This window comes from Sander vitreus, chromosome 17, assembly GCF_031162955.1.
Source record: "Sander vitreus isolate 19-12246 chromosome 17, sanVit1, whole genome shotgun sequence".
Lineage (NCBI taxonomy): Eukaryota > Metazoa > Chordata > Actinopteri > Perciformes > Percidae > Sander > Sander vitreus.
In genome coordinates, this window is record NC_135871.1 from 26028916 (window position 1) to 26101004 (window position 72089).

A 72089-nucleotide genomic window follows, 5' to 3' on the forward strand; every position below is an offset into this window, starting at 1 on the left:
CGAGCAGAAAGATGTATTGGCAACATGTTAATGCCATCATTAATTTGAAAACTCTGTAATTTATATCAAAGCCAATCAGTGCTGAAACAGAGTGGGCTTTTTAAATGACAGGAATACTCATGCGTTGTGGTTGTATTGTGCTGCTGTTTTCACAATACTTGGTCATTATGTTCCTGCTTTTCTAATTTGGTTATGAGTTATGTGCAATGTCCCTTTTCTCAGCTTAAAGTAAATAAATGAAATGGGTCATTTTGAAATACTATGAGAGAAGAAGTTATTTTCTGTCCAGCTTTGCAAGGTACGGTAGGCCTACATTGTGTCAGTGTGCTGGTTAAGGTGACTGCAGAGAACGTTTTATTTTAAAGAGGAAACAGAAGATGGAAGTTCAAGTATAGAATCACCACTCTGATTGCAGTAATGCTCCCAGATGCCGTCGTCTAAATGATTGTATATGTAACTATTGTGAATGGATTTCTTATTGTAACTGTATCGTCTACAGTGAAATAGGATCACAATGAGAAACGCCTCGTATACCACACAAGTTGTTATTTATAATTTAATATCACTGAAGGGCGCTTTCCCTTTTTGTATTATCCCATATGTCCAAATTAGATCATTTACTTTATTTAATGATTTTATAAAAAAAAATTAAAAAAATTAAAAAAATCTTTAGACATCTTGAAGATATTTTGGTCTATTTCATGAAAAGTTCAAGCTTTTAACACAACAGCATCAGAGAGTTAGCCGTGGTATGTTTATTGTTAATCTGCAAGTACAGCCGGAAAAATAGGTTACATGTCATGTAGTATTAATACTAAATGCATCTAATGAAAAGCTTCAGTACACAGGATGGGTTAGTGTCACTCATATGTCTGATATTGGAAGCTGAAACGTCAGGTTCTACTGAACCATTACACCATAGGGCCGCTGTGGTAGCCACCGCAGCTCATACAGAACAAGACCTCCACCCAGCGGACAGAGACAGACACTACACATACAGTGTTTCTCTGATTATGTGAGTCTTTAAAAAACACGTCACGTTTTGAAATGGCTTAATCAGTGGTGTAGTCTAATGTATTGTAGTGGGTATACTGTACTGTAGCCTATATTGGCCAGGATCTGCATTTGGGGGATCGGGGGCCATATCATAGTAGGGGGTCAGTGTGTCCTCCCCCAGGGAAGTTGTGAGCATCAACGACTATTCGGATACACTTTTATGCACCAATTTACCTTTATTTAGCCTATGTGAAGAAGAAAAACACAGATTCAAAATATATCAAAAATATAATGGAAAGTATTTTGTTGCGTGTCATTTGGGCATTTTTAGGTGGGTATATGGAAATCCTGGAGCTTTCTTAGTATACTGTGTATACCTGCGTATCACGTAGACTACACCACTGGTCTTAATCCTAAATCATTTTAAAACAACAATTAAGCAAGTTTCAGTTCATTAGGGAAAGAAATGATTTCTTGTCACTTATTGTTGTCTCCCTTCGAAACGACGTTTGTATCGTTACAGATAGACAAAGTACAATAAGCTATTATTTATAGGCTGCATAGTAGGTTACATCTCCCTCCTAAGACTACAGATGCTGGTAGCCTATGCAGATACTAAACCATAGCTACTGCAGGAATCCATTTTCTAAATGATCATTTTTCATGCAGCCTAACTCACTTCAGTTATTATTCTAACACTAGGTTACTGTGCCATTGTGAATTCATTTCATGTTATTGCAGACATTGTTTTTTTTTTTCACAAGAAGAGTGCCTTGGACCTTCTGTTGTTTTTAATCTCTATTGCAGACATTGTATTGGGAATGGGGAGCAATAATTTCAACATTACTTGCCGTCCTATTTCATTTCTGCAGCACCATAAGTATTCCCTGTAGTTGACTTAATGCGGGTGTTTCCTTCCTTTTATTTCACGGCACCGTTTAGTTAAGTCCTACATCAATCGGAATTTCTAAACTCTTTTGAGAATCTAATTTCTTATTTACCTTCTTTCTTTTTGTTGCCTTTATTGTATAATCCTTTTCTGCATATTCCAGTGTGTTTGGCATGATATTGTGTAGTTTTATAGATTTTCTTTTATTTATTATGGAATGTTAACAGAAATTTGAAGGGGTTCATTTGCAAAAACAGGTAAAGGCCATTCTTAAAATGGAAAACCTGGAGCGCAAAAACATGATGTAGGAAAATAAATCAATATGGAGATATCTGTTTGTTTTTTGTTTGTTTTACAAATTAGCCCATATTTGTATTTTCAAGCTTTCTTGTTTGCAGCTTTCATCTAGTTTAATCCTTAATAGTTTCGGATATCAGCGCGCAATCGACATATAACTCACACACTGTGTGCGTAAAAAGCACTGCCATTTTAAGTTAGAAAATGAGACGAGAAGGTCATTTTCTACCACTTCTTATTCACTGCAAGAAAATGTAAATGTCATTCAAATCCTGTCATGCATTAAGTCTAGATAGCAAAAAGTGGTGTTTACGATTTGTGGCGTTAAAGCTGTTGGCCTTCGACAGCTACATTGAAGTGTTAGATTATCCTAAAATCCTACCAGTAATCCGGGTTTTTCTTTAACTAAAAGGGCTACAGTTAGAGTTAGAGATCTTCGATACAACTAGTCTGAAGTCGTACCAAGAAATACCCACCGCCTTTGTTTTCCGTTTTAATTCCCTGTATAATAAAATGCCCTGGGTGTTGTGCTCCTGCGGTCTGTAGAAATGTGATTGAGGCTGTCTGGTCTCATCTTTAGACAATGACTTTAACATTTAGAAGGACAGTTGAGGCTCCAAGGCAGGAAAGGGTATCCCAATAAAACCATATATAGTCACGATGACTGTCTGGCCTAAATTACTTTATGGTGCCTCTCTCTCTCTCTGTCTCTGTGTCTTGAGTTGGGGGGGAAAGTCACGTTTATTCTCCAAATGCATGCTGTTGGTTTATGACCCTGCAGTAGGATGAGCTGAGGACTTTATATGGCCGCAATAAATGAGGGAAGGTACGAGGCGCTGCACTGACTTTGACAAAACAAGGAGGCAGAAATGTCTCTCTGTGGACTGAAACTCCCACTGCAGCTACCTGGGAGCAGTGAAACACCTTGACGTTGGAATAATATAACTTAAAATATATAATAAATCGTATTATTGCTCTATAATCCGGTGTAACGTCAAACAGAGATCCCAGTGTTTTTCCCGTGTGGGATCATACCATAATAATGTAGGATAATACGGAGAGAACAGGACTCATTTTAGCAATAGTAGTATTTTTAGTGCATTTAGTGTTTGTGCGTGTTTCTTTATTTCATACAAACATATTGACATTATCAAAAACCATCCAACTGTGACTTTATTATAGCTATAATAATCCAGGCTGTTCTCATGAACCATTCGTGCATGATGTCTAGCTATGAAAAGTAATTTGCATGTATTTATTACTGTATGTCCCCAGGCTGGTCTCACGGAACTAATCTCACCAAACGTCGTAGTAATAGCAGTTTTTTTTTTGTGTGTGTGTGTGTGTGTGTGTGTGTCTCGCTACTTCATACAAACATATAAACATTTAATACAATAATTATAAATTACAATATAACTGTAATTTTAATAATCCAACCAAACGATCGGCTACTGAAAAAGAAAATAATAGCCTAGTCGTGGTATTTTCTCTGTCTTTCTCTATTTCATACACAAATATTTAGGCTAGATTATACAAAACAATACAACTGTAGACTAACTTTACCTAAGAACCCAAAGAAGTAGCCTAATAGTATTCTGCGTGTGTTTCTCTATAGGCTACTTCATACAAAATAATTAACGTTTGATTAAAATGATAAATAGAGCTATATATATATACGTTATTATGACCAGGTAATGTTATACAACTGTATTTTCAGCCTACAGCTACAACTAGTAGCCTATTATTGTAAATATTTAATAAAAACCGAGATGCAAATGAGCAATCCGTTGCATAAAATAGCAAAGCTGAACTGAAAAGAAGAATAAAACAATAGGGGAAGCGCATAATTAACAATGATGATGCCATCCATCTTTTATTTCATTTTCAAAAAATCCCCACGAGCAGCATATTGAGGCTAAATGAGAGCAGATGAAGGCCTCGTGTCATCACAACACACCATGCCTCCAGTTAAATCTCAGCGCAGTAGGCTAACATAGCCCGTTGGGTTTCTCTTTTCTCCCAGGGAGAATGGGTTGGTTTTGAGTCCATCTCATCCTCGTGAAAAAACACTAAAATACTGATATCCCTATAGTATTCCTCTAATATTTTAACTTAATGTTATCGTATACCTTCTAAAATGAAAAATAGGTTGTGCGTTGTTTGTACATAGAACGTCTCACTTGAACTGTATGTAGTCTAGGAGGTAACAGGAAGCTTAGATAGCTGTGTGTGTGTGTGTGTGTGTGTGTGTGTGTGTGTGTGTGTGTGTGTGTGTGTGTGTGAACATATCATGATCTCCATATATCCCACATTAACAACAAATAGACTTATACAACACAGCAACAATAACAACAAATACTTCCATTCGGCTATACATGCACAGTTTATAAAAAAAACTAACAATAACAAGTAAGCTTATTCTTTTTCTTTTTTTTAAAAAAAAACAAATGATAAACGTCCCTTTTGGATATTATTTTCAGGGAGACTGGGGTTGGTTGTAACACAGAGAGTTGATCCAATGAGCAGCCAGATTAAAAACCTGTGTATGGCTCTCTGACAGCATCACCCACCTGGACACACCTGAAATACATTGCAAAGTATTTTGGTATTACTGTTGATTTATTGTATTCATTTCATAATTTGCTTCTTCGTTTATTTTATAGTTAAAACTGTTGCAAACTTGGGCGCCTGGATAGCTCACCTGCTAGAACGTGCCCCCCATGTACAAAGGATCAGTCCTTGTCGCAGCGGCCGCAGGTTCAACTCCAACCTGCGGCCCTTTGCTGCATATCATTCCCTCTCTCTTTCACATCTTCAGCTGTGCTATATAATAAAGGCCTAAAAACTGTTGCAAACTTGACATACTTTTCTGTTCCAGTGTTACAATTACAAGCTGTGTAATCATCTAAGGTTGTGGATGGATATAACACTGATCTCAGCCAGTTGATCTCTACACATTCGTCTACATCTTTAGCCCTGGAGAGATAAAGTGCTCCAAAAACACTGAAAATCGTAACTTTTTGTAGGGTTTTGTCTTCTATGGTAAACAATAGGTAATGTAAAAGCAGTACTGGAGCTGCACATCCGGAGTCAGTCCTATAACATCTCACCTTGTTGTTTTTGTGTGCATAAATCCGTCTTTAATAACTTGTATGTATGTTTAAGATGTTAATTTACACACTAAATGATGTTAGATGTTTCAGTTTAAAAGTCTGGTTTGAACTAACTTTCCTTTGCAAAGAAGCACAATTTATCACATGTGAAATACATTTCACGTGTTCAAACTTCACATTTAGCAACATGTTTTCATATATTTCACATGTGAATTCAGCAATTTCACCTTTCATATCGTGTTTGAAATGTTGCCGTTTTGATAGATTCACGTTTTTGTGAGGGTAAGTGCAGCCACAGTAAAGCTTTGTGTCTTTAATAACACTGGATCATGCAAATCACTTCATATGATATTCATATTATTTAAATCAAGAATATTAACAGATTCCACCTTCTAAATTAAAGCTAACATTACCACCTAATCTGTCTGATATTGTCTCACTGTCTTATCTCTTTTATTTTCTATTATTATGACTATGATTAAGTGTCAGGCGTCTTTGTTTGTTTAGGTTTTTTTTTCCACAAGTATGTTTATTTCAAGCACAGTCACGTCTAGCACACTGAAAGCAGTTTTTATGACTGTAGTTTTAGCATTACAGTAAATCATAAAATGCTATTCAGATTTTGGCAGAAAGCACAGGCAATGTATGTGAAGTCAAGTAGTTTCAGTTTTGGACATGTGAGATTGTAGCCTTGTCAAAAACAGATGTGTTTTTAAAATGAGCAAAGTCTTTGATATCATCAAGTATGTGTTTTTTTTTAATTCAATTTATGGATTTTTCTGTAAATTTGAACTTTTTATTCTGAGCATTATTTACAAGTACCCCAGGTTACAGGATGACTAACGTGCAGATGGAAGAACCAGATTTCAGAAGATCTAACGTGAAAAAGGCCAAAAGACATTGAAAGGAATAGTTTTTGTAAAAGTGTTACAACACATCCTGGTCTCCCCTGCAGAGTATCACCACTGCAGTTTTTCCAGGGCAGCTATGTTATAGCTTCACAATCCGTTGCTTAGTAACAGCTGCTCACATGTTGGGAATCTCGGAGCACTGCGTTTCTTTTATCAGTTATAACATCACCACCTCCTCACCTATCCTGGAAGAAAGAAGAAAAAACATCCCCGGCCTCTTCTCCAAATCCATCATTCATTCACACTCCTCCTCTCTCGGATCATCAGCTTCTTCATCTTCATCCGTCTGTTCTGGAACCAGATTTTGACCTGTCTCTCTGTCAGATTTAAGAGTCCTGCTACCTCCAGGCGCCGGTCCCTGGTCAGGTACATGTTGTAGAGAAACTCCTTCTCTAGCTCCAGGGTCTGGTGTTTGGTGTATGGACACCTTTTCTTCCGGGTGGACTTGGCATAGATCCAACTAGCTGCTGGATTTTCTGTAGAAGAAGACACAATTTTTACTTTACAACCTCACACCATATATTTAATTGCTGTGTGTGTGTGTGTGTGTGTGTGTGTGTGTGTGTGTGTGTGTGTGTGTGTGTGTGTGTGTGTGTGTGTGTGTGTGTGTGTGTGTGTGTGTGTGTGTGTGTGTGTGTGTGTGTGTGTGTGTGTGTGTGTGTGTGTGTGTGTGTGTGTGTGTGTGTGTGTGTGTGTGTGTGTTTGTGTGTGAGTGAGTGTGTGTTTGTGTGAGTGTGTGTGTGTGTGTGTGTGTGTGTGTGTGTGTGTGTGTGTGTGTGTGTGTGTGTGTGTGTGGAGAAGTTCAAAGACTGACATAAATATCGGAAAAAATATTCTCAGGAACAAATTTTATGAGCCTGCAACTTTTGGCTCATTAGAAAAAGAAACAATCCCACATGCCCGTAAATAAAGACAGCGTTCAATTCCTTTTCTTCTTTTTTTAGCCATATTGCTCCTTTTAGCCAGGCTAATCCAGGGTTAAGAGCATGTGGTTTGTGTATGCCCTTGTTTTACCCTTCCTTCATTTTAATAATTTAACATAATGTGACATTATGTAAAATGATGTTAGTGGTTTCTAATATAGCTATGTACCTTTTTTTTTTAGGATGAAAACGTTTTTGGAAGGACAGCAAGCAGCAATAAATACAGCAGAGTGCCCAATAAAGTCTAAATCTCTGTGTAAGTGCAGGCAGCGTTGGTAAAAAGCCAAACTGAGCCTCATTTTTAGAACTGTTAAACTGCAGTTAGGGATATTTGAACCTTTGAATGATCTGAAATGTTATATTGGCCACTTAAAAAAGAAAGAAAAGTAAAGCAGTCAGAGAGTGCTGTGAAATTACAGTTATACAGACAGCCAGCAAGAGAGCAACAACTATTTTGGCTTTGGATTGGTAGTCCTACACTCACACCTGGACTGAGCTTGGCAGATCTCCTAAAAAACTTTTTTTGCCAATAAATAGAACTCTTCGATGAACCCTGGCTATTAAAAATGTTTTAACCCTAATTTCTGACACAAAAAGCTAATAGTAGGTCATAGCGTTGTACTCAGTTGAACATGCATTTTGATATTAAACCAATAGCCTACATTTACAGAGTTACAATGTACAAAATGATATAGCAAATAAAAATTGCAAATAAATGTAGGCCTATTATTGTTGTTATTATTATTATTATTATTATTATTATTATTATTATTATTATTATTATTATTGTTATTAGAAGCCCAGTCATATTGTTTTGCTTCACGTCATGTTCCTCTGTGCTTTTTGTTTAGGCTAATTCAAACTTTCTTTTAAAGCCTTTACTTTTGTGGATCTGAAGTTAAAAAATAATAATTATTATTATTATTGTTGTTGTTATTAAAGGATATTTGTTGCCGTTTGAGACATGCCACATTATGAAGTTGTTCCTGTGCAAGCTAAAAACAATTAAGGGCTTATAAATTATTAAGGTCGTTTTGGATAGACATGCTTATACAATATATATATATATATATATGAGTATTTTTATATATTTAAGCTTCGAGCATTAGCTGCAAGAAAAATAGAATAACTTATACTTTCTGCACAGATCCGATCAGAGAAAACGCAGCGCAATGCTCTCTCTTTAGTGACAAATTGTTAAATAACAGCAATAGCATCTTAATTATTTTAATGGACAATAAAGTTTCACATTTTACCGTTTACAAGACATTTATAGGGCTATAAAAGTCACACACACTTACTAAGGCTACTTAGGCCACATTCTCTCTGTTTCACACACTCACAACTACACGCACACACACACCTGTGTAGCCTTTGTCACTTCTTAAATGCTAATAAACATTCCTGAGTTTGGTAGTTTATATCTGTCTTTACCCGGGTCAAGCTGTTGCTTAGTTTTTCTCTCCTCGTCCACTTTTTTGGGCTCCGGTTTTCTTCCCAGCTCCTTCGCCGTGCCAAGCCGCTCGAGGACCACCTCAGTCGGACTGGCGAAGCTGGAATCTTCGGGGCTGTCGTGTGACGGCGGTGAACTCTCAGGTTTAACCGCCTCATACCTCGGGCTCAGATTGGAAAGGTCACCCTGAGCGGGGACACACCCGGGAAAACCGACCGACGCATGTGACAGAGAAGTCTCCGAGGTGGGAGTCGCCCCCTCCCAACAGCGGACGAACCTGCTCTCGGAAGCGGCCGCGGATGCGAGGTGTTCGGTGTGGGTCTGCGTCTGCGGGTCGTAGTATGGGTGGTGGTGGCTCAGGAGGTGATGTGGGTGAAAAATACCGGGGGTGGACTGCAGCTGCGGAGAAGAGGGCGAAGATGAAGTAGAGTTGTTTGCCCAGGGAGAAAAGCCGTTTAAGCTCGTTTGTTTGTTGGAAAAATGTGAAAAATCTGGAATGTGTGAGCCGGGGGTCCCCTCCTCAGCCTCCGCTCTCCGGCCAGGCTTTGCGCAGCCGGCCGTCGAACCCTGCAAGCCTCCCGGGATGAAATGTGCACCGTACGGCTCCTCAGTCTGGATCCCCATCATGGAATAATAATTCGTTAGCGACATGTTTATTTTATTATTTCAATAAAAAGACACTTAAGTGCGACTGTAAAACGTTACATGGGATGGTATAGTGGCTTACATCCTCCCCTAAAATGGTAGTATTATTTTTCCATGCCCTTACCTTCTTCTCGGCTGCCCATTGGTTATTCGTGGATCACATGGTTAGACTGTATTTACCCAGTATAAGAAATAAATCAAATAATTCTTTTGTGCTCAGAAATTTGATGGAAGGCCTTCTAGTCTGCTGTCAGATGGGCCTCAATGTAGCATCGTTTTTTTTTAAAACTGTACCCTACTTATAACACCGTTTTACAAGCACAATAAAAAGTAACAGTTTACAAGCGCGCGAGCGCGTGCGTGCGTGTGTGCGTGTGTGTGTGTGTGTGTTTGTGTGTGTGTGTGTGTGTGTGTGTGTGTGTGTGTGTATATGTTTCTGCCAAACCACTTTTTAATAGGCCTATAAGAGCTTATTCTGTATTCATAATTGGTGACAAAAACGCGTCTTTGTCGCCTCAAAGTTTAAGAGGAGAGGTGGGTTTTGGCTTTTCTTTGTCCCAACAAACTCTTGTAGGCTACTTTCCTTGATCTTGATTTTACAATGAACATAGCCTATTGTGTATTTCTTAGGACGAAAACTCTCCCTCGAAGTTAATGGATGCCGCTACGGTGACTTTCTTTTGTAGGCCATACTGCAATATCTTTATTGGATTTGTGTCGGTGGACTGCTTCACTCGTTAAATCGTCCCATTTCAGCTAGACCTACCGACCTCTAATTTCTTTTTGTTTTAATTAAGGCTATTACTTACTTACTTACTTATCCTACTCAATAATTCCTGAATAATTGATTGACCAACCTAATAAATAACAATTATATTGCCTGTTAAAAAAACAAACACGCATGGGGTTGCACATGGAAGTTGTCGTTTGTGGTTGTTAATGCCCGTCGCTGGCCACTCAAATTTGGGTGAGTGTGAATTTTCATCATAAAAACTGAAGGATTGAGCGTGCCTTGAAATAAATAGGCCATTAACACCCCCATAGGATTATCTGAAAAATGCATCGGCACGAAGGTAAAAGTAGGGCTGTTTTTTTTTTTATAATTGACATTTTGGGGGAACGTGGATCTATCTATTGGTCAAATGAGTCAGTGGTTATGGACTGCTTGAGATGTAGGCATACATTATTTAGCTAGATTATTAAGTTTTAAGAGGCTGAAAACGTTGCAATTAAAAAATCATATCAAAATTCGAATCAGAATCCGTTTTATTGGCCAAGTATACTTTCATACACAAGGAATTTGACTTCGGTAGGTGTTAACTCTCTATACATTCAACAAATAGACATGTAGTAGTAGTAGACAAATAGTAATATAGACACATACTGTACAATAGAGACAACAATATACATATAGGTCACATATCAACATAATATACAAAAATACAAACATACAAATAAGCCATAAAATAAAGACAAGTACACATGGAATTGGATGTAAAGTGAAAAAGTAATGTAGTGTGTAAGATGCATATTGGAAATTATTATATTTGGCCCCATGAAGATTTTCTTCATTGTTTGAGTGTGAAAGTGAAATTCCATTGGCTAGAGAAGAGGTTGACAAGCAGGATAGGGGCGTGGCTTTAAGACACTATTTTTCTTTTCTTCTAAGAACCTTCTAACCATAATAAATCCATTTCCAACGTAGACCTCGATCGCTGTCTCTTGTGCACCCATAGCGCCATCTGCTGGCTGGATGAGGTAAAACTGTGCAGGACAAGCTCTCTATAGGAGGGAGTCTCAAACTGCATCATGCAAGATAAGATATTTCACCAAGCGGGGCACTTTAATACATTATTTTTTTTATTATTATTTAGCACTTGATCAAGTTAGTAGAAGCTCTGTCATCTGGTCTCAGTAATAAAATAAAGAAACACATGAATCAGCGCTTGTAATTTCAGTTTTGGCTGGACCCTTGAGGATTCAGGCTGAAAGATGTTATCGAGTTCCTCTAGATGGCAGTAACATCATGTCTGCGCTAGTGATCGAGCGGGAAGTCGTGCTGTTGCAGGCTGACATATACATTTATATGACAGACTGGAAGAAGTAGGGAAAGATACAATGCATTGCCATAAGCAAATGCCAATGATTCAGAGATTACAATCTGTTAGTGAAGTATTATTAGTACTATTGCATTTACTCTTTCTATTGCTATTATTTTTAGCACCATCACTTACTATAACATTACTATTTCTACTATATGACTACTTTATTGTTGCTATTACTAGCACTATTCAATTACCATTACATACTTACTTACTACTCACTGGAAATCTCTAGCATTTATAACCAGTATAACACACTGAACACATGTAGTTGTAAGCAGATATGTAAACATTTTGAGTGCTTATTAATGTATTAATATTTGTCAACAATTATAACTTCTCCCATGAAGACATATTTTATATTATTACAACTGTGTTTAATTGTCATGTATTATCTGTTTCTACAGTTATGAGTTCCCATAAGAGTTCATTGTGTTAATAGTTAATAATTACATAAATCTGCTTCAACTACATTATAGTGACTTATAAATCATTTATTACATGTTTATATACTGCTTATAAATGCTAAACAGTGAGGTTAAAATAAAGTGTTGCCCTTTCACTCTTATGTCTATTATCAATTCTGTTATTATTGCTACAAAAAAACTGCTACTGCTGCTGCTGCCACCAAAATTACTACTGCTACAAACCTTAATTCAACTACTACTGCAATACTGCTATTGACACTTTTTCTCCTTTCAGCAATAATGCTGCTGCTACAAATACCACTACTATCACTGCTGCTGATTTTACCCCTAATACACCTCTTCAACTTCTTTATTTGCTTAACTACACACATGCCTCTGTTACTGCTTCTACTACAAGTTCTGTTACTAGGCCTACAGTCTATTTGTCTACGATTACTGTCAATGCATTATCCATTTCTTTAAGACAGTAAAAACAAAGAATAAGATTAAAACAAGGCTTAGCAATACAAAATGTGTGTATATATATATATATATATTTAAATCTGTTTAAAACGTGCCTGTGTTGGTAAAAGAAAAAAGGCTCTAGTGGTTGAGTTTATTGTAGGTCATTAGGTTGAATGCCTTTACTTCCAAACAGAAACACAATCTCACCTTTCATCTCCTTTCTTTTTACATCACACACAAATACACACTCATGCACAGCCGTACTAACACACACACTCACTCACATACACACACACACACATACACACACAGACTGAGTGCAATGTGTGAGACAAAAGGAAAGAAAGAAAGAAAGAGACAGCAGACCGTCTGTATTGCCCCAATAAAAGTCATTAAGTTGAGGAAATGGTGGTTGTGACGATGTGTTGTAGTTGTTTTGCGGTTCAAGTTTCATTTGCAGCCTTGGACTCACTGCGTGTTGTTCAAAGTCTGGGTTGGGACCTCACATTGGAAAGAAGATAGAAAATATGATAAAGAAGCTATTTACTACTTTTACATCTTATCTTTTATAATTTGACACTTACATTTTATATTAGTTTAACCTGGGGCAGCAATTACCTGCTTACGGTAATAACCTGCTTTTTAGTTATGGTTGTGTTTACTAAAATGTGAGCCTATTTAATTGTGCTTCTGGGTATACTTTTTTGTTGCCGATGTGATCCCAGATTATGTTAATTTACTTTTTCAGACAACATCCTGTGAATGGCTTCAAACAACGCTGTTACAAACCAGCATTTAAAATAAGCAATACCTATTTGTGTACGTTGTGTAGCTATTTTCTTCTTATTTTACAAGACATTTTATATTATATAACAAATTTTAAAAGTGTCTGAACTGGTTTATGCCACCACTAACATTTATAATTCCACAATCAGACTAATCCAACCTCTAAATGTCACATGAATTTGCTATGATTTTTGTTTTCGAATGTTTGAATCCTTTGTAAATTAGAAATGCATTTAAAACTATGAAATCATATCATAAAGTTTACCTCAAGTTTTTTTTTTTTTTTTACATCAAATTAAGGATTACACCCTCCGAGAAAGCCCCGCAAAGCCCTTTCAAAACAAACATCAAACAGTTCCGCTTAGAGATATTGTATCAAATATTTTAATACCTTGTCTTCAAGTGTACATGTTCTGACATAAAATACATGCATACATTGAAATCCAAACTGCGTAATGTTACAATAAATGCAAGGACACACACTTGGAACAAAAGTAGAAGATAGGCATGAACGATTCACACTCATTGATTGTCATTCATTATTTAATCACATTTAATCACAAAGTAAACCAAGTAATAGGATTGCACTCATATTGCTTTCTTATGCAGTCAGTCTTTACAGTATTTTGCCTGAAAACACAGAAGCAAAATGGTAACAATACCAAATGTCACAGATATCACACAAAAAAATTAGATTGTCTTCGCTTGCCTAAAATGATTATATTTATATGATATTTGGTATTTACCTTTAATTGTAAACAATTTCACATGGACAGCAAGAGGATTTATAATCCCAAAACTGTGACTGTATCAATACAGATTGGTGGATCCATAGAAACTAACTAATTTACACACATAGGGCCTGTATCAATAAATTGTCAGCAGTCCAAGTCAACATCAAAACACACAATAAAAAATCTATCAAATACTCTCAGAAATGTGAAGTCCTAAACAAGAGGCTCCACCGCTGAGCATATAAAGAGCTACATCTGTATTTAATGTTTCCCTACATATATAAAGAATGCATGTGCTCATTCCTTGGTATTTATAGGACATGAGGCAGAGAGAGGTTTCATTTCTTCACAGTGAGCCACATGTCTTCAGATGGAAGTTGGGTTCAAATAAGGCAAGAATGCCTTTGATGAGAAGTCAAGAAAATCAGGAGCCAGACAGAAGAATATTCATTAGTTGCTGGTGTTTTTGACTTGGGGGCTAACCCTGAGCCTTGGGGTTCTCCTTCGATGGCAGGAAGGAACTAGATGTATCTATTTATTTGAAGACAATGGAGTAGAGGCGCTGCTGGGTCTTTGTGGTGATCACATACAGATGATCTTTAATTGCTAATTAAGATACTGTAAGTACTGTGCTTATTCCATCTTGTAAAGGGCTCATTGCATGGATGGTAAGAATATATAAAATGCAAGTCCCCTTCAAAAACTATCCAAGGCACACTATAGGGTTTGTGCCTTGGAAATTAAAATTGACATGGCAGTATGTAGCTTATATTCAAAATGACCAGCCTATATTTAGTTTGTCTCTATTGACCTGCCTACAGGGTTGGAATGATACAGTGCTGTGACATTGTTTGCAGAGTTGTCACACAGTTTGCGCCTGACACTTTAAGAAAGACTGTCTCTTACTTCTTTCTTCCTCATCCGTCCATCAGAACAGGTGATATCCTGTGTGGTACAGCAGTCTCTCTCTTTTCAATTTCTTCTCTTTCATTCTTCTGTTCTGGAACCAGATTTTCACCTGTCTGAATCAGCAAAGGATAAAATAGATAAATAGAATTTGATTTGTTTGCGCTGCTGTTCTAGCAGAGATAGATGTTATATTGAAATAAAAAGCAACATATCAGACAGAATATTAATATGGGATGTAATTACATGACGGGCATCACCAACAATTTTTTTATTTGGTTACGCCACAACAAACAATTATATTCATTATCAAATCATCGACCAATTATTTTCCTGATTAAAGTCAGAAAATTGTTAAACACGCCCATCAAAATTTCCCAGGGTCCAATGTGACATCTTTAAACCTCTGATCAGCAGTCCAAAACCCAAAGAAATTCAGTCATAATGATATAAACACAATGGAGAATTAGAATTAGCAGTTATCAAAATTGCTGATTCATTTTCTGTGATTAATTCCATTCCAATGTATTCATGGTTACTATACCTCTATAGATTCCATCACACTTTGCTAACAACAAGAACAAGACACCAGTCACCAGCCAAGCAGGGTATGGAGTATTTAATCATAGTGTTTTTCTGCAGCCTGAAGCTTAGGGGAGTGGAGTAACAATCACCCTAGCTCTAATTTATCCTCAGCTAACCCCAACTGGAGCAACGTTTGGAGTGTTCCTTTGCCCAGGTGTAACTGTGCTTCTATGACCCAGAAAGCAGCTTGTATTTTTACAAATGTCTTCATATATGAGTCCGTGAATCAGAACTGGGGTCTAGTCCTGCCCTAAAAAATTGAATAAAAGAAATATTTCAACATGCACGCACCGATCTGTCAGGCGCAGAAGGCGGGACAGCTGCACGCGTCTTTCCTTGTTGATGTACATGTTGAATAGAAACTCTTTCTCCAGCTCTCTGATCTGCTGCTTGGAGTAAGGACAACGTGTCCTCCTCCTCACACAGGGCTCTGCTGCAGAGAGAGGGAGAACGATACACCTTGAGAAAAGACTTATTATAAAGAATAGTAAAAAAGCAAATTTTGTGACACAAGTGTGTCTAATGGAATAGAAGAACATTACTGTTCAGAGAACACCTGTCTCTTTAAACACCCAAAAGAGATGAGTGACAACCAGTCTGTGAAGTAGTCTGAGTTTAATTGAACTGATTTTGTTTTTAAAGACTGTTAACTTATGGTAAAGACTGAACCTTATTGGGCGCACGCTCAACCAGGTGAGGTGAGCTACCAGGGCGCCCCTGAAATGATTTTTAACTTTTACATTTTCGTATTTTTTTTTTACAATCCACACAGCCACACATTGACAGGAAAACACTCACTGTACATTTCAGACATCTCAAAAAATAAATTAACAGACAATACAATAAATTAGGACATAACAATTAAAACTAAAATGTAACTAGACTATTAACCCTTGTGTTGTCTTGCACCGTCCTCCCAGGTCAAAACTGAAAATCACGTTTTTGTCTCTTCTGGCGCTTTTTTCAACGTTTTTGGCACTTTTTTGACGTTTAACACATCTTTTCACTACCATGTATAAACACCACTAACACAAAGTTATTACTAGATTTACACTTCTTTCTGGAATTCATGGTCAATAAACCTGATTTATAGGAAATTATACCTAATTCTTGAGTTAAAAAGCAGAAATAGTTTTTTCAAATGCTAAAAAATTGAACAAAACACACACAATTCAATGAAAGAATAGATTTGTGTTGTACTTGCGAAGCGAGTTGTATGGAATGATCCATGTTATTTTTGGGTAATCAAAATTAGGTAGTTAAAAAGAAACCCATATTTCTGATTTAGACAACAGGTCAGATTTGACCCGAAGACGCAACACAAGGGTTAAGAATAAGTAAAACAATAAAGAGAAAAGAATTAGAGATAGGTTTGCATTAACCACAATAGAATGGTCTTTGACAACACTAGTGTGGTGAAAATAGAGAGACCATGCAATCAATCAATCAATCATGTGAGATGGGAGATTCTCCATGTAGATGATACAAGGTTGACATATTTTATAGAAACATATCTTGTTTCTTGGTGAGTAGGTTATCTTTTCTAAATGTATGCAACTGTTCACTTCTGAGAGCCACAATCCAACTTTCAATGGGAGATCTGACTTTTGTTTTCTTGCGATACATTTTTGGCAATGGCCAGTAGGATTTTTGTAAGCTTGATGGAATGATGTGTAAGATTAGATTTTAAGAGGTTACCCAAAAGGCATATCTCAGGATCTATTGGGAAGGTAACTAAAGCATCACAGATCCCCTGTCAAGAGCCTTTTTTAGTCTATACACTGCCAAGTGGAATGAAGGAAAGTACATTTATATTTGTTACATTTAATTTAAGGTGAATGTCAAGGTCTAAGTCGGAACAGCGAGTTCAAGAACTGACTGACCAGAGCCAGAGTCTATAATTACAAAGTGTTCACATTAGGTTATTTGTTTGCATTTGTAGATTCATAAATGTGTAAGTCACAGACAAAACATGCTTGTTTGGGCTCACATGCATAGTTAGTAAGCTGTGTGACTGATACTATTTTAGCCAACCATTATCAGTTGGGAGTGCAATTGGCAACAAAGAAAATTCAAACATTAATTAACTTTATTGTGTCATTTGATAAATAATCACATATCAGTGCATAGAAGCCTACAAATTTAAAATAGCTGTAGGCTAGACACAGCATGCAGGCTTCCATTTTAGAGAGATTATATTGCTATATCAGGGCCATTAAATACATTTCTTAGGTTGTAGATGTGTAGAGAAGAAAGAAGCTAAAACAGTTCACTAGGCTATTAGCCTAGGTTTTGTGTTGTTAATTGTTACATTATATTCAGTCCTGTATCCCAATAGCTTTAATTTGAAAAGATGAACCTGTTCTAATCAATCAGAATCAGAATACTTTATTGATCCCCTCAGGGAAATGATTTGGAGTTGCTCACAGTCAAATTCAAGGTAAATTATAAATGTATATAAATACCATGAATACAAACGTGAAGTAGAAGTAAGTAATCTTTTTGGTTAAAAAGATTGTAGTGCAGCGTTAACATAAATACATACGGACATAAATAAGTAGCCTACAGTGTGAATATAAGTAGCAGCAAATAGATTAGATTGAGTAAACACAGAGTAGCAGTCTACACAACAGTAACATAGATAAATAAAACATAATAAAATGGACAAAAGGTCTATAAATGACTCATCTTGGCTGCCCCCGTTGGGCTCTATTACGGCTTTTGACAGCATTTCACAACATTCAGTGAGTTTATGTGTAAGGAGTAGAAATGATAATGTAGGCTAATGTTTTAATCAAAAACGTATAGGATATCAAATAGCAAGTTAGCCGTTGCACAAATCTCTCGTGACCCTGTCTGAAGCAAGACACCGCACGTTCATCACGACACTAAAAAGTGCTGTGGGATTTTTCAAGGGGCTCTACGTGGTCTCAATTAGGAATTCAACTAGCCTATTTATCTACTTGTTTTTAAATAAATTAAAATATTCATCTCATTGAAATTAAAGTAGTCTATTGTAGGCCTATGTCTTCCACTTACTCAGGCCTTGGCAGTAGTCTCCTGCACTGCCGCTGGATAACGGCGCATCCTCCTCGTCCTCCTTCGCAGCCTGGGGTGACTCTGACCCCTCCCTCACCTTGCTGCTTTCCCCGGTGTGACAGCTCGTCCACTCGGCCGGATTCGTCTCTTTCTGCTGTTGGCTCCCAGGTGTAATCTGGGCTCTCGGATCTACTGCCTCTTCCGCATACTCGAAAAACTGCTCGAAAACCGGCGGCGGGACTCTGTTTTGCCCTGCCGGGAAGAGAAGTCGAGAGTCCTGATTGAACGCCGTGTGTCTGCCGGGGAAACCCCGCGGGTCTCCGGAAAACGACTGTGCGTGAAAACGGGGACCTGAGGTGCCGTTAGCCGCTCCGCCGTACAGAAAGCAGTCTTTACCGGTGTTGAATATCGTCTTCGACGAGGATGGTAAGCCCTGGTACTCGTGAAAAACCGCCTCCCCCGGCATGCTGAGGCAGGATGGCGGCGCAGAGGTGATGGGACGGTTCGCCTGGTGGAGACTCCATTCCCACGGAGGAGAATATTGCTGTCGTGGCTCGTGGTGGCAGTAGCCCCGGTAATCCGGCAGTCTTCTCGCTGAAGAGGTGCTATGGTCCAGCAGAGCTGCGCCGTTCTTCGTTAAAAACGGTGAAGTGATGGAGCCAAAGTCATACTTTGACGGATAGGTGCAGCTTGGTAAATACATGGATAATTACAATACTTTAAATTCTAACAGGCTGTGATTTGACCAATGATCTAACAAAACCTGCACGCAGTCATAAATAGGGTAAAGGTAGGCCCTATTTCTATTTCCTCATGGGCACAGCTAATTAGTAGGCTAACCCTAAATGTAGAAATTGAATCTATAGGCCTATAAACATCAAACTAAACCTAGCTCTGCATCGTGACCTAAGCCCTGACAGTTAAAACAAGAAACATAAATATTATAGCCTATAAAAAGCCTATCTCCCCATCTCTGCATTAGCCCCAATGAAACCACTTCTCAATGGTAAGTGAGGAAAACAGTCTTTGACCTTGATCCCGCCCAAACTGGGTCTGCTGGGTAAAATTAAAAAGGCTGGGCTGCACGTTTTCGTGGTCAGGCCATGTCAAATCCAAGCCACACACACACACACACACACACACACACACACACACACACACACCCCCCACACACATACACACACACACACACACACACACACACACACACACACACACACACACACACACACCCATACAAACTATGCCAACAATAGTACTGTAGTTAAGCCTTTTCTGTATAAAACATAAATACAATGCCAGGAGGTGACATTTAAATCATACAGTGAAACAAGCAGTTAAGTGTTATGTATGTAGCCTATAATAAACAAATCTGTTTTAAGCACAAAGAAAACCATCCATTTTGCATGCACACTGATTGTCATAAGACCTCTTGGATATTTTCGACTTGTAAAACCACACAGCAATGTTCAAAGTAGCCTATAGTATTTCTTAGAATAAGGAGCACAAACAAGTCTAAAAGCTGGACTTCAAAGCCCATTTTGAGCATCTACAAGGGAAGCAGTTGGGGCTAAATATATTTTAGAGCCCTTTAAATGTTTTTTTTTATCCTCTGTGATCACCCATCCTGTCCTATGTGCCCAAGACTTGAGTCCAGTAAAAGAAAACATTCAGAATTCCGGTAGGATATAAGTGTAATGGTGTCTGTTCATCTTCATCTAATCTTTTACTGAATTATTGTGGCTTAGTGATTGACAAGTATAATATAGGGCAGCAACAATCCCCAATTTTGTTTACAGAATACAGGTATTCTACAAAAACTTTGTTAACAGTGACATCAAGGTAGAGTAAAAACTGTCAAATGATGTGTTTAAAGAGAAAATAATAATTTAACTCGCATGATTTTTATAGCTTTATTAATCTGACATTTTGCTTAGATTTGTGATTTTCCATCCCAACACTTCAAAAGGATTTTTAGCATTGTGAGAAATATTGCAGATTTGCTTTTAAAACTTGTATAAAACCACTAGGTTAAAAAATAAATTATATATATATATATATATTAACATATATATGTTATGAAATTCCATTATCAGATCAGTATTTTGCAAACTAATTAAGGGAAATGTTTTTGTTCTTAACCTTAATTAGTTTTTACTTTGTTGGTGATTTTGCATCATGATCATTGCCAGCTAATTGTTAATCTACTTCTTCTTCCTCCTTACGTAATGCCTCACTAATTTCTGTTTGGAGGACAAACTTCCCAACACTACTGTATATCTTCAGACTTTAGTGTCAAATAGATCAAACTAATGAATATATATTAAGCAAAATAGCATCACTTTGATATTCTTGTGCTTTTTGTGCAAAGCCAATTGATCTAGGGACAATAAAGGTTTCATTCATCAATATATCCTGTTGGCTAACTTATCAATATTATTACTGGTAATAACATCCTAGTAACAGTGGTCAGTGGTAGTAGTTAATTGTAGTAGCTGTAGCAGCACATTAGGGCTGCAACGATTATTTTCATTGCCGATTAATCTGTCAATTATTTTCTCGATGAATCGATTAGTTATTTGATTTATAAAATGTCCGAAAATGGTGAAAAATGTAGATCTATGTTTTCCAAAGTCCAACATGACGTCCTCAAATGTCTTGTTTTGTCTAAAAGATATTTAGTTTACTGTGATAGAGGAGTGAAGAAACTAGAAAATATTCACGTTTAAGAAGCTGGAATTAGAGAAAGGTTGTTTTTTTTTTTAACAAATGACAAAACGATTAATCCATTATCAAAATATTTGCAGATTAATTTAATAGTTGATAATTCATCAATTCATCGATTTATCTTTGCAGCTACAGCAGATACAGTAGTAACAGTAGTACGTGTCCCTAACTGGTGGCCAGACACGCTCCATAGATAATTACTGCTAGTAAGAGTACTCGTATTGGTTTAGAAGTACTAGTATCAGCAGTAACACAACCAATACTGGTAGCAGACGTGTTTGGTCAACAGTAACAGTAATAGTTGAGCAGTTTTCCTCAGGTTATATTTTGGTCATTCTCTTATGAAATACAATATATAACATTTCTGTAAAAGGAAAGCCTTGTGTTGTTAGGGGATTTTCCAATGTATTGCTCAGTAAATATATATCTGTCTAATCAAAAGATATTTCCTATTTTTTGCATTCACTTATCATGCGGACATCGCACTGAAACACATTGGTGTATTGTTCTGAAGAAAGTTCATTGACACTCAAAGCCCAGAGTGATTTTTTTTTATGTTCTTGTGGTATCTAGACCATATACTAGGTTAGATTCTGACATGCCCTTTGATCAGCCTGCATTAAAGTGCTGCTGAAGATGTGGCGTTGATTAAGGCTTCGCACACACTCACATAGGCTCAAGTAAAGACCATTAGATGCCACTTTTTTTTATTTGTTTGATTCAGCTGCTTCAGTTTTAACACGTATCACTTAATAAATACATTTAAAAAATGATAAAAATAAAATAAAAAATAAATTTTAAATAGCCTGAATAAAAATAAATGCATAAATGTTGTTGTTGTTGTCTTGTTATAAAGGTAAATAAATAAAGAAGCAAATTAAAACAGAAATATCAATGTATGTTACATTTTAAATTGAATGCCTTGATTTCTTTTTAATTTTTGGTATATTTAATGTCACATTAATGTATTTATTGGGTCATTTAGCATGTTTAGTTTTTTATTTTGGCAGCTTCCGTCATCCATACACACTGTCATGTTTTACTGGGACACTTAAGAACTAAGCTAAGCTAAGTTATTCATAACACCTGACACATCTGCTGGGAAAAATACCAATAGTTCTTATTTGCGTAACAATGCGTTGGATAGGGTGACTGCTGACGTTTCATTTTTATATGACACTGTATTGGGTGCCTCGGCAGGTGTCTGCAGGTGGGCTGCTACACATCTCAGTCGTTGTGATTTGACAGTCTCTCTGGTGTTTACGGATGCTTCTCTGACAAAGGGGGCTATGCAATCCGCATATTCAGAACAAGTGACTCTGGGTTGACATGCATTCTTCACACCAACAGATTCTCAGGTAGGAGGTTTTGTTTCTGGTTACATCATTTGGATGGTGTGAGTTGACTTTAACTTACAGCAATGCAGGGCTGTTAGTGTAGTAGGGCAGCCAGTGAACATTTCTGTGTAACATTTAAGTAATTTAGTACTAAACCCAATAAACAAACCAGATGTAAACAAAAAAATGTGCATTATATTTAGGTTATCACATTTCATATAGGCTGAAACACCAGAATCCCCTGAGGTCTAAAGCCATATGGTGTATGGGGATTTCCCCATTTATTACATAATCTAATTAAAAGACTGGGGCATATTTAATGGGCAAGAATGTGTTGCAACAGGAGGACGTCTGAATTTAACACACCAGGACAGTGTTTTTATGAAAAGGGTTAGCTCTTTCAACCCATGTTCAGCAACTTTTTGATCTTATTAAATTGCTCTAATGTTTAACATCCTACTGTAGCCTATAGAGCACGCGATGTGTTTACCAGGAAAACAAAAGTAGCCTAAATGCAACATAACTACGGGGAGAAAGGCTTATTATTTTCTTTTAGCTTTGTGCTTTTATGTTTTGTTACACACGTTATGCTGACAAACGGCAAATATAACAGAAAGAATGAATGCATGAAGCTCATAGTAAAACCACTATATGCAGTTGTGCCAGTGGAGCCTGTAGGCCTATACGCCAGACTCAGGAAAAGAGTCTTTGAAGACCGAGATGCACTCCCATGTCATTACAAGCTACAGCAGGCACCTATGAGCCCTGGAACAACAACACCAAAGACCCTGACAAAAGATTCTGAGGATGAGCTGGGAGGTCAGACGCACCAACATCAGCGTTCTAGGGGAAGCAACATGACCAGCACAATAACGCAGGAGGCCTACCAGCTACGACAGACCGGCATGTCAGCCGCATGACCAACACGTCTCCTCCAAACAGATCAAGTAGCTCCCAGCTGAAGGAAGGTCAGCCAGTCCAAAAAAAAAAAAAATACACTTCAAGGACAATATCAAGGCCAGCCTAAAGACATATCACATCACATGTAGCACCACAGGAGCACTTTGCACTGGACAGGCGCTCCTGGAAGAAATCCGTGCAAAATGGAACTCCGCGGAGACAAAGAGAGAGAGAGAGAGAGAGAGAGAGAGAGAGAGAGAGTAAAAGGCTCAATCGCTAACCATGGATGTGGATCATGGCCGTTACAGTCATCTGAAGACCGATCCAACAGAGAGGACAGTAGGCCTACTCGCTTCGATGATGATGAGAAGTGAGGGTTTTTTAAGAACTGAAATCTCACAGCAGCATTGACGCTAATTTAAGTGTGAAGGGCTGAAATTCACCGTTTCCCTATTCAAATATTAAAAAATAAAACAAAAACATAGGCTATTCATTAGCTTATTAAATCAATATAGACCTGCATTAACCCCTATCACTGCGCGCTATCCTGTAAATAAATAGGCCTAATGTGAAACTAATTCAAATTAGGTTATGTAAATAGGTCAAAAATACGGGGGTTCATTTCCTCCTTAAACCTTGCTCCTGTGTAGCCTATTACAGGCTTGAATGCTCATACAAATAGTTGTTTATTTTAAGTAAACGAATTTAACTTGTCTAGACTATAACACATTGTGTGCATTAAAACGCAATGTTTGTTGTAACATTCAGTGAACGTGCAGGTCAGAAAGTTGGTGCGCTGAAAGGTGAACATGCAAACTAAGGAGAGCAAAGGAAGATAGGGACAGAAACATGAAAAAAAAAAATTTCAGAAGGGATCGCATGTGAATAACTGAATCGTGAAATAGGCTAACATCGAGCAGAATAGAGGTTTACTTTAGGCGGAGGAAAGGCCGAGCAGCAGCAGCAGCAAATCCAGCCCAACTTCGCTGTGCGTCGGCATAGACATTTGTCCAAAAGCAGGTGTCTCTTTTTTTCTGACAGACACACACTGACTGCCAAGTCCAATAAATGGTTTTACCCCCCAAACTAAATTGTCTTTGCAGATTGTGCCGTCCACTTGAAATGTTCAGTCAACAAAGAGAGAAACTGACAGCAAATGGCGGCCTGCGGCCCTTTCATCCTCACTGGAAATACTTTGGTCCTATAAATGTGGATAATATAGGCAATATCAATACCACTATTATATCAAACCGTGGCTCTTAAAATCATACAATTTGAGTACCACAATCGAGATTTTTTTTTTTTTAATTAAGATTAAGAGGCTATAAATCTTTCAGTTAACCGAAGGCTCACTAACAATGTTTTTTTTTAAATAACATGAAGTGGCCTAAAAGTCTTTGCATTAACAACTTTTCTTTAAAGATTATGTGGTTGCTGCTCAGTATCTTTGCAAAATCCATTACACAGACACAGACACACTTAGTGTGTGTCTGGGTGTGTGCTTTGTGACAGTGGGGTACTAGTGCATTGTAAAAAAAATAATAAAAAAAATAATAATAATACTAAAAGCAAGTCCCCACTTTTCATTTTCATCCAGAGCGTTTAATTCATTACGGGTTAATGAAATGGAAATAACATCCGCATCAAGATTACTCATCATCAGTCTTCAGTTATAATACATCATTAGCGTATCGTGTGTGTGTGTGTGTGTGTGTGTGTGTGTGTGTGTGTGTGTGTGTGTGTGTGTGTGTGTGTGTGTGTGTGTGTGTGTGTAAATTAGGGGGGTAAAAAGAGAGAGAGAGTTTTATTAGGCCCATAACTCTTGAGACTCCAGAGGAAGCTGTAAGCATTAAAGCTGAAGGCCAAATCTCTGCACACTGCAGCTTAATCTGAAACAGCTCAGCTGGGAGTTGAGAAAATGCAGCTGAATATTAGAGAGAGAGAGAGAGAGAGAGATTCCTGTCTTCTCTTCACATTTTCTGCCATGCATGTGATAACTGTGGACACTACGTGTCGAGCTGAGCCCTATCTTTTGTATTGGCATGTGACATTCAGCAGACCAGATTTCTTTAGTAGAAAAAGTCACTTAAAGGAAAACTATATTAAAAAAAAAAAAAAAAAAAGTCTCTTATTGTCAATGTATGTCTGAGATTCTAAACCATTTGTAGGTGGTGTGTGGTCTCCAAAAGATGCCAGTGCCTCATGACTACTACTATATTTGTAGTTGAAATTATTAGGCTACATTGCAGATATTTTAGAGGTGATTGTATTCATTTTATTTAATTTAAGATGTTGTATCATCACAGTCACAACCCAGTTAAAAAAGAAAATATATTCTCTGTCACACTGATCAGCTCCTATTGGATGCTGCATTGCATAAAGAAAAGCCAACGTGAAATAATAAAATGTGTGCGACATCTAGTGGCGAAAATGTGTCTTACATTGTGATTACATGTAGTAAAAAAACATGATGCTGTAGGCTATTTAATGTGTGCAAGGAATCCTTTTTGGACTTTCCTATTTGATGAATGCCTTTGTAATATTCCACCTATTTTTTGATGGCTGACACTTTATTATTTGTAATAAAATGTGCAAATGTTATGTTTGGTTTTCAATTAGTTGCAATGTGTGGCATATTTGTTAGACTTATTGATGTTGGATATAAATATTCATTATTTGATGTTTGGCTTTTCATGATTTACTGTAAATATTTATTATTTGATGATATAGCCTACCTATTCAATAATTGTTGTTAATTAGTTGCTGGATACTGGCATGAGTGTGTGTGTGTGTGTGTGTGTGTGTGTGTGTGTGTGTGTGTGTGTGTGTGTGTGTGTGTGTGGCCCCAGTATTTTGGGAGGGTGATGTTTACTTGACTCCAGACATTCCAAAAATTAAAATTAAAATCAACTAGGCTATTGAACAACACTGGTTTGATCAATTAGTTGATTTAATTGAAAAATATATCAAGTTGTTTCTGAATGCAGTCCTTCTCTTAGTCTAAACGCTTAAACAGGTGGCAAAAAAACTCAATGACTTTACAAAAGGACCCATGGATGTATAACAAAACGAAAGGACCAGAAAAGACTACAACGCAAAGGACTGTGGGAAACAAGTCAACCTCTACTCCCGGGTGACGTCATCCATGTGTTAACGTCCGTTACGTCTTCACGTTGCGCCAACTCAAGCTTGGCAGTTGAGATGTCAGGTAAAAGCGAAATTCTTTGGTTTGCTAGTTTCTGCAACTTGACTAAACTGCCGTTTAACGGAAACACCACCTAATGTAAGTACTTATTTAAATTAAAGGCCTAATGAACTACCTCAAATACATTGTGTTGCTGGTGACGGGGCTAGTCTGTTATTGTTTTTGTTGCAATAGATAGCTAACGTTAGGTCTAGCAGTTAACATATGCTAGCATAGCTAGCTAGCTAACGTTAAGTTACACTTCAGGTATGATTTTGTTTAACTGACACAAAGGTTTTGTCAAGTTAAAGCTAACGTTAACATAAAGGTTTTGTCAAGTTCAAGCTAACGTTAAGGGTCTCTCTGTCTGTTTTAGTGATGGTTATATAACGTTTCTTTTGCTTGCTAGCAGCGGTGTGAAATATCTGACGTTATTGTTTCGATGGAGCTCCATTAAGGTTAGCTGGAAACGTGAATTGATATTAATATACGGTTTAATTGTCTTATGTGAAAGTGTAATGCACTACTTGCCTGCAGACAGCTAACGTTATAAGTTATAAATGTGAGGTCTTTAAAGAAAAAGTAACAGTTAACGTTGTAACATTACAATAATATGTTTGGTGACCACCCTGGGACTATTAACTAACCCCAAGTCTTTTTACCATCTTAGTTTAGAAAGATTACGAAAGGAGTGGTCTGCATTTTTTAGTTCGTTATTTACTGAAAATGTTGCCAAGAGTGCTTAAAGACTTTATGCAAATCAACAAAGCCAATTATCTCATTGAACATTCAAGCTTTGGAAGCAACGCTAACGCTATTTCATTGCAAGTATATGATGTCTAGTATGTAACGTTCTGCTACTGTCTCTCTCTCTCTCTCTCTCTCTCTCTCTCTGCCTCTGCTAATTTGTAAACTCATATTATGAAAAACACTGCACATGGTTTACTATTGTCTTTCATGCTGAAATGACAGCTGTGATGAAACAACAGCCACATGTAGACCTTGTCATATCAAACTATACAAACATTTGTATTGGTCATGCAGAATGAACAGATTGTCAGGTTTGACTATATTACAGAATATGTTATTCAATTTGAATTACATCTTTGTTGTAGACTATTATTTAAGTTTATAAGGAGCCATAAGAAAATAATTCAGTAAATCCACAACAACAACAATGGCAACCATTGTGTCCAGTTTTTATATCGGCAGCCTTCTAAATCTTGTGTCATAGCCAGGCTTAACCATGGTATGTTTTTCCTATTTTTGTTACACAGCCAATATTCCCTGATCTGGTGGACCCACCACATTATTAGGCTTTTAAATCAATACAGCTATAACAATTTATGTAAAAATACTTAACAGATGTTTACTTTAGCTCAATTACCAATGATATATGCATAATTTATGGTTCATATATGCCATTTACCCCTGTGAGATCACATTTATGATCATATGATCATTTTGTTTTTTGTGAGAAAACAAGGAAATTCAATTAGAATAGAAAAAAAAATAGAAACAAGATTTTTGATCATTATTGGTGCTTACCTATTATTAATCAGAACAGGTGAAAGTGCTTGACATGTAACAATTTTGTAACTTTGTGTGGGAATAGCAGGTGCAGAAAGACAACATTCCCGCACACAGACACCTACACTCAGACACGCACACATACAGACGCACAGACACACACACACACACACACACACACACACACACACACACACACACACACACACACAGCAGGCCCAGTTAGGTGGAGGACACAGTTAAGTTTCATAGCACCTACAATTATTACACTGTAATAATTACGCTTGGGTCCACTAGACCCGAACACCTCGTATGTAATAGTTATGTGCAGGGGGGTGTACTGTGTGCAGTCATTGAAAATAAGTTATTTTTTATGTTCTTCGCAGAAAATGAGCCAAGGCCAGTGAGTTTGAGTTAGAAGAAAAAATAAATAGCATCATTTTTCTTTTAGCAAACATTGAAAACGGGTCCCACAGACCCAAACACCACACAAGGGTTAAACATGGTATTTAACATCAGGAGCATACATTGTGTAACTGTAACGGCCAGGATTGTGTGCTAACAGAAATGTTCTGCTCCATAGTGAACCAAAGGAATCAAAGAGGAGACTACTGCAATTTGCAGATATGGGGGGCCTGATATCCCGATGGAGGGTAAGTGAATGAGAGAAAAGGAAGAGTTAACAGGTCTTGAGTTGACGCTACATTAGTGTCTGATGTAAAACAATTACGGCACAGCGCCATCTCATGTCAAGTCTGTTTAATGTCTGTGGTTTATTGTCAAGAGTTGACGGAAATTCATGCGGTCTCCTTTTTTTGTTGTTGATTGAAATGATTAGAGCTAAATAACTAAACATTTAAATGAGTTGTTCTTTTTTATGATTTTTTTTTTTTTTTAACCCGGCAATACAATTTCAGTTTAGTATTAGTTTTTCTTAAATATTAAATTTTTTTATTTAGTCTCCGTTTACTAAACATATTTTTCACTGCTTATTTTCGTTTTGGTTTACTATAATAACCCTGGTTAGCTGTCGACACAGTGAACCCTGCACCCAAGCTAGATGAAAATAAATTAATATACTATTTTTAGATGTACCCCCCACCACCCCAGGGGGGGGTTAGGTTTTGATTATTCCTCTTTTTGGTCATTAGCATGGGTTCATAAACTTATGAGCACCACTGTATAAACAGAGGGATACACATATGTTTATACAGTGACATTTACTCTCAGCTGAGATATATCCGTGAACCAGGAACTGACCCCTTGATAAGTCACAAATGTGTTTACAGCAACAGGGTTGATCGTTTACTGACAAAGGGCTCAGTTCTGAATCTGTTGGCTGAGATCCCAGTGTTAATTTGTCTGATGAACTGGATTTTCTGATCTTTCCAGAAAAAGCCAACCACAATTGAGCAGCTGGAGAACCATGAAAAGGTACTGACTAAATAAATTTCACTCACACAATGCTTATAGCACAAAACAGGTATGCCATGTCTTTCTCAGTTTCCCTGTGTATGTATGAGTGCAGTCAAATGAAACATGCATGCCCTGTCTGCATTTTAGTTATTCATAATGATGTACAGTACAATCAACTGGGACCTGTCTCAAAAGTAGGATTATTGAATTATGGGATGATCACACTAAACATGGGGCAGGAATTCCACGTTTTACATAACATAGTTATCCAGCTTTGCACTGTTTAACATAACCTTTAACCTCCATTTTTCCCTTAAAGGAGATTAAAGAGCTGGAGGAGTTCAGAGCCAAAAACCAACGTTTGCAAAAGGTAGAGACGGCAAAACATCCAAGATGTGCAGTGATATTCTTGAATTGTACTCGCTTTTCTCTCATTGATGTGTTTGGGTGTATCTGTCTGCAGCTGTGGGTTGGCCGGTTGCTTCTCTACTCGTCAGTCCTATACCTGTTGACCTCTCTGGTCGTGTACTGTCTCTACCTACCTGATCAATGGTTGCCGAGACTAGCCATGACTCTGCCTTTCTTCATATACCCCGTGCTGTGAGTGCTCCTGTTGTTTTACAATATCCTTGTCATTTCTAATCTGGTACAAAGCACCTTAGATGTGTCATCTTAAAATATTATTTTAATACCCTGTTGTATGCACATTTTCTTTCATGTGTTGTATTTGATAAGCTATACCGCGTGCAAAGTGTTTTCATGTTAGTTGACAAGTTTGAATCTGAAGATTATTATTAAGAAAAACGACATCTCTCTACTGGCTTCTCTTTTTCTTCCTCATCATCAGGGTGTGGCTCATCAGAAAGTTGTTGATCTTTCTCTTTTCCAAACGCACCGAGAGAAACAGTAAGTTGTCCATCAGTCCCCTGCTATCCATTTGTCCATCCAGCTAACGCACAACATATCTGTTCAGGCTTTTGTTGATTATAGGACATACCAAATTACACTTTGACTGTGCATTCTTTCAGAATTTGTATTGCCTCCATTTCCCCATTGTGGACTCAAACTCACCACACTGTAATTATTGTCATACTTAACTCTCATGCATTCTTTACAGTAGTAAACTATTCTGCTGTCTCATACATAAAATAGTAACATATGAAACAGCTTTGATTTTTATAGCCTGCCCTATAAAGGCAAACATTGCTTTTGGGTTCTAACCATCAGAAATCAATCGCTGTGATATTTTAAACTGCACACCAAAAAACAAATATAGCTTGATAATATTTTAAAAATGCAAACTCATTAGCTTAATAATATGCTAAGTACGCACCACTTCCAAATATATTTGACATAGTATATTTCATTGGATCATGATGATTTAAAGTGAAGTGACTAAAGTTATTTACGCTTGCTTCTTTTTTTTTTAGATGATAAACTGGAAGATTTAAAGGCTTCCAAAAAAAAGATTGTAAGTGTCCAATTCATCACCGTTTACATTTCATTTATGTGTCTTTTACTGACTTGTTTAAAGAGAGTTTGGATGTAATGGGGGAGGGAGAATGACTGTTGTCTTCAAAATGCAATATTTTGTCTATTTTTTTCCCAATATGCAAAGTACTATTTGACGACTCGTCAAACAAGAATTGCTGCTCATTAATTGCAGCTGCCTCCTAATGTTATATTTTCTGTTTCTTTTACTGATGGCTAATTTCAACTTAGAAAACATCTACTTCTTGGTCGATTTTTTAATATGTTGTGTCCCTTGTCAACATTTAGGGTTTTCTACTTCGAGATTAATCATTCTGGCCAAGTTGTTTGTCCTCAGGGCTCCTTTTGTGTTTTAACCAGTGTGCATGTTAAAATGAAAGTTTCCCTTGTATGTGTTTTCAGCTGGAGGAAGTGATGGAAACGGAGACGTACAAAAACGCCAAACTCATCCTGGAACGCTTTGATCCCGAAGCTAAGAAGAAAGCTGTGAGTATCGTTGTCTTTTGTTGTTGTTGCTATATCTCTGTGCTTGTTCAGTTTCTATCATTTATTGTATCTTTGTTTTTGTTTGACTTTTGTTGGTATTGTTTGCTTTTATGTTGTAGGAGCTGGAGTCGACTCCGGTGCGTCCTCCGATGACTCCCAGGCCAGGACAAGGTACAACACTCATCAATACACAATAGAAAGATAAAGCATCACGTTTAAAGTTTGTTGAGTGGTGTTGATGACAAGCTACAAAACGTGATTCCTTCCCACTAGAATATAATGATTGAAGGATAGACACAGCAAATTCTTACATCTGCAAAAGGCCAAATTCTGTGATTAATTCCTCTCCTCTATGCAGAGATTCGACAGAGAGGGGTGGCAATGAGACCCATGCCGATGATGGGCACCCCGACTGCAATGGCAATGACTCCTCTACCTGGAGCAGGGCCCCGATATGGACCAGGGGGCACACCTGTGGGTAAGGGGGCGTACTGAGATACCTAACATTAAGTATGAGTGTCACCGTTTGGAAGTGCACCATCTATGATGCTCGGCACGTCATCGTGAGTTGACAGTGAGAGCTTGTCAGTTGCGTTCTTTCACCAAGGAAGTCAAGTCTCTCTCCATGCAGATTTTCAGGCATCCAGGTCACGGGCGTAGTACTAAGTCAATGGCAACCGGAACAAAAAGCAAGCCCCGTTGCTTTGGACTTAGTTTTTTTTAGACGTGTCTGTGTCTTTATCCCATGTTGCTGTGCCAACCGAACCTGTCCCTCTCTCAGCTCCAGGAGGGCCGCCGGAGAGATCTGCTCTGTCTGCCTCTTCCCTCCAGGGGGCAGTACCCAGGACCCCCTGCTCTCCAATACCAGGAGTAGGTAGGTTGCAAAGCCTTTGAATGCATCTTGGCAAAAATCCTTCTATGTGTGCATGAAAAAAAATCTAAGTTTGGGTTTTGTAAGACCAAAGTACTTAATTCTATGAATCTATATGAAATGCAAATAATATTTCGGAATTTAGAAAGAGCAATGCATTATTTTCTCTCTGTGTGTATTCATTTCCATCTGTGTGGACTGTTTTTTTAAGGCATGCACCCACCAGGTCCCCCATTAGCAAGACCCATTCTGCCCAAAGACAGGGGAGCCGTGGACCGAGTCATTGAATACCTTGTAGGGGATGGACCACAGAACAGGTAACATCCGTTTTGTTAGATGTTAAACCAAACTCACATTCTCTTTTAGCAGTCTGCAGATTCCCCACAAGGGAGTGGTGTTCACTCATATTCAGACCACCTCTACCCATACCAACCTGCACTATCTATAGGATTGGGAAGTAATAGCAGCAGCAGTTTAACCCTGTAGATGAAGACACATTGATGCCGCCTCCTACTGGCAAAGTTAGTATTAGCTGCACCAGAAACTGTAAGAATGAAAAACGCTGAGATTGTAACCAGAGTACAAAATTAGCACCATCCACCAGCCAAATGCTGGTAAAATGTGCAAGTGGCTGGTAGCTTTGCTTCACTCTTTTCTATTGAGTGGCTGGTAAAATGTTAACATTCATTAGCCAGTTGGCCGGTGGACAGTTCATTTTGCACCCCTGGTTGTACCATTCATTGCCAGCATTGTGGCACAAGTGTTATAATTGCAGCAGCATTTATTGTCCTTATGAAAAGTCCTCTGGGAAACCAGTCCTCACTGACTGATGTAGACCAGGCCGATTAATGGAAATTAAATTGTACTACTAAATAACTACTGGAATGCACTGAACATCAAAACAGTATTATATCAAACTCTTCCCCCTCCCTCTGTCCCTCCTTCCTTCCTATAGATACGCTTTGATCTGCCAACAGTGTTTTTCTCATAATGGCATGGCTCTGAAAGAAGAGTTTGAATACCTAGGTAAGAACAGACACACACCACTGCATTTAATGAGAGAGACTACCTCATTTAAGAAAAGACACAATGTAAATCGATTTTTTTAGGATCATAAACTCCAGAAAGTTATTATAATTCAATTTGGAATTATGGAATGTTAATACATGGGTTTTGCCATATTTATAAAATTATACAATCTCTCCTTCTAATTTGCTTTCTTGTTTGCTTTTTCCCTTTCTATCTCTATTCTCCTCCCCCCCCCCCTCCCGCAGCATTCCGTTGTGCGTATTGCTACTTCCTGAATCCAGCCAGGAAGACACGCCCTCAGGCTCCCAGGCTTCCAGAGTTCAGCTACGAGAGGAGGCTACGAGCAGAATCGCGTTCCCCTGGACCAACGCCGCGTTCTGGGACAGACACAGAGGAGAGTGCACCCCCTTCTGCAGGTACTGAAAAACACAGAGAGGCAGCAAGCAAGACAATACAAGACAAGGTCTCCTCAGGTCTGAATTGAGAAAACGGAGAAAGGGGGTTGTGTTTAAGTTGAGAGCAATGCTGATGATAGCAAGTCCTAATTAGAATCTGTCCTGCTTCATACACACTGGAAGAGCAGTCAAACATTGTTTGACTGAATAAACATCTGAATCTGAGACAAGAAGGTAATTGAGAAAATTGGTTCAGACTTGAGACCAAGACATTGGGCGTTTCCCAATACCAAGAATGCAAAGAACAGACTTGTGTTCTTGGGGAGAACGTTCTTGCTAGTTGTACCTGGAAGAATGAACTCGCAAGTTCACAAGCACAGAAAACACTGTTAAGAGTTTGAGACGATGCGTTCTTCCTGTTATTGCTCAACCCCCCCAGCACAGAGGCTACCTGCAGTGGTCCAAAATAACAGCTAGCAATAAAAACCACAACAATATAACCACTTTGTATTAAAACAATCTCCGGACAACAAAACCTCATAATGCTACAACTATTGCAATAATATTGAAAAATAAAACCTATTGAGCTTTAATTTTATTGTTTATGGTTTAGCTCAAACACCCCTTACTTATTCAGAAGAGTGGAACGCGATCCCTACTATTATTAGTGTATAAGTCAGTTTAAATAAAAAAAATAAGTATGCCTATGCACTAGTGTGTCCTATGTGATCGTGATAATTTCTATATTATTGTAGTGCACTGGATATGCCCAGGGAGATGGAAATTAGCAATTCAAATTATAAAGGTTGGTGTCTCCCCTTTGGTCTACATAACATGTCATAGCATGTTACCACTTTATGTACAACTGTTCATTTATCATACCCACTGAAACTCAACTTCTAGTAGATCAGAAAACAAATACACCAAAAAAATATGAACTAAATCGAGAAGAGAAACGGGTATATCTCTCTCGTGTGTGTGTGTGTGTGTGTGTGTGTGTGTGTGTGTGTGTGTGTGCGTGCGTGCGTGCGGAGTTTAACTCCGAAAAGACAGTTAACCACAGGTTCCCGTTAATCTTATGATGGACACGTGTTGTGATATTTAAACAAAACGATCCGTCAACGGCGAAATAAAAGCCTCTTATTTACGGGACCGGTCTAAAAGACCTCCGTCTTACAGCGGGGTCTCCGAGCGTGACTGTCCGAGCGATGCACTAGCGGCCCCGGCAGGCGCAAGCTGGCGGCCGCCTCACTTCATGGAGCTTCGAAAACTTTGGAGCAAATTGTCAATTCGGCAAAGATTTGCACAAGACTGCCTATATTCAAAATCGTTTTTGGTCTGTCTATGTACCGGAAACCCGACCATCATTGAATGCCGAAATGAATATTGGGATACGGATGCTGCGAAGTTCATACAAGTTACCAACCAATGCATCCTCAGTAAAATAGGCGTCAACAACATTTCCGGGAATCTTAACTGTTCTTGGTGAAATGCAAAGTTGTGTATTGGGACAGTACTTTGGCAACACGATGACGTTTCACAGGGACACAAGAACACAAGTCAATAGAAGAACACAGATTGAGAAACGCCCATTGTCAATGTCTTGTTACAATGTGCTACTTCTGAGAGACAACACACTCTCTCACACACACACACACACACACACACACACACACACACACACACACACACATCTCATACTCAAACCGCTGTGTGCAACGTTATTGTTACTTACTCCATGTTCTAACCACCTGTGATAAATGCTTCAGAGACACCACCACCTTCAAATATCACCATCCTCTTTGCTACAGGAAGCACCTTCAGTGTTTAAGAAATTATAATTTTAGAATTGAGAAATACAACTGGCATGACATAATCTCTCAATATCTTTATCCATCATTTTTGCCAGATGAAATCCGTTGAAAAATTCTCGGTGCAGACAACCATTGGTGGTGCAAACCAGAAAGAATAATTTTAGCTTGCTCTCTTTTGAACTAGTGTAGGGGGGCATACCAGTTAAAGAGTGTATGTCTTACCCAAATGCTAGTTAGTGTAACTTTTTACAAATTGATTCTGTGCGTGCGGCAGTAATAAGGCAAGCAGAACAGTATAACAGAGAAAATAGACGTTCCTCAGCACATTTCCTTTGTCAGACCTGTGATCACACTAACAGTGTTGCGTTATAGTGGCCAGTGGGTTTGACAGTGTGATCTTGCCTCTAGCCAAGGCTCCGGCTCCGCGGAATTTGGTCCACAGTTTCCGGATCCAGCAGAGTCCAAAGAACCCTCAGAACATACCTCTGCAGAGTCCAGGTTCCCCTCCTCTCCCTGCACTGTCTGAACTGGCTTAATTTAAACTGATTACCCCAGAATGGATCAACTTTTTCTTCGCTGTAGAATCCATAACACTGTAGGACGCAGGCCCAATGCCTATGTCAATTTGCTACTTCTAATCACACTAAAGCGACAATGGGTTTAAGCGGTTACTGGATGTCTTTACCAGACCTGGGTCAAACTGTGTTTCCAAATACATTTCATCCTATTCAGAGAATTTAAATTCATCTTGCAAAGTTTAGAAAATCTGAAAAACTGAACAACTGATGTAGTATTGTCTGAATTGTAATGATTAATTCTTAACATTTGTTTAGAAAATGCCAAACAAATCCTTAAATAAAAAATACACTTGTTTGACCCAGATCTGGTCTTCACTGAGTGCACAGTATATTTAGATGGATTTTCTAACTGATTTGCTCTCCAATCAACAGAAGTCTAAATTGTCTCAAAAAGCCAAAAGTATTCTTGACAGTGAGGTCCGCAGCGATACGTTTAGTCACCAAAGAGCAGGGCTGTATTACCTGTCTTCTCCTGGAATATTAATCCTGTCCAAACATGATTTTTTATGTAATGGAATTAATTAGTGCTGTCAGTTAAACACGTTAACGCAAACCCATTTTACCGGCGTACATGTTTTTTATCGCGAGATTAACGTTCTTTTTGGCCTGGCAAACTTTGTAGTTTTTTTCACATGCTGTTGCAACAACTAGTAACGTTAGAAAAACTACAACACCACACCGGATCTAGCTAGACCGGAAACAAAACAACAGGCACGCCGCACACACTTCAATTCAATTTTATTTATAGTGTGAAATGATAACAGGAATTATCTCAGGACACTTTACAGATACAGTAGGTCTAGACCACACTCTATAATTTACAAGGACCCAACAATTCCAGTGATTCCCCCAAGAGCATGCATGAATGCTGAAGTGCGACAGTGGCAAAACACTTGTTTGGGCTCGCGAGCCGGGCCAAAGAGTATTAGGCTAACGTTACGTTTTAAGTGGATGGTGAGCAGGAGATGCAGAAATGGATGCCAGTAACATTCTGAATGGAAAGTTTACTTTTAAAAAGTTGCCAAAATGGTTCCATTGACAAGACCAAAGTGATCTGTGTGTTTTGTCGTTGTGAACTGAGCTATCATCGCAGCACGTCCAGTCTGAAATACCACACAGCCAATTCCCCGCCCCCTCGTCAAAGCCAGGCGACAAAATCACAAAGCAAGCCCATCCACTTTTCCATGTTGATAAGAGCATTAAAATGAGAGAAAAAAATAATGGGACAAAAAGAAATCTAGGGACATTTAGAATAGATAAAAATGTGCGATTAATTGCGAGTTAACTATGACATTAATGCGATTAATCACGATTAAATATTTTTATCGTTTGACAGCACTAGAATTAATCTTATTAATAATTAATTATTAATCTTAATAATGGTGCATTTAGATTGTGAATCCTGATTTTTAGATACAGTGAAACCTACATACTAAGCGTTACATTAAGATCCAATGATTTGTAATAATATAATGATATGATCTATTTAACACGTGTATCTGCAGCACCATAGCCTCTGCTGTTGATTTTGATGATGAAAGGGTTTTTCTTCGTGTTGAACAGACATTTTACCATTTGAATTATCCTCTTGTAAGCCGTGGTGTTGGATGGGAGAAGGGAGATTTTAAGGGATGTTAGTAAAGCGTCTTACAGTCTTTTCTTTTCCTAACTCTTGTGTAACTTCTGTTCACCCTAACAAAGGGAATGCTGCTAATTTTCTTTGATTCATCAATGATTATTTTAACTCCCAACAACCAATCATTTGTTGCATTGCAAAGTATTCACATTATCCCTCTTTCTCTCACCCTTCCATATTGTTCTGTATATTCATGTACTGGTTATATACACGTCTTACTTGCATATCTTCTCCTCAGATGAGAGAGAGTTGGTAGAAGATGAAGGACCCACTAAAGAAGTAGAGAGTGAGAGCCAATCAGTGGAGCAGCAGCAGCAGCAGCAGGAGCAGCAGCAGGAGGAGGAGCAGCAGGAGGAGGAGGAAGAAGACGGGGTTCAGAAGGAGGAAGAGGTGGAATCAGAGCAGAGTCACAGCGCCCCCTGTGAGACAGAGTCTCAGCCATCGTAGTTGCAGAGAGTCCAGAAGAGGGCCAGGGCTGTCGGATCATTCGGTCCAAACAAAAGGTGTTGGTATTGGCCATGATAGACAGGTGGCATTTTTAAGCAATATAACTGAACAAGGATTGTCACCAACAATAGTTTAACAATATTGTTTTTCCTTGCAACCAAAAACTACATCAATCACACTTTTACTTTTGTCTAAATGACTAAGACAAACCACGTAGAGGAGAGTATGTAGCACGATGTAGTAAATGGTGTGTATTCTTAATGAAAAACATTGCATTATGTTCATCATATGTAATAATACAGTTGTCCAACTTTATTGCCTAAAATGATGCCAACATATCATGGCCTTTTGAGTTTGATTGACTGCGAAGGTGTCCGGTTGATGATTGTAGTTGAAATCTTAAGGCTTTTTCTCGATAGAGCAGTTGGCTGCTGATAATGCTCTGTATGTGGGGACCGACATAGTCAGTATTCTATAATTTACCCTATAAGGTTCTTTTAGGCATGATTTGTTCATGAAAAGTTGTGATTTTAGATAGAACCGCTGGTTCACAAAGGGTTTGTCTTTAGGCGCAGCAGAAACTTAAACATGCTTAAATCTTAATTCCTTCACTGACCGTGACCCCACTCAGTGTCTGGGGTGTCTGTATAATTAGCTAAATATCACAGTTTATTACAGTATGTTTACATTTAAAATGTAAGTACAGTACATACATGTTATTTATAGTTTTGTTGATTGGTGAGAAAACATGAAATCAAACAAAGTGCATCCTAAGACAAACCTGTTGTGAATCAGGACATCATCGATTGTGTTAACAGTATGATATTAAGTTTCAAGGTCCTGCTATAGCTTTCTTCATCTCCTGCTTTTCATCCCCCCATTTTGTTTGGATACATTTGTTATACCCACATTTTACCACACACTGACACATGTCAGCATTTTGTCCTGCTGAACCTTTAAGTTTTATTTTAGGATGTTTGAGCAGCTTGTCCCAGACAAGAGGTATACCCAGAAAACTCACATCTGCAAGAAAATGAATGGCACTAACTAGAGAAAGCAGCTGCTGCAAGCCTATACATTGACTGTTGTTGACCATTCATGCCTTTGTTTCTTCTTTGTTGGTGAGAAAGTTAACATGCAGTCCAACTTTTTCGACTTGTGTCCGCAACAAATTATGTTAAATGTCCCACTTATTACTGCAGTTACCCAGAACAATGTGTGCAGCATCTAATAACTGAACTCAGATCAGCCATCAGTGGTGCAGGAGAAAATGTGTGTTTTGAGCAGAGGCGCATGTTTGTAGACTATTTTGAATGTGTGGTAAAAACCATATAACCCTGCTGCTTTATCTGCGCTCTCCCTAGATAGAAACATCCGGACTCATCAGGTCTTAATTTCCTAACCTAGATTGTATTGTAGTATGGGATAAGTAAACCTCTACAATTTATTTGAGTTGTTGGGTTTTATGAATATCTTTGTTTGAAGTAGGGAGTTGCAATGCAATGAGTACATGGGGATAACCACACAGAAGGGCCCTGCCCATACTGGCCGAACCCAGTACTCATCAGTGCCTACATGCTGAGAAGCAGCAGTGCTAACCACTGAGCCACCATGTTGATGAGTTGAACTAAAAATGAAACCGATTCTGAATAAAGTAGACATGTGGAAGGTGAAATAATTTAAGACTGGAGCTAAAACTGCCAATGTATCTCTATCTGGTTATTGCCAATCAAAGTTCTCAATAGGAATATAATTTGCCAAATGCACTGTTTTATCTGTATTTTGACACTTTATTTGCACTGAGTTTCTCTTTATTTATTTGGCCATATTTATGTACAAGTGTGGCTGCACTGTTTAGTTTTAATCATTTCGAGATGTCTTTAATTGCCATGGTATTGAAACAACCGCCTAAAAGTATAGGCCTAGTTTGCGTTCTGTAGCATTTGTTGAAATATTTTGGTGTTTTCTTCTTTTTGCTTACTTTCATTTTAAGTGTTTTAAAAGTGCACTCACAGTAGGCACTCCTAGTGCGTACCTTGGTTACTACAGTTATTTTCACGAGTTTACAGTGTAATCTGCCCTGTGTCTAGCTACTGTAGCAACATACAAAGTAAGAGGTTCATTTGATCAGCCCTAGCACCTCATGTTTTTGACAATAATTTCTCGTTTGTTATGAAATGGAACTAGAAGAAATAGTGAGTGTCTATGCAAATGTAAATATGTGGTATCACCTGTGTTGTACAGGTCTGGTCTTAGAAACACACACAGGCCATGTGGTCAAAGTATTCTTGAGGGGTACACAGACAACACAATACATTCTATTTAATGTGTGTTTAGTTTTTGATTGTCACACCAATTCTGTGTGTGTTTCTAGTTGTTGACCTCCTCAAAACCTCACAACAACCCAGAATCATTTGGCAGAAGTTGGCCTTAAAGGTTTGGGCTAGCCTTCTGAGTCTGTACATGGCAGCAAACGTGCTTTTGGACAAACCTTTGTTGAATGTTGAAGAGAGACCTTGTAATGAATTTAAAGCCGCCTGACTCCACAGCTTGACATGATTTTTGATTGACTTGTGGTTAGCTGAATGGTTCCAGTGTTAACAAGCTCTTAAATCCCACTTAATACCTGCTGGTGGTGAAAATGTGGTAAAAATTCTAATTATGAAGCTGTCATTTATATTTAATATTTAAAACAACTTCTTGACTTGTGTAATACCTATTTACTTTGCATTTGTAGTTAGTTTTTTTTCTCTGCTAGATTTATCAGTTACCTTTCTGCCAACGCTGGTTGTCATGAAGTAGGTGCATGGCACGCCTAATAAAAGTTTTTCAACAACAAAACAAGGCAATAGTTGTTGTGTTGTGGTTACTTACATGCTGTCCATGTCCGCTTCACAGATTAATTTAGTTTTGCCCCAAATTAGCTCTTGCCAAGCTAAACTAGCTGCAAGGCCAGATATCAGAAGGCGTTAGTGAGAACTCTTTGCTTATTGTGATTTAAGGGAGTTTTTGAATTGCTCAGTCTAAACTTCGTGCACACATGCTATCCACAAAACACACCTATAACCCATGTGTGCCATCCCTTTAAAGGGGTGCTATGCCGTTTTGGCCATTTCTTTGCCGTTTTCTCACTTTCTTTTGCTCGCAGTTTTCTCTATAGAGCTCCCCCTACCGCTCGGAATAGATATTTGGCAGCTCCTATGTTTACTTGTATCTGACTCCCTCGTCGGTCAGTCTGCCGTTTCCTCTTTCTCTGTTCCTCCGACAATGCTTCCCTAGCTTTCTGCTTCTTTTGCCGGCTCAGCCATGATGATGGCGTGAAAAACTCCATCGCTACCTTGTTCTTACAGCTAGCCGGTTCCTGAATGGGCGTATGTGTGCAGTGCCGTGAAGCATGTCGTTGCATCGCGACTCGCGAGAAACCTGATATCACGCGATACTTCCTGACGCTGAGGCCGGCCGAAGGTTGCAGGGTGGTTTTCAGCTCACAGGCGCTGGGGGAGCGAGACGACGAAAAAAAGTCATAACCATTCCAGTGACTCCGAAGCTGTTCAGTTAAGGTAAATTAAGCTAAAGAAAACGGCATAGTTCCCCTTTAAGTTGTATCCAAATCAAACAACATAGTGTTTTTTTTTCCTGGGGAAAAAAGTTAGTTTGTCAAGGAAATGCGACCTACAAAGTGCACAATCAAATTACATTTTTGGCCTGCTATGAAGGATAAGTAATAACTCACTTACATACAATACCTTATGATAAAACAATACATTAAGATAAAAATGGTAGAAAGTAAGTTATGTATTTTATTTTTTCACTCTAATTCACATCTACATGTCAAATGTTAAAAAAAGAAAGAAAAAAAAAGATCAGCACAATATGACCGCAGAACTTTATTGTATAATTAAACCAAACTAAATGGATGTTCTTTTATCATATGGAATCACAGCTGCAAAATAAATCAAGTTGCCTTCAGCTGGTTGCTGTTTACACAGGCAGCAACACTGCAGCTGTGATATTGCTTTACAATCTTCCATTGCTATGTCACTGTTTATTTTAGTTGTTACGGCACAATTAAAGCTGCACATAACACACCTCTTATCAGCATAAATCCTATGTTCCTGAAAGGAGTTAACATTATTTGACCTTATTTATTTAAACGATCATTTTGATGTATGGTAACTTAAAGCTTTAGTGCGTAACTTTTTGATATTAATGAACGTCAACATTCAAGCCGTTGGCTAACCGTAGCTAATCAAGACTATTAGCTCCACACAACTCGCTCTGTGTTTCTCAGTATGGCTATGTTCAGAAGATTGTGTCGTCCGGTGACATTTCGGCACAGAAGCTCAAGTGAAGATAACGACCTCTTCTGAAGAGTTTGTTTTTTTAATCCTCCGTGTCCTCCTTGGCTACTAGCAACTGCGTGGAGGAGGGGTGGGGGCGCGTGCGCGATCACGAAAGGCTTGTATCATGTGGACGCGCCGACAGTTTTGTTGTCATTACTTAGAATTCCTCACGGGGGCGACAGAAACTACGCACTATAGCTTTAATAAAACTTTATAGACTCCATGCCTTTGTTGGCTCTCCATTTACCAGCAACTCTACCTACAACAGGTCTGTTGTTTTTAGTTTTTTACAGATTTCCACTGAAAAGGCAGATCAGTTCAAAATGATTTTCAACCATAGTCCTTCAATGTGGTTGAAAATCATTTATCGAAACAATATTAAAAACTAATGAGCTCTTAACAAACTGTTCAACAGAGTAAAGAGGAATTTACATGCAGTGACAAAGCAAACCTTGCCACTAAGCCATATTTACACAATTCATAACCTTAACCCATAAATATAAATGAGAAGTTTAGAAGTCAAGTGAGTGTCAGGCAAAACAAAACAACCCAACTTCCAGGCAGGAATATATCTTGCCTGCACTCAAAGACCAGGTCTATGTCCTCAACCAGACTCAGTCTATACAACTGGCAATAAAGTTGGATTGAAATAAAATAAAATCCGTAGCTCTGTTTTAAACAAACTGAACACAGGTTTCTATGTAGGCAATCGCTCTAAACTGAAGCCCTCGACTGACCTACAGTACAATAATGGGATGGAGAATGTTAATAGAATAGTGCATGTATTTGCTATACAGCTTCCATTCTCAGTTGATCATCAGCACAGCGGACACGATCTCATGTTAAAAGTCTGTTTTAACATTTAAGAAAATCCTCGGACCCAAACCTTAAACCAAGCTGCCAAAAAAGGCAAAACAAATACATTTGTACTGTTATGGCTTTTACATGAGAGTGATAACATACACTCACCATAGTGAATCACAGCAATTAAACACTGTACAAAAACTAAAATAATAAACAAGAATAACTTCAAGTATGACCCATGTAGATCACAATCATGCCTTTAAGATGCAAGCTTTTACTGCAGTCTCAATTTCATTAAATACAAACGTGCACATTCAAAGGTGACACAAGAGTGATTTGAAAATGAACTCAAACTTTGTACGTGTGTGAGGGAGAAAGAGAGCAAACACAACCTGAACCAATGATAAACACGTTTCTGATGCCTCTCCAAGTGTGACGACTGCTCTGACAACAGACGTACTCCTTCGTGGGTCAGGCCTCTACAGCATGTTGAGCTCGATGAGTCTCCCAGCAAAGACGGCAAGCGTCCCGATGATGCACACGGCCATGAAAACACAGAGCAGGATGTGGTCCAAAACCATGGCAACAAACTTCCACTCCTCTGCTGCCTGGAACGAGATGTAAAACAAGGCAGTATTGGTTTGCTGCTTTATGTTTTAAAGTTTGCCCTTACAGACACACAAGAGACATTGAGAAGACGATAAAGTGCTTTTGGGTTCAAGTCTGCCAGTACCAGTGAACATCACAGTTTGTCTAGTTAGCAGGATATTTGTTTGACGTTTGGATACATATGCTTGTTGGCAGAGGGAACGGAACATTGATAAAACTCTGAAGCTAGAGAAAGCAGCTGGTTAGCTTAGCCCAGCACAAAGAGTGAAAACAGGTAAAAAGCCACCCTGGCTCTGGCCAGAAATAAAAAATAAAATGCCTACCAGCACCTCTAAAGCTCACTAACAACCTCCCTCTCCTTTCTTTTACTGTCTATGCTAACAACACATTTTGCCTTGTTTGTTTAATTCATACAAACAACTAATTATACAAGGACAAGTTGTGGTTTTACGGGGGGGGGTCATGTGCTGGACCTTTTCTTTGTCATTTGTCATTTAGGAAGTCACTGTGAAATTCAATTAAATCTTTGCTATTTTTGCTACTGCAATCAAGTCATTTTATTTATATAGCACATTTTAAACGAACAACAGTTGACCCAAAGTGCTTCACAGGTAGAGCAGGGAAGGCAAAAACGGCATGCCATAAAGATACGTAATCAATTGTGCAAGGTGCCATGAGTATAGTTAGGCAAAGGTAGAATTAAATAATGTAACACAGGATAAAGCAATGGAACGTTGTCTTACATTGTTAGATTCCTCGTCTGATTTCATGGTCTCAGCGATGTATTTCACTCCTTCAATGGCGCTGCGGACATCAGGGTTTTTAGAGATGGGGGACTGGTAGGTGACACTGGTGGGGGTGGGGTTACCTGCAGGGAAGACAGGAGAGACAGGATGTAGTTGTGGGGATGCACAGAAAGAGATACTGCATCCTGGTAATGTGTTTCTGACTTATGTAGTGTATTCTGCTTTTTAATCATAAAGTATATTACAGCAGTTTCATGTTTTAATTAGTGTTTCTTCACATCTGGGATCAGTTGGACTCACATTATCTCAAACGTTTCCACTGACAATACCACCTGCATGTTACGCTACACTAACATTCCCAGAGTATAAACAATCTGGCTCCCTGCCTAGAACATGTACTGCTACCACTTGTCCTCTGTCAAAATGATTGTGGGTTCTGTCATTCAGTTGTAGCCTAGTCTATATCCACGACGTTCCACTTCCGGGATTGCTCCGGTGGCGCCGGAAATTTCACGGGATGTCCGTTACTTTCCGCTTTCTTTGTGTTGGAATTCTAAACTCCGGTGGATTCATGAGGACTGTGGTTAACTGCTCCTCAGATCTCTGCAGGGTAAATCCAGACAGCTAGCTAGACTATCTGTCCAATCTGAGCTTTCTGTTGCACGACTAAAACAACTTTTGAACGTGCACATGTTCCACCAAAACAAGTTCCTTCCCAGGGCTATTTTGCAGCGGCATCGTGGCTCTGTGGGAGCTTAGCGCCGCCCAAGGCGATTGTGATTGGTTTAAAGAAATGCCAATAAACCAGATCACGTTTTTCTCACATCCCGGAATGTTGTGGGGACTAGCCAGACCCTCCTTCGCAGCGCTGTGGAGGAAGTTTCTGGTAATGCGAGACTAGTTGTAGCCTTGCCTGAGATGTCAGAGATGTCCATGTCAGTAGGAAACAACCTCTTCTGCCGGATCTCCTGACTGGGACGCTTCATTGTTGAGAAGAACATCATGTTGGGAATGGTTTCGATAAAGACCTGAGACACAAACAGATGCAGGTATTGATTACATTCCTTTCATTCATTCATTTTTATCAGTCACATACAACAACATTTTTTAAAGCATCGCAGGTAGATAACAACAAAATGTAAACCTTGCGGATCCAGGCGGGCATGGTGTGCGTGCTGGGCGAGCGGTGATGTGTGTTGATGACGATGACGGTGATGATGATGGAGGCGATGACAAACACCATAGTGAAGAGCATGTATTTTCCTATGAGAGGCACAGCGCTGGAAGTGGAAGGGATCAGCTCCACAATAACCAGCAGGAAGACAGTCAGAGACAGCAGGACAGAGATGGAGAGAGTCATCTTTTCACCTGGAGACAGAGAGGTGGACACAAAAACAGACGTTCAGGCTACTTTTACACTTTTAAACAGTTCTTATAGAAGAAACTGGTGGCCAGTTAGGGCTTTCTGGACAAAAGACTAACTTGTCACTAACTTGTGTTTTTATTTATGATCTAGTGTTACAGAATCACACCCAAGAATAGGAATATAGTCCATGTAGTACAATCAAATGACTGGAACATTCCAATCTGTCACAGGTTTCCAAATCTTATTAGGTTTAATGGATTTTCCACATAAGAAAGTGGCCCAAAAAGGGCCTGGAAATATTTGACTTCATGTGCTTTTTCACAGTTTCCACATTCGTAATACATATCTTATATGTACCACATGTGACCAAGTACATTTGAAATGAGTTACGTTAAGGCAGGGCGATATGGAGAAAATCAAATATCACGATATTGTTGACCAAATACCTCGATATCGATACCGCAGCGATATTGTAGGGTTGTCTATTGGTGCTTTAACTAAATATTTACACAATGAGATTTTTGATAAATAATCATCAGTAATGTGGATATAATGACGTAAGTGGGTAAAGGCAAATAATAGAACAGTTAACAACAGTCTGGTAAGTTCAGAAAATTACCACTTTACTGTAATACAGCCTTTAAAACCAGGAAAAGACAACACATGCCATATTACGATATTACGACATCCAAAATCTAAGACGATATCTAGTCTCATATCACAATATCGATATAATATCTATATAGCCCAGCTCTAAGCTATGTGTACCAACTGGTGAAACTAGGGTATGGTCATACCTACTCTATTTAGTCACCATCAAAGTTTAAAAAGATTTTTTTGGACACATTTCTACGCACTTCAGAACCCACCAGGATCTACATACCGGAGTCAGTAGGCAGGTAGAAGACCAGTCCGGTGAGAAAAGAGAACAGCATGCAGGGAATGATGACGTTGACGATGAAATAGAGGGGCAGCCGCAGCATCAGGAAATGGTAGGTGATGTCAAGGTATGGTGTGTCGGGACAGCAGGTGTAGTAAACCCAGTGTTTCCAGCTCCTGTAGTCCTTTAACACCCATTCACCCGACTCCATAAAGTTACTGAGGTCAGGCCGATCACTGTCCTTAAAGACAGAAGAGTAGGACATAATGCCCAACAATATATTACAAAAGGGATAAGAGCATTTGGGGTTGAACTAATGGTGTTATGACAGGAAAGATAGGATGGTTAAATTAATTGTTTTTTTTTTGGGGGGGGGATAGATACTAAATCTGTAGTCATTTGAAACAACAGACACTAAGTCACACTCACTGGATTGATGACGACCAGCTTTCCATCGTATGTCCAGGTTCCCAGTTTCATGCTACAGTTCTGCAGGTCAAATGGGAAATGGAGGACGATAATCTCACAGTAACTCTTAAAGATGGCTGGAGGGTTCCATGTTATCATCCCAGTGTACTCCAACAGGACTTTAGTTTCATGGATGATGGCAAAGTCACCATCAGCGCTGTAGAAGAGCAGGACAGGGACAGAGGAGAGGAGCAGTGAGATGTTTAAGGAATGCTAAATGTAAAAGTGTGTTTGAGAATATAAGAGCGTGTGTTTACTTGTTGTATAGCACCAGGTCAGGTTTCCATATGTCGGTTGAAGGGACTCTTATCTTCCGGATGCCTCCGTATTCATCTGGATTCCACTTCAGGTTCACATCTACCCATTGCTGGGGTGAAAATCCGGAAATTTAGATAATTTAGTCTGCTAATGTTCTAAAAAAAACTCTACAGCAGATTAGTTGTTAAAAACATATTGCAATGTAGCGTACCCTCTTGTGTAAATATTATGACCTAGTTAGCATTGTTATTGTATTTTTAAATAAATGGTTAGCACACATTTTTGTTCTTGTCCTGAATTCAACACATTCATATTTACCTGTCTGAGACGGACATTACTGGTCACAATCTGGTTAACTTCATCCTGAGAGATGCAGAAAAAGACAGCAAGTACATTTTTTTGTGAAATTTCAGGACACAATCTAATTTGTACCTTATAACCATGTATTTTGTGTTATTATGGACGTGTGGAATTTTGATTAGTTTAGAAAAAAACAATAAAAAGCACAGATAGAGGCAAAGGTTTCCCTTCATTTTAGTGCATACCTCTTGAATCGCTCAATTAAAGGTTAATGGTTGAGCAAACTGGAATGTGACTTCAGCTGAAAAAGGTTTCTACACCAAATTGTCAAAGCAAAGAAAAACATTTTCTGAGATGGCCACAACCGCCTTTACCACTGCGCCACCTGCTGGCAGCAGACAAAAGTGTGGTTTTAGTTGTAGCCTACTGAGTAATTTAGAAATGAATATAGGTCTGGACTGGATTAATGCATAACATAACACATCCTCGCTTGTTATTTATCATTATTCTACAATTTATAATCAGCGACTGGATAGAACTTTGTGTTTTAATTTAAATCTGCTCGCAATGTCAAGGGCCTGGTGCGTGGGAAAACAACAGTGCGCATTAGTAGGCTAATGTTACCCGCCATAACCATGAACGACGTGGATTATCTTTTACAGCACACATTTAAAAGTCTACCTTTTGAAGAAAAACTTGAGATAAAGCACCTTGCTGCTCACCAGCCGCGGTATGATGTTATAAACCAAACCACCTGTAAATATAATCGAATTTTACCGTGGAAACATGGCTAACTTGTGAGAAGACTTAAGATTTAGCTTCCCGTGTGCTATTCGGAGGGGATTGTAACGCTACCTGGGCAAGAACAGGCTTTCAGAATCTCAGGCACCTTTCTGCGGTGATTAAGGTTAGCTAACATGAAAACAGCAGGATAACGGGGAAGATTGACTGCTTTGGCTCCCAGTAGTAACGTTTTTCATCAACAGTGCTAACGCTAGCAATTGCTGTCCACTTGACGTCTTTTGGGGAAAATATGGATACTGCGACACGAGGAGAGAAGAGAAGACAGGAGTAGTAAGAAGTGTCGTCGAAGGACTTGACAAGCGAATTTCAGCCATGGTCTAGCTACATCTTTACAGACTGGTAAAACTAAGGACCCAGAAGGAGAGCTAGTACAGTACAGAACAGTAAGAGAGCAACTTATTTGTATTTGCATTGTGCTTCATGTGTTTTCTGGCCGCCGTGCTATGACTGAGACGATAGACTGAGACGATATGCTTGTCGTAACCTGGTTCTAAAGCATGGGTAGCATACCCCTCAAAAGACCTACGTTAATTGAAAGGATTCTGATCTTACTGATGCATCCACTTCATTGGAAAACTTAAACCACTTGGTCCTCTAATGTACTGATAAAACTAAGTTTAGTTGTTTTATTTCTGTCTTGAGAATTATTTAAAGGCTCTAGTCTGAACACAGGTGTTTTCAGTTAGTCTGGCTGATTAGACCTCTTCCCGAGACTGTGTAGGTGTGTATAGACTGATTAATTACACCTTTATCATTCTTTTTGGTGAAATGAAGATTACCTAATGAATTCCCATCAAAGCTCCCGCCCACCTTCAACCTAAGCAGAGCTCTAATTAGCCAGAATATCTGAAAAAACTTAAATTGGTTTAGTTTTAAATGCCTATTAATTGTGAAGTGTCTGGACCCAGTGCCAGGACACAGAAGTAGAGCAATTCATTTATATTTGCATTGTGCTTGTATTGTGCTGCTTGTGTTTTGTGGTGCAGTGCCATGACTGAGCTTATATGCGTGTTCTAACCCCTGTTTCTATGGGTGGCATACCCTTCAAAAGGCATACATTTTGAAAGGCAACAATTTAAAGGTTGCCTTCACTTCAGTGGTAAACTTTGTATCATTTGGTTTAGTGTCACAAATTCCCCATACAATGTCCTACGTGCAGTTTAGTGTCCCAAATTCCCCATACAATGTCCTTAATTAATTATGAACCTGCTAAACCACCTGTGCTACCCTAACCCTACCCCTAACCTTAACCCTACACTTAACCTGTCTCAAATAAGACCCTCATCATTTGGGACACTCAGTTTTTGGAAAATAATTTGTGACACTCACGATCCATTGTTACATCCCTACTATCCACTTCATACACTATGAAGTACCATGGTCATCTTCTTTACAGCCTGGACCCAGAAGGAGAGCTACACACAGTAAGAGCAATGTATCTTTATTTGCACTGTGCATGTGTGTTTTTTGCGGCTGCCGTGCCATCACTGAAACAATATGCTTGCTATGACCCTGATGCTAAAGTATGGGTGGCATACCCCGCATAGGCATACATGGCTGCTTAGCCGAGCCTATTGTCATTTGGCCTCTGTCACCTTGTTGCATTGTGTTCTCATGACATAGACAGTGTTGCTGGATTCGTGTGAGTAGTAGCCTCGGTCTTTGATGCATGATGTTTACATTATTTTGATTGCCATGCCATCACATGGTCTAAAAGCTTGTGACTTTCTTTCTGTAGGTGACATAAACCTTGTTGTTTGAGTGTATTGTAAATGGTAATTGAAAAGAGATCCTATATGTGTTGGGAGAATATTTTGTGTTTCACACAATTTGGCCAGTGCTTACGATTTCATCCTTTCTGTATAGACTGACTAGGTTTTCAGACCTGGCTTTTATATTTCAGTACCAAGGACAGTGGCGTTATTTGCTGTTATAGCTCTAGTTTTGTGATCCATAGATGGCTGTGACTTTTTCTCTGATGAATAGGACTGTTTCCATATATTTTTATATTTGATTTTAAATGAGTTTGATAAATCCTGTATTTAACTTCAAGTAACAGAGCATCATTGAGTTAACAACAATCGTGAAGTGAAACCATGCTGCCAATATGTCTGGTTTGAAATCGTGACTGCCTTATTAAGCTATTAAGCTATGTTTCCAATCCATCAAATAGCTTGTCTAATGCTGCCTTGTTTTGAACTATGTAATGCAATTGGAACATTTCTTTGAGTTAGCAAATTTATACAAATTGTGGCCTTTCAAAAATACAATATATATATATATATATATATCTGCAGTACACATGGTCAAAGTAGTAAAATGTTTTACTGAAACAGCAGTTTTGGCTGGAGAGTAGAGGGTGACAATTACGGGAGTCAATTTCACTGTTGGTAACGTGATTGGGACGGAATAGAACATAGAAATCATCGGGAGCGGGACGGAGAACTGTGTGTTTTGAGTGTGAGAAGATCTCCGTTAGGAATTACGTAATGAAATCGCATAGGCCTGCAGGTAATGCATGTATAGTGTAGCCTAAATTTCTGAGGCAACCTCAGTGATTTGATATCAACTGGCTAGTTATCCTCCAGACAGCGACGGACAGCGTCTCTTTTTCTTTCTCTCTTTTCCGCCGGGTGGTGCGCGAGCCCGCTACAGAGTCCCCAACAGAGTCTGATAACTTTAGACAACATAGGGAATGAAACGGGAGCGGGACGGGATTCGGGAGTCTTTCTCTCTGGATTTTGCAGGACAGGATTGTTTTCGGGGGTGGCAGTCACGTGATCGGGATATGACGATGAGTATTTTCGTGGGCTCGGGATGGGATGGGAGCGACAATTGATTCCCGTGTCACCCTCTCCTTGAGAGTACAATTCTTACAAGTCTGCAAAGTGAAACAAGAATTACAGATGTTAGTGCATTCTTAGAAATTACATTAGTATGACAGCCTTTAATTTCTTTCTTCATGTAAAAGGCAGAAATGGAGTAATGGTCTTCACTAAAATCGTTATTTAGGGGAAGCCTGAAAGCCTCAAGTGATAATGTTGTGAATATGTCATGCCACTTACATAAAGTAATTATTTGATTTAGCTCTTTCCAATATCAACTCTTTCCCTCTCCCTTACCACACTGATAAGCTGTATTAGCTGCAGTCCCACGGTGACCACTACGGCTTCGCTGAAGTGGTTAACGGGACGAACCACCTTGTTGTAACCAGTAAATAGGTTTTTCACCAGACGAGTCTCATCCTCTGAACAGGATACTGGACCTAGGACACACAAAACTCTGTCAGACTTCATTTTGTTACACACGTCTCATCTTCTAAATGTATGGATAGAGAGGTTGGGGATCAGACTGAATGATTTAAGCGAATGAGTTAAAAACCTTCAAGCTTTACTTGGATCGAAAAGCAATAATGTGCAATGTTCAATATTTGTGCTGTTCACACATTCATAACAAAGTTTATTTTTGGCACTCACTTTGGCTGAGGTGCACAGTATGACATGTGGCCATACCCAGCTGACGCCCATGTCCAACCAAATGTTTTCACACTGGAACTAAAATCACAGCTGAAGCGAGAGGGAGGCCAGCACATTGCTTTGAACTGTGATTCACACAGCAAACATTTCCCAGGCCAGCAACCTGAAACCCTTCAAAGTGACTGCGAGAGTTTAAGTAGGAAGACAGGAAGATCGAGGAAATATCAGATGAGAGAGAGAGAGGCAGGGACAGGCACATGCAGACAGATCTACCGCAACAGCAGTCAAGTGACTGGCATGCCATATTGGTGAAAAGCCTCCGCACTGCATGTCCCATGAGCTGTCTAGGCACTGCGATCAAGTAGGTTTCTGTATAAATCCATAGAGCGGAACCTAATCTGAGTGTTAAGAGGGTGTTTGGGAAACACCCTGGCCAATCCACTTGACATTAAGTCTGGATCAGTTAGTGCTCAGTTAACCTGCATTTAACACCTCTTCATACAAAAGGTGTTTCCAGCTAACAGACTTATAGGCCTTTTTTTTCCTCTTTTTTTTTTTTAAACCATGACTTTATGACCATGACCCATAAATTATGCTTGGCCTATGGGATATTCAACATAAACATATAGCCAACTACAGCCCAATGCAGCCTAGAGCAGCTTCATGTGTTGGTTACTGATGAACTAGAGACATAAAACAGAAAATATCTTCATTTATTTATTCATTAATTCATTATAATAATTCTTACTCACAGTCGGCCTGTCTGCCCCCAACAGGCTTTTAGGAGTCATTGCATTGACAAGAGTGTCTTTATCTGTACTACAGCTGACCTGTGTGGGGAGCTTAAACTGTGCCAGATTTTCTTTTGGCAGTTTTACACATTTTTTAGTATTGCTAAAGTTGGTGTTTTGTGTGGCTTGGAGGGTTACTGTAATACCAGAATTAAGAAACAAAAACTGTGCTGTATGACTTGCTTTTTGACCTTTACGTTGCTAAAATAACCCCAACAGGTTATTCTGTTTGCGTATTACGTCGTCATCTAAAAATCAGCAGACTAGATGTTGGCAGTAGTTGACACCTTGAACTATTTTACAAAATGATACAATGATGAGTACTTGTTTAGAACTGTTAAGGTGTGAAATCTATATAAGCTTTACTTTTGTTGTTGTGTGAACATAAGAGAGCCTGAACGATACTACATTTGTGAAGCTGATACTTGATGATGTTAATATGTGATAATGCCAGATACATACGGATGGAATACATCCCTCAAATGTGATTTAAGAGTTTCTGACTGCAATTTATTTTTGAATATTTGCAAATGTGTATCTATGCTCAGTGTTAGCAGATAATATATTAAGATACTGTTCTGGTTCTACCAGAAACAATAGGCATATAATATTTGAAATTTCCCTTCAGTCTCCAATAGGCTGGTAACCACTCTCAAGACAGAACTAACATAACTTGAGTTTTTATCTTGCCCACGTGTTGGCGCTACTATTTTAGTAGGCTATACTTTGTACTACAAGTGGACTATCGCATCCCCTTTGTTCATGTATCACAGTAAACACATTGTGTAGTTTTGTTATAATGTGACCCAGCAGATTAGCATAGTGCTGCTTGCCAGACTGGGAATGTGCTGGCAATCCACACTCAGTCTGAACTGAGCAGGCTAGGATCTAGTTTCATTTAGCCAGCAAGAGGACACACACACACACACACACACACACACACACACACACACACACACACACACACACACACACTCAAAGTTTTATGTAATCAGAATACCCTATTATAATCCCAAAATAATTATTGTCATTGGTTTGTATAGTTGTAATTGCGTACTGCTTCTGGACATCACGCACCAGAAAACCATAGTACCTTTTATAGGGAGTAGCCCTTAAGACAAACCCACCCGCCCCGAACAACAATATCATCGTCCATCGTGACGTTTCACTGTCAACGTCGTCGTATGCCAAGTCAGTAGACCTCATCCAACCCTATTGTTTACAGTACTGATGTTCATTTCGCTGGCTGTCTGTCGCTGACTGCCTGCTCCCTGTCTGTTGTCCTGCTAACATGCTTTGATCTGGCCACATACAAAAATAGATGGGAGGGAAGGCGGGACAGTGGAGCCACTTGGAGCTGTCAATCATTGCCTACTCTCAACTCCAATTTCCGCATGATACCGAACCAGCTCTTTCTATTTTCTGCCACTTTCTAGCTAAAAAGGAACGAAAGTGTGGGTGTGTATATTATTTTGAGTCTATGATTTTGTGGGCGTGAAGCAAGCTTTTGACCAAATGTCTTGTGACAGGTTGGGAAAATGCTGTTGAGTAAAGTGAATTGGTCCTACTGTTACAATGCATTTGAGCAGGGCTTTAAAAAATGAGGAACTAGCCACTTACCCTTAAAATTACCTCATCTGTCCGCCTTTTAGAGAACGGGCATGAATTGTTGCCTTCATTCATTCGATCGAGGTTTAATGGATATGGTGAGGAGTACGGAGCCGATACCAGTATCGGTATCGGCTCCGATACTGCCTAAAACGCTGGTATCGGTATCGGGAAGTACTGGAGTTTATGCACCGATCCGATACCACGTAATAAAGCCCTAAAGAAAATCTCCGTCAAAGTAGTTTATTTATGTTCTTTTTCCGTTATAACTGACAAACTGCAGAATAAAAGAAAGTTCTGTGGCATTCATGTTTCATAAAGAGTTTAACCTGAGCCAGACCGACAACAAAGATAGAAATAATATCACATGCATACAAGGATAGTAGTATACAGCTGTTAAAACATAATCAAGTATATGACACACTGGTATCGGATCGGTACTCGGTATCGGCCGATACGCAAGTTCAGGTATCGGAATTGGTATCGGGAAGCAAAAAATGGTATCGGGCCATCTCTAGTTGGCTATAGATGGCTAGTTCGCTTACTCTGATCATTGCATTGCGTCTGTGCTGTGACTGTGTGACAGTCACATCTGTTACTCAAACACTAAACTGGTTATTGTTTCTGGCTGACACCAAAAACTGAATTTTCTTGTTGATCAGCTGAAATATTTCTGCTGTTTCTCTTCATGTAACTATTAGCCTGGTTGACACCAGACCTTTCTCAGTTGTAGCTGAGAAGGGTCTGGGAAAGGTTCATTGACAGTTCATTTCCAAAGGGGCGTCACCAACGGACATCGCTCAAATGCCTCTGGGCGCATTGGATAGTCCTTCAACCAATCAGACCAACGATCCGGGTGACGCTGCACCTCGGTAGCCGTCATGTTGAATGTAAAAATGAAAAAAGCTGCGAAAGCCTCGATTTTGGGGACATTGGAAATGGGTTTGAATGGGCTCTTCGCCAGACTGACTTGCAGAGCAAATCTCAAATTTGCCGGAAGGGTTAGGGTTAGGGTTACCCAGGCTATGTAACTATCTCATAAAGAGACAGATCTGTTCTATGTTTGACCACCCAATCATGGGAAAAATGCTTAGGCAACCTTCACTAAATACAACCTTAATAAAATCTAACTGGATCTTTATTAAGATTGAAAATGCATCAAAAAAATAAGATGCCACAACCAATAACTAAATATGGCAGTTACTCTTACAAAACAGTGGCATGGAAGATTTCTTTTTTTAAGTAATGCTATCTGAAGATCTTCATTTATTTAACACGAAACATAACAGTCATGTTTGGACGCTGGAATAATCTCTGATATACCGACAAGCAAGCTTGAGCTAGTAAATATTTTCCAAAGTGGATGCGTAGCATCCGGGAATAAAGACCTTCAAAAGATTTACTGAGCACCATTTTATTGCACATCTGCAGTGATGCAGATAATGTCCACCTGGTGTCTTACAGGCTGCATCCATTCACCCTGTCACACCACCTCTATCTGGCCACCACATCAATTTGTCACCAGTGTGTTTAATAAAATGTGCCAGTACCCAAGTCACTGAATTGCAAAGGATAAATGAAAGTAAATTTACTAGTGAAACTCATAGTTAGACTGTTAATCTTGCTGGTGCAGCACTGAATGACTTGATTATAGAAATAAGTGAAAGATAAACACTGAACAAAAATTAGCTAATCAATACGTGTTATTGAAAAATGACTTGTGCTGAACATAAAACCTTAGTATTTTATAAAGCACTGACAAAAGCAGTTATGGAATGTAAAACGCCTTCAGTTAAGGCCTGATCAGAACTCTGCGCTAGCCATTTTAGGTTAAACTGCATAATACTGGTTCATCAGGGAGAGTTCATTCAGTCCATTCCAACCTGCATTTAAGCATTTTCAGAGCTGTTATTAATCTTTGTCAAGATAATTTTCTTAGCTTTTATTTGAACTCTTAAGTGTAATGTAATGGCTGTGTGGTCAACACAGAGGACACTGGGCAAACTTCTGGTTTTGGTTTCATTTTCTCTTTGAGATCCTCTTAAAAACCCCAATGCTTCACGACAGTTAAGTAGAAGTTTTCAGTAATTGAAGTTAGGGTCTCTTCATTTGCTTTTTGCTGCTTACCAGATAAACCAGTCACATTCTGTTACAAATACTGTCTTTTCTTTCCAAGCAGAGTTTGTGACATACATGGGTATGAGCATTTAATTAATGTGTAGTTTATCAGTTTGCAGGGATCAGTGAATGAGGATAAGAAGGCGATGGGCGAAAAATGTGTTCAAATGATAGAGAAAGTCATTAAAGAGATGATCAAGCATAATACGGATGAGTTACACATCTGTAAAGTCATCCATGATTTGGAAATGCAGGGCAGGCCTGGTTGTCGGACTGTTCCAGTATTTGAATGGTCACACGTTTAATTTCCCCCCCAAGAGACAGTGTGTGCATCAACAGGCATGTGTCCCGTCCAAGTGTCCTTGAACAAAGACACTGAACCCATACCTCCTCACTGATAACTATAAATCACTCTTGAAGAGGACAACAGCTACCGAAAATGCCTAAAATAAGAATGCAGCGAGGAATGCTAACAATGCTGAGTTGCCTATTTTAGAGTAGCTGAAGAGAACAAATGCTAACACTCATTTCTAGAAGTGCTTTGCACAGAAAGTTACATGCACAAATTCAAAGATTCAGTTGTAAGATGCTTCTTCAGGTATGCATGTATGGGTGGGCGTGATATATTATGCGATTCAGAATAGTAGAAGATAAAAATCATGATTCTTTTCCCTAATATTATGTACACCATGGTAGCTGTGCCTTTTAATGTCTTTAGTTTTGTTGGGCCATTGTGGGAATTGTTGCAAATCACTGAGCGAGTCCGCTTTATGGAAGTATTGTATCTTTATGATTTTTGCATCATTGTGATGAAACACTTTGATTTGAATCACTGGAATAGCTCAAACAAGAGATTCCTATGTGATTCTTTGTTTTATCCATAAATAAGGTTTTCTTAAGGTTTTTTTTTTTTTCCAAAAAAATGTACTTAGCACGGTATAGCTATATCGTGAAAATAAAAATACATATATGGGAATAGAGGATTTATTTCATATTCCCTAGCCTGCATTGTAGCTTTTTTTTGGTTCCCAGGCCACGTGTCAGGAAGCTGTCTCCTGTTTCTGAGCAATGCCACTCCACACACCAGGCTCTGGAGAGATCAGTACTTTCTCTACAGAGAACATGTATTTAGCAACATGCATGCCTAAATAATACATACATATAACACTAAGAAACAAAAAAACGTAGACTAGTAATTTTAGTTATAGCCTAGTTAATAGTGTTGTTCAAAGAACTTTGGTCAAAGAAAACGTAACTACATTGACAGTACCTCTTTATTCCGCAATAGCAAGCCCAGCAATCCCTTTCTATATTGATACTGTACATATTTGTCTTTTTACATGTATGTACACACATATATATTCTGTATTTATGTTCTTGACTGCAGTACTTCGTTTATTCACTTTTTAATTTGTAAGCACCTAAGATATCAAGGCAAACTCCTTCCAAGTGAAAACTTACTTGGTAATAATTCTGATTCTGAAAATATCACCACACACGCACACACACACACACACACACACACACACACACACACACACACACACACACACACACACACACACACACACACACACACAGGAAGGAAGACTTACCGGCAAGTAGACCGAGAATCCAAGCCAGAAAGATCTGGACCTTAGAGGGGTTCATTTCTCCACCAGACGTTTATGAAAACGGCCCTGAAATCTACAGCATCCGTTTTAATGTGTCGTTAACCAGTTAGCAGGTCGCAAGCTAACCTCAAGCTAACTGACTACACACAGAAGCAGACATATGCACTAAAGCTGTAGCACTCACTTTGGAGTTAAAGTGAGTACTGGGAAGGTCGATCGCTCAGTAAGTGAACTCTGAGCTCTGGTTTCTCCACTCCACCTCCCCCACCCAACAACATCCCAACCTCTCAGCACACTTCAAGGCACAGGAGACAGCTGGGAGTGTGTGAGTGTGTGTGTTGAATATACACAAATCAACACTGTCATCATTTCTCATACATGTGGAAGTTTTTCTTATCGTAATGACTCCAGTATAGCATCTTATATCAGTGAGATGGAGAAACAGAGGGCGTGACGACAGACAGCGCAGGGGTACGAGTAAAGACAGACAGATGGACAGCTTAGGGGACAGGACAGAGACAGGGAGGCAGACAGAACAGCTGAGAGCTCTCACTGATGTAATGAGAAGCATGTCCACACATGCTACTTCCAGAAAATACACACAGACACATTGTACCCACCGTCCTGCCAGCATGCATGCCATGACAGGAAACTCACTAGTGTGTGTGTCAGACTGAACAACTGACCAGTTACACATCTCACAAAGACAAAAAAGGTTTGAAGTTTCACTGCGTCTTAAGGTGCCATGTTATGCCAAAAGCTCTGACAGTTGTTTCAGGTGGACGCACTGCAGCAATGGGTACTATGAGAAACATAATATGTGTTTTGAACATCAAAGCATGTAAACCTATTCTAGGAGACCCCAAGAGTACAAATATGATGCTGAAAAGGAGTAAATAGGGGCTCTTTAAAAGTAAAGTCTAGAGATTAATAGGCCTCGTGGATTTGTTGTTTGGTCCAATCAGAGATCCTGGATTAAATTCAGCAAGCTAAATAAGTTTAATTTTCTAAGAATTTGTTCTTTTAATTCGATTTTAATTTTTTCTTATTTTTTCAATAATAACAAAAACTAGAAGCTACACATGGTAAGTGGCACTAGCATGTCAAGTGGGAGCAGTATACTCTTAAATTCTAGCTGTACTGCCTTCAAATTTTAACATTTTTGTGCAAAACAATCCGAGGATTTAGATGTTCCCCTGGGATAGAGTTGTAGTGATGTGCCAAAGGAGAATGCAATTAACAGTGGAAGCAGACACTCTTTGTAAATTCCTTAACACAAGATACAAAGTAAAAGGTGGGCAAAGCCCAACCAATCACGTCACTGTAATGTGTATCATGGGCAATGAACTTCAGCTCACGAAACCTGCCATGCTGCCAGCCTCATGCTGTACTGCTAAATACAACAGTATAACCTCTCCTTCCTAATGCTTTGACTTCATGACAATAGTGTTCATGATAAACTCTTTGTGGGAAACGTTTTCAATGTTTTCAACTGCTGTCAACACTAGATGGCAGTACAAGACTGAGAAACCACAGCACATGGCACAGGGCTCGATGACATTATGGCCTACACTGGGATGTCTGTGTAAATGTAATTGTGCGTGTGTGCTCGGTCTGCATCTGTCTGTCTGGCACTCTCCACTCTGCCAGTCTGTACATGACTCCAATTGGTTTCTCTTTCTCTCTCTGTCTCACTGTTCTAATCGTCCTCTCTGTTTCTGTTCAGGAGACACACACACACACACACACACACACACACACACACACACACACACACTGCATTTTCACCCTACGTAGAGGGTGGAAAGGAAAAAAATCCTCTTTCTTCCCTCTACCTGGGGTGAAAATCAAGACTGGATTTGAAGGGGATATGAAAGAGCACTTTGAGATGAGTAATGTAAGCCACCTGTCAGTGCCTTAAAGACACCTCATATCTCAAAATGTAATGGCATGCAGAAAATTCATCGCTTCCATTCCCATTATGGCCGAAAACCATTACCCAAAATTCATGTGTATATCTACAATATATTGAAGATAATCCAGTGCACCGGGGTCCTGTCAATCACACTCTTGCATTACCAAATACCCTTTAAAAATCTCAATTCCTTAGATTAGTCTAGTCAGTTTCTTTACAGTAAGTGTCACCTCTTTGATTTGGTAGATATTTCATTTTAGAATTAAACTTAATTTCCTTGTTGATGAAAAGGTTATTGAGTTGAAGAAGAAAGCGCTCTGCAGAAGGCTGACAAACCATTCATGCAGTCAGAAATTGTGTTTTTGATTTACTGCAGGGACAGTTCAGAGGTTAGAGTTGCGTGTTTGTTCTGAACTACTAATCCTACTTGCAAATGAACAGCCACAATTTAACATGTGACTTGAGGCTTATTGAAACATATTAAATTATAGAATCAGACACAGATGTGGTGCTTTAATTGGCAAAGACAGAGGTTTTAAGTTTTACCGTTGTGTTTTAAGTGTTAGTGTATAACAAGGGATACATTTACTTTTGCTGTGAGAGCAAGTTGTCAGGCAGAATGTAGTCTGTGGGTCAGAGCAAAGCTGTATATGAGGATGACATGCACATTTAAAAGCAGATTAAAGAAACCCTCATTTTAAATGTATTTAGATGTGCACCACATATAGACAATGTGTGTGTAATTTGAGATTTATTTTCAAAAATGTGAATCAGAGCCACAAAGGGTTAAAACATACTTGTTTAAATGCAACAGCCAGGGTGAAGGCAGCTCATCACATAGTAGAATATGGCAATGTAAAGTTTTAACTGACATTATTCTCTATATATACAGCTAACTGTCAAAGAAAGGGGTGTTAATGAAGGTATTTGTTTGGGCTGCACACACTTCTCATTTGATACACTAGAGTCAAATGTAACAAAAAATGTAATGTCTCTTATCTGACTGTCAGACTACTCCTTAAAGTTTGCAACAACTGAAATCTGGTATCCTGGTTTTGGGTGTTATAATGTTTTTGCTATGGGTCTGTTTTATAGTTAACTGTTCTTTGGTACTGTATTTACAATTTGAAGCTGTAACTGGGGTCAATTTAAGGACTGTGAAGAGTCCAAGCAGTAACCTTAAACTCCAGATTTTTCGTTAGGTTATTGTTTTGGGGGAATATATCTCAGATATATTTGTTAAATGTATGGTTTTCTCAAGAAGAGGTGTTGCTGTTCCCACAGCTGTTGAATGGTCCCAGATTGGGTGTAATATTTCACCCGTCCAGGATGCTTGGAGATAAACTCTGAATGCTTTCAGATAAAAAGGACCAGAGTTCTCCAGCTGGCTGAAAGATGTCTGGTGAAGAGCTCACATTCCAGTGGTTGGAATCTGAAAAGACCAAACAGAAATATGTTTAACATATGTTCAATGAAAATGTTCACAGTTTGAGGCACTTGGTGACAATTCAAAGTGATATATATTGGCCATATACAGGTCATAGGCCATATCTGATTGTCACATGAATATGGAAAGTTAATAAGAAAGTAAGGGAGAAAGAAGAGCACAGACTATTGTTGAGCCTAAACCAGAACAAGCCTTCAGGGTGAGCGTAGCCAGAGATTCAGAATGAAATTTATTTCAAGGCGTATCTTTTTTTCTTCTTTTTTTTTTTTAAGGCCTTTGTTGTGAGACACCATCAGGAGAATTGAATTACCAGGCATGACAAATCAATTTTATCCCTTTATGGTATTTGTAAATGCAGCTTTGTGTAAGAAATTATTTAGTGTGATGTCCAATGCTACCCTAAGATGATAGTTATTTGTAAAGACAGGAAGTTTAACTATGTGGTCTTCAATAGTATTGAATGTTTGAAATATAGTACAATAGAGAGCACAAGATGGAAGTTATTCATTTTTTAACACATCACTAAAGATGAAATAAGTTGTGTCACGTGTTTCAACCCACAGGGAGATTAAATTACAGCATCCACCACAAAGCAGTTTCTACGAAGCCAGGAAAACTCTATGGCAAACAGTGTCTTCCTAAAGGATACTTCAGCAGGGAGTGAAATGAGCAGAGACAGCTGACTGATGAGTCGGAGACCATTTAAATCATCCAGCCTTCTGTAGTGTCTTCGAGCCAAACTTTGAATCTTTGTCTGCCCCCCAAAAAGTTGCATCTGTGTTTTGGCCCTTACATCCATGTGTATAGGAACTACATTATCACATTTATGACTACAACATCCGGATTGTGCCTAAAAATGATTCAGATCAGGGAAGTTTTCCTGCTTAACATTTGCCTTTATTCTTTTGGCATTAATGCTTACACGTGTCTGAACTGCTTCCAGAGGTTTCTTGCTTGGTTTCTTGAGTAAGGCTACACCAAACCACATGCTCCCAGATTTGAATCGTTCTGGTCGGCAAGGCAGCTTTATTTATATAGCACATTTTAGCAACAAGGCAATTCAAAGTGGTTTGCATAACTAAAGAGTAATTATAACACGTTATCTGCTCCATCCCAAATACATCATTTTAAATAGGATGCACTAGCCCAATGTGACATCTGGAAGAGAACCTGCTTCGTCAGGTTTGGTCCTTTCACACAGTTGATACTGAAAACAGGTACTATTACCAGATTATATGGCCACTGGCATCATTGTTTTTGGTTAGCTATAAAAGAATATGCTTGGACAAGTTAAGTTCTCCTGCTGCTACTTTTCCCCTACTTGTTGTTGCACTGCTGTGTTTTCACACTGCACAAAAATCTGAGTTATTTAGCTGTACTGTGTAAAATGTTATTGTGATAATTACATTCCACAATCATGTTCATTGGCTTTGAGAGGAGCAGAATATAAAGTGAAGAGGGCTAGATGATGACAGCTGTGGTCTTCACCCTGACGTATCAGAGGAAAGCAGTGTGAGTTGCTAAACGGAAATGAAATGTTATGGAACAGCCAACCAACAGCAAAAATGCGAGAAAAAAATAATCCCTCTGCATAGCTGAGATGTAGATGCAACATAATTGCTCAAAGGGTTGAGGTTGGATCCATTATGAAGTTGGTCGTACCAGGTACACTGGCAGTTAGGTGAGACAGTGAACAAATGAACTTTGTTGGCCGGGTGTTCAATATTTCTGACTCGCCAGCATGGTGATATTGCAACACAGTTTTAAAGAAGGAGACAGACAGGAAGAGAGATTTAATTTGTTGCTGTTTGAAGGCATCCCCCCTGTCTGCCTTCTCTTGACTTTTGTGAGTGTGGTGATGATTCACCACATCACCACATACCACACCAAACTTTGATTGAAGAAAGTGTTTAAAGGACGGCAATTCGAACACAAATGTCCCCTTGAACAGGCCCCCAGGTGAGAGATGATTACTAAGTACAAGTCCCCAAATGATAAGAGTCCTAGTATATTTTAATTAGCCTGGATTCTTGGTTGAGATTCTATATTTACTCGCAATAAACCCTCGTAATGGTGTTTTGAATTTACCTACATTTACTAAGTTTTGGTCCCTGGTGGACATAAGGTAAGATGACTAGGTCCCAGGAAACACGGCGACATTTAGCCTTTGGTGACATTAAGTTTGTTTTGTTTGTTTAGGTTTTAACGAATGTAAGCAGTACATGTAAAGAAAAGTGTCTTTTTGGGAAGGTTTTGTTTCTGCACGGTGGGCTCGGCAGAAATAAATCAAATTTGACTCTTTATGACTTAAACTAAGTGGAGAGAGACCCTTCTTCATTCATATAAATGGGGTACATGTTTTAGACAGTTTATAAAGAGGAGGTGAGAGAATTAGAAAAAAATAGACTTAGAAATTCACTTACATCTGTTTAAAGCGCCACTAATATTTATTTTATCTTAGCAATGGGTCAGATCACTTATAGTGTTAATGACACACAGCAGGCAGCTGTTTTTAGCAAACAAGCTCTGATAAAACAACTGACTAGTGCAAAATGTGGCCAAGGTTAGCGACTAGCTGCAGAATGTCAAACATCTAGCAGCTATAAGTGCCAGATATGTTTCTCAGGAGTTAGTGGATTCCAAAATAAAATGACCTACATTTTATCAAGTAGACAGACATAGAAGTCCAACAGGACTATGGGGATAGTGTAGGATAATGTTGTGTCTGCTGCTTGTGTAAATAGTTTGATAGTTACTTTTTATGGCAGTAACACATCAGAGGTGTGTAGTTTTCTACTTGTGTTCTCCAAATGGCAAAAACAATCAATAATACAGCTTTAGAAACACAAACGCACAAACCAGTTATATCCTCTATCTGTTCTAGATTATGTACCACATTCCAGTTCACTTGACAAAGGACGGCAACTTAATTTCTTGCGAAGTAAAGGAATAAATACTGATCTATACCAGGTGTAAAACTAAATATTGAGTTTGATTCCCTACATGACAAGTGCATTAAGAATTTGAATGTGCCTGGGACCAAGACAAAGGGACTGCGTTTATTTAGTTTGGACGCGATATACTCTGGCATTAAAACACAGTTAATGAGTTCATCGAAAGCTGTTCGTCAGCCACTTCTGTTGATTTGCTCTTTTACCTTCATCTGTGTTTAAAATTCAAAGGAACAAAATGTTCAATCTGCCAGTGCGCTTAAAATTGACATATGAATTAGATAAAACTAAATTACCTCTATTTCTAACCTGTCTCTCTTTCTCGCATTTACAATCACACACACACACACACACACACACACACACACACACACACACACACACACTAAGTAATTCATATAAAGTGCACAATCAGACCACACCAGGACTTTCACTCCCATAAACCCCCACACTGGAAGTCAGTGCGTGTGACCTGTTTATAATGGGGTCATGACTCCTCCAGCCACTGTGGAGAACTCATCACTGGGCTTTGAACTAAGTACACCTGACACACACACACACACACACACACACACACACACACACACACACACACACACACATTTTAACACTTTAACACTAATGATCACACACACAGATGCACGCACATCCCGGAATGACATATGATAACACACATGTGAATTAACACATCAAACATATGTGTGTGTGTGTGTGTGTGTGTGTGTGTGTGTGTGTGTGTGTGTTAAAAATGATTGCATGATCTCACGCACACAGTAGGTATGGTTCATATACCAGCAGTCCCTTGGGGATGGGGTATCCTGTGTGTGTGTGTGATTGTGATTATCAGTGCTGCCTGATGCGAATGATTTGACAGTGGAGGGCAAATCAATCTTTGCCCTCCTCTAAGAGAGGATCATACAACTGGAAACAGCCAAAGTTTTACAGCAGACTTCTAACAGTAGCTGCTAATGGAAAGACCATTCAGAAGTGGAAGTTCAGAAGTTGATTTTACTGTCAACTTTCTATCGATAGATAGTGTACCCCGAGTATTCTACCAATTATTCCATTGATTAATCGGATAAGAAATACTTTTGTTTAATTGAAGAGCAATAATAGTTTGGTTTAATTTTCGGAAAAAGCTAAATTTTTATTGCCTACATTGCTTACAATATCATCTCTCAAAAAACTAAACATTATTATAGGCCATATTACATTGTTTTTAAAGAAAACATTTTCTGAAATGCAATATCAACCTCAAACTAAGGCATACATTAAACATACATAAACATTACCTTAAGTTGTGCAACTTAACTTTCAGAACTACAAGTTTCAACCTGAGACTGATCTGTATATAGGCCTATATTGTAAATATTAGTTATACTCAACCTATTTTCATTTATATATTTGATTACAATGCTACACAGCTCTGTTACACTTATGCTAGTAGATCGTTGATCAGCTGTTTCTCCGTGGAGAGAGAGAGAAAATGGTGCGCAACAATCAGCTGTTTTTTCCGAAGGGATAGTCAACAAGTCGGCTCTTTAGATCAAATTGTGGTCACCGTGTATTTTCTTGTCTTTGTTTTTGGTAGCTGTTGTGTTTGGTGTAGTTTCATCGTCCATACGACTCTGTGATTTACTTTTGTCGGGTCCGCTTCGTGGAATGGATGATTAAGTTAGACTGGATGTTTTCTGTTGAGATGCTGAAACTTTGACGTCGTGCTATTATTGTGCTAAGCTAGTTCGATTTCGCAGTAGACACACTGTACACAGTTATCGTTTTAATTACTTTTGATCTGATTCCAAACTTTGGACACTTTCTGTGGTTTTCTCCAACCTGTCTCTTCTCTTAGCCCCTCACTATTTACGCTCACTTTCTTCAGTTTGTTATCTGCACCGTAAGTCTTCATGGCATGTGTCGCTAGCAGCGTCAGCCCGTTGTGCGACAGTAATAATCATCCGTGCGGAAACACCGCGAGCGATACAACGTTGGCAACGTTGATTAAACGAAGCTTCGAGGCAAATCATTTTGCATCGTTCCCTCTGCCATCTGCTAGATGGGCTCAGCTCAGTAAAGCTCAACCTATTACAGCTGAATTCATTGGGGAATTTTTTATTGGCTCAAATTCTTAATATAAATTGTTGTAATTCTAAAATCTGAATTGTACTGAAATAGCAAGGCTCTACACTCACTTCTAAAAGTGGTTGCCAGGCAGGCATGGAAAGGAAATATGGTTGCCATTGTTAATCACCTTATACTTTTAGTAATGAAGGTAATATGCAGTTATAGTCAGCCTAATAATGAAAATGTGACAAACTTAACCTCAAATTTTCATTTTTTGTTTTTCTTCAGGTTTATCTGGTACTTTGTCAGTTATCAATTTCCAAAAAACTTTCACCCCACAGTCACTTTTGTCTCTAAAACAAATGCCTGTGTGCAATGCCTGTGGTTCTGGTTCTGAATGTAACAGCATTTTTTAAATATCACTAATACAAATATATGTATATATATATATATGTGGATTTATTTTAGGCTGCACGTCCTGCAGTTTGCTGAATGATGTTTGTTGAGATATACTGTACATTTATTTGGATGAAAGTTTGCCCAAATAGGACCGACTTAACCCTTGTGTTGACTTCGGGTCACATTGGCCCGTTTTAAATTTTTGTTTTATATCAGAAAATATTGGACGTAGAAATAAGCACTGAAAATGTGTAGAAGAAAAAACATTGGAAAAAGCAAAAACAAATGTCAGAAAAAAAAGTGTTTTTTCAAGGTTGAAAGGAAGACAATACAAGGGTTAACATCATCAATGGATTTATTTTGTCTAAGTGACCACCATCGATCAAACAAATTGCAACAGTTTGATGTCTGAGGGCATTTTTTGGTCTGACTTGTAAAAGCTTCAGCAAAGTAATACCACGTCTACTTCAGAATACGCATATAGAAAAGCACTCATCTGTCTCCTTCCACCCCGAATAAAAGGGAGCAGATGTGACAGGACAACAAAATGTGGCAGACAAGGAGCGGCTGCAGAAAGAGTTACAAAAGAGTGGTGGAAAGAAAAAAGAGAGAGAGGACAGAAGAGAGTTGTTGTAGAAACCCTTTTGATGTTTGATATGGATGTATTGTGATGTTCCATGTTGTAAAAACCTCACCTAGCCACATCTCCTTGGGGCTTCACATGCTCTCCTCTGTCAGTCTCCTGGTCTATTTCTGTTCTTCTTCCTGTCTGTCTTGTTTCTGGAAGGTAAGATTTACAAAGTCAGAAATCTCAGCATGTGGCTAATGTAGCAAGTATTACCTGATTTATGGGCATTAATCGAAGCATAGTCTTTTTCTGCCATACTAATAAAGCTTTGTTGATATGTCCTTGATTTACTAATTTGTGACTTTAGATGAAGATGGTGTACAGATCAATATTTTATTATACCATATAAAAACCTGCCTGTTTTAGACTGTGTACTCTGGGGTACATAATGAATGTAAGGAGTAGTAAACCTTTGTTTAAATATGTAAATCACAGCTTGTTCTAAAACCAAGCTAAACAAAGTCAAACCCTGAGCTGTATTAGACCTGAACAAGAGATATAACATGCAAAAATCATGTCTAGTATGTTTTGTACAAATGTGGCTCAGATCTGGTCAAAGTGTTAAAAGTAAACGCCCTTTAGATGTCTGTAGTGGTGTAGTAGTACAAACCGTCATCTTGTGCCTTTGCTGAGACCACTGGAGGCCAATGTAGGCCACCAACTGTAATGTTGGCCCTCAGTCAGTCTCATAGCCCACACAGGCAAACCGTATGACATATGCATGTCAGTTTGGCAAAACATGCTTCATCTTCTGTAAACAGCTGGAAGCTGTAGAGCTAAATACTGCGTAACCTTGAGGAGTTTGATGCCAGTGTTATGTATCTCTTCTCCCCTGCAGTGAGCATAATTTAACTGATTCCCCCGGAGCACATTAGCTATGCGCGGCAGGTCAGTTCGTTTGACCAAGCCGTCAGACTAGCAGCATGTGGCAAAGAACCAGAGGAAAAACTCTGAGCAAAGACAACAAACGGCAGACAAGAGTGATCTTTTCATCTCGGCACAGAAAAAAATAAAAGAGCGAGGGAGAGAACGGCGAGAGAGCAAAAAACAGGCTGAAAAGCACAGGAATGAAAAAGAGACAATCATATGATGAGCAAGTAAACAAACAAAAGATCCTTTAATCTCTGTTTAAAAAAGGAGTACAGAGAGAGTGATACTGAGTGAGGGATGAAAACAACTTTCGGACAGCGGCAGAAACCACGACGCTGAAAATAATGAACAAACAAATTTCATCTGAGCCTCAAAAGGGGAAACAAGTGGAGAGAAAACGGGACAAAAAAGGAGTGACAGAACAGCTGAAGCTACACGAAACAGAAACAGTAAAACAACAAAGTTGTCTCGTCTGTGATTCTCTTCTCTGTATTGGAGGTGCAAATAGGAAAGACAGCTGACAAAGCTGGAAAAAAGAGGAGGGAAGAAAAAGATGGAGGAAATGGAAGAGAGGAAACATTATGAGCATAGATAGGGAAATTCAGATACATGTTCCAAATGCTTGATAAAAAAGCTGAATACATTTGTGTCCTTGGTTTTGTGAAGGCTGTTAAATTGGCAAAACATATCCATCTTACCCAGAAGATGATGGTCAATCTGAGCATGATCATGTTTATTTCTGAATGCCTGAAAACCAACTTTTTCTGCAACGGCTATTTCATCTGAAAACAACTTTAAATGTATTGTGTAAGATGTATAGCTGCTTCTAGCTGTCATTTCCTTTTGTTGTGGAGAAGAAAGCAATCAAGCCCCAATCACGGTTACAACAGACTTACCCAAGTCAACCCTTGTTGTTTTACTGTAATGCCTGTTCCATCTGTTCCCGTCGAATGATGTCCCAGCAGTAATGGGGTTTGCCCTCTGAAGCTCACTGAAGCAATCTCCAGAAAATCCCCATTTTTGTCATGGACTGTTTGGAAAATACCACCCAGTAGCTATAAGGGACAGCCTGCCATATTCTGTGAACTGCAATCCACATCAATCATCTTCAGAGGCCAGTTGACATCATTTAAACACTATCGTATTATTATTGAGGCGTCAAAAATAATTATGTAAAGCAAGAAGGATCAGTGAAAAACAGGAACACTGTATTGTTCTTCTAGCACAACACAGTTAGGGCAGATCACAAAAACATCTAATTTAAGATTTAAATAGATTCTTCCCGCTACTTAAAATCAATCTGCAGATGACAAAGAAATTGTTCAAAACAAGTTTTAACTTTATTTAGTTTTGACTCATACACACATGCACACACACACACACACACACACACACACACACACACACACACACACACACACACACACACACACACACACACACACACACACAGCCTACACATGGGGGCATGTATACCATTATGATTATTCATGCCAATTTTGTGGAAATATATATTGTTTTGAGTGTTTTTCCCTACCATTGTTTTTTTTTGGGGGGGGCGGCTTGCATATACTGTAATAATGATGCTATATATTCAACAACAACAACACGGATGCGTGAGATAAAGCTGTTTTCACACATAAATGTAATTCACTTCTCGTTCCTCGCTAAAAGTTCAAATCATTTTGTCACGAAACCTTGCCCCTATTTTTCACCTGTTGCTGAGTACATTAACATCCCATCGTCTCGTGAATGTAGCATACCTGTAGCAAGCTCCTCCGTAGTAACTAGCGGTAAAAAAAAACGTCGAGGAGGAGCTCCGTGCTACAGAGCGCCGATTGCTAGTTGTTTAAGACCGTATCAGTTGCATTTAGTAGATGTGTTGACCCGCAACAGAGTTCCTCAACACCGCCTCTGGTGCTCCGCATGGTGCTCCGTCAGGTCAGCCGGGTAGAGAGCACCGCGAGTTGCCGGTCATTTCGGCGGAGATTACGGTTAAGTAAGTAATGAAGCGACTAGTTAAGAAAAAAACTAAATGTTAGACCCTGTCGCTGCCATGTTGTTTGTGTATCTCTATGGCAAACGTGCAGGGGGAGGCTGAGCCCATTCGAACTACGGGAGCCCAGAGGGGAGCGTCAGCGGATGTTAAGGAGAAAAACGATTTTCATTTAAACAAGTTGACGTTAACTACACATTCGAGTTAATAGGTAAAATCGATTTATCGCCCAGCCCTAATAGAGACTTTTAAGCATACTTGTTAAAACTTGCCTTTTATCCTTGCTGTTACCTAGAATTTGTGGGACTCCACTGACATATTGTCCACACTTTTTGGATTACATCAGTCTACCACAACCGAGAAAACACCACCTTTGTTTTGGCATGTACAAAGCTGCAGTGGTGTAAGAAGTATTCCGATCTTTTACCCTAAGTAAAAGTATCAAAAAATAGTGTAAAAATAAAGTGCATTCAATATCTTACTCAAACTACAAAAAGTATTAGCATCAAAATGTGTGCTCCTCACGCAGTATGGCCCATTTCAGAATATTATTTTACTTAACTTTAATTATAATTATTGATCCATAATCGTGTTCATCACTGTAATGTTGCAGGTGGTAAAGGTCAAGCTTATTTCAATTACGTACAATACAGTATTTGCCTTCAAAATGTAGTGGAGTGAAAGTATAAAGTACTCAAGTAAAGTACAAGTAAATTTAAAATTGTACTTAAACACAGTAAGTAAATCTACTTAATTATCCCACCACTGCATAGCTTTTATAATCTGACTGCATATCTTTGTAATTGTTGCTCTTCCAGCATGGTTGTTTGTTTTTAAGCTTCTTTAATTTCTGTCTCCTGGGCACAGAAGTTAACCAATACATTCTAAATGTAATAAAGACACGGGGACAATGTGTTGTTTCTCTGAACTCAGGGTTGTTCCCCTTGGATGACTTCTGAATGCAAAAGGTTTGATGCTGTCAAAAGGATGTCAGATCGTTAATAGCCTTCACCTTCCAAGGCTGAGTAAAACTCTCTGAATGGCATTTAGCTTCTCGGTACAGAGATTAAAAAGGAATAAACATGTTTGCTTAAAGCCTCTTATAAAGGAGCATTGACTACGTGTTCCAAACAAGTGTCACATTAGGGTGGAGAGAATTTGAGCTACAGTGAAACTTCTTTAAAGGTAGGATAAGTCTCCACCAGCATTAAGGCTGGTTTAAGGCAGCAAGAATTAAGAGTATTGAATACAACTTTTAATGTGGCGCAGGCACAATTATTCTGTGCTGAAAGCCTCTCTCCATATATGTTTCAGTGGTGAGTAAACCCATTAAGTGATAGATTATTGACATTCATTCCCTGTTTGTCCCCCAGACAAATGTCTACACCTCCATTATTTACCAGGAGCTGTATAATGGAGCTTACCAACTGCTAGTACCAGCTCTGCTCTGCTCGGCTCGACCCGGCCGCAGTGCCCCGTCCTCCTTTTTCCATTGCAGATTTAGTACAGCCTCATGCGTGAGGCGAGAGTGGCTGGTCGTCAT

The 72089-nt window shown here is 38.9% G+C and overlaps 4 protein-coding genes across 5 annotated transcripts; 1 reads left to right on the forward strand and 3 right to left on the reverse strand.

The window, feature by feature from the left end:
• Positions 1-6437: 6437 nt before the first annotated feature.
• LOC144532897 (homeobox protein Hox-D9b-like) lies at positions 6438-9233 on the reverse strand. Its single transcript, XM_078273851.1, has 2 exons — positions 8564-9233; positions 6438-6682 (listed from the first exon to the last, which is right to left on the reverse strand). Exons 1-2 carry the CDS (start codon positions 9231-9233, stop codon positions 6438-6440), a joined length of 915 nt encoding a protein of 304 aa, XP_078129977.1.
• A 5416-nt stretch (positions 9234-14649) lies between these two features.
• Positions 14650-18954, reverse strand: LOC144532839 (homeobox protein Hox-D11b-like). Its single transcript, XM_078273775.1, has 3 exons — positions 18252-18954; positions 15504-15645; positions 14650-14743 (listed from the first exon to the last, which is right to left on the reverse strand). The coding sequence occupies exons 1-3, from the start codon at positions 18952-18954 to the stop codon at positions 14650-14652; spliced, it is 939 nt and encodes a 312-aa protein (XP_078129901.1).
• A 7428-nt stretch (positions 18955-26382) lies between these two features.
• Positions 26383-40941, forward strand: lnpk (lunapark, ER junction formation factor). 2 transcript variants are annotated; one of them, XM_078272800.1, is made up of 16 exons: positions 26383-26498; positions 28513-28582; positions 29322-29363; positions 29665-29715; positions 29809-29945; positions 30193-30251; positions 30776-30816; positions 31239-31322; positions 31442-31493; positions 31681-31800; positions 32104-32196; positions 32405-32510; positions 33149-33219; positions 33468-33638; positions 35840-35929; positions 37884-40941. In XM_078272800.1, exons 2-16 carry the CDS (start codon positions 28556-28558, stop codon positions 38090-38092), a joined length of 1353 nt encoding a protein of 450 aa, XP_078128926.1. In that variant the 5' UTR covers positions 26383-26498; positions 28513-28555; the 3' UTR covers positions 38093-40941. The 2 variants fall into 2 exon arrangements, with proteins under 2 accessions (XP_078128926.1, XP_078128927.1); XM_078272801.1 differs by lacking the exon at positions 35840-35929.
• Positions 40942-43710: 2769 nt separating this feature from the next.
• On the reverse strand, positions 43711-58313 carry chrna1 (cholinergic receptor, nicotinic, alpha 1 (muscle)). The gene is made up of 10 exons (XM_078272802.1): positions 58259-58313; positions 51793-51935; positions 47885-47929; positions 47566-47675; positions 47270-47465; positions 46844-47081; positions 45739-45962; positions 45508-45622; positions 44592-44716; positions 43711-43847 (listed from the first exon to the last, which is right to left on the reverse strand). Exons 1-10 carry the CDS (start codon positions 58311-58313, stop codon positions 43719-43721), a joined length of 1380 nt encoding a protein of 459 aa, XP_078128928.1. The 3' UTR covers positions 43711-43718.
• Positions 58314-72089: the final 13776 nt, after the last annotated feature.

Excerpts from the sequence above, each read along its gene's own strand:
- LOC144532897 (XM_078273851.1), bottom strand. The coding sequence starts at position 9,233 with ATGTCGCTAACGAATTATTATTCCATGATGGGGATCCAGACTGAGGAG. Across the intron at positions 6,683-8,563 it reads TAAGCAACAGCTTGACCCGG|AAAATCCAGCAGCTAGTTGG; the intron begins GTAAAGACAGAT and ends CTTCTTCTACAG.
- LOC144532839 (XM_078273775.1), bottom strand. The coding sequence starts at position 18,954 with ATGTATTTACCAAGCTGCACCTATCCGTCAAAGTATGACTTTGGCTCC. Across the intron at positions 15,646-18,251 it reads AGACTACTGCCAAGGCCTGA|CAGAGCCCTGTGTGAGGAGG; the intron begins GTAAGTGGAAGA and ends CTCTCTCTGCAG. Across the intron at positions 14,744-15,503 it reads CTTCTGCGCCTGACAGATCG|ACAGGTGAAAATCTGGTTCC; the intron begins GTGCGTGCATGT and ends TTGCTGATTCAG.
- lnpk (XM_078272800.1), top strand. The coding sequence starts at position 28,556 with ATGGGGGGCCTGATATCCCGATGGAGG. Across the intron at positions 28,583-29,321 it reads GCCTGATATCCCGATGGAGG|AAAAAGCCAACCACAATTGA; the intron begins GTAAGTGAATGA and ends TGATCTTTCCAG. Across the intron at positions 30,817-31,238 it reads AGGCTTCCAAAAAAAAGATT|CTGGAGGAAGTGATGGAAAC; the intron begins GTAAGTGTCCAA and ends ATGTGTTTTCAG.
- chrna1 (XM_078272802.1), bottom strand. The coding sequence starts at position 58,313 with ATGAACCCCTCTAAGGTCCAGATCTTTCTGGCTTGGATTCTCGGTCTA. Across the intron at positions 47,930-51,792 it reads TAATACAGCTTATCAGTGTG|GATGAAGTTAACCAGATTGT; the intron begins GTAAGGGAGAGG and ends TGCATCTCTCAG. Across the intron at positions 47,082-47,269 it reads AGCTGGTCGTCATCAATCCA|GACAGTGATCGGCCTGACCT; the intron begins GTGAGTGTGACT and ends TCTGTCTTTAAG.